The 72,089-nt window shown below is 43.6% G+C and overlaps 1 protein-coding gene across 2 annotated transcripts; it reads right to left on the bottom strand.

Annotated features, from left to right (window-relative positions):
* Nucleotides 1-47,379: 47,379 nt before the first annotated feature.
* LOC141110539 (uncharacterized) lies at nucleotides 47,380-69,968 on the bottom strand. Of its 2 annotated transcripts, XM_073601931.1 has the most exons (8): nucleotides 69,813-69,968; nucleotides 64,639-64,755; nucleotides 62,748-62,897; nucleotides 59,783-59,923; nucleotides 56,772-56,900; nucleotides 54,367-54,516; nucleotides 51,650-51,829; nucleotides 47,380-49,744 (listed from the first exon to the last, which is right to left on the bottom strand). In XM_073601931.1, exons 1-8 carry the CDS (start codon nucleotides 69,889-69,891, stop codon nucleotides 47,766-47,768), a joined length of 2,925 nt encoding a protein of 974 aa, XP_073458032.1. In that variant the 5' UTR covers nucleotides 69,892-69,968; the 3' UTR covers nucleotides 47,380-47,765. The 2 variants fall into 2 exon arrangements, with proteins under 2 accessions (XP_073458032.1, XP_073458030.1); XM_073601929.1 differs by having other exon boundaries at nucleotides 47,380-51,829.
* Between the last annotated feature and the right edge of the window lie 2,121 nt (nucleotides 69,969-72,089).

The raw sequence follows: 72,089 nt of genomic DNA, 5'->3' as shown, positions 1-72,089 counted from the left end.
GATATGATTTCAATGTACAAATACCGTACTGGTGACCCCACAATAGGGATAAAACTTTTCCGCGGAAGGGAATTTAATAAGACACGTGGCACGTGGTAAAATTAGAAGAAAAAAGGTTTAGCCTTAAACTGCGTATAGGGTTCTTTACTGTAATGCCCCATACAAACGATCGGATTTTCCAACAACAAATGTTGGATGTGAGCTTCTTGGCGGAAAGTGTGTATGCTCCATCAAACATTTGTTGTCGGACTTTAGGCCAACAAATGTTGGCTAGCAGATTCTCAAATTTTCCCACCAACAAATTTTTGTTGTCAGACTTTCCGATTGTGTGTACACAAGTCTGTCGCACAAACGTCCACGCATGCTCGAAATCAAGTACGAGCCAGAAGCACTCGGTCTTGTAAAACTAGCGTTCGTAATGGAGTTTTCAGGCACGTCTTGTACGCAGACATCTCAAGTCTCCCGCGACTTGCGGGAGTCTCAAGCATTTGACTGTGGGCTCCCGGACACCCGCGAGCGCCAGGCAATCTCCCGGCTGAGCCTGTCACTCAGGGGGCCGCTGTCAGCTGCTAGGAGCTTTGGAACAGCGAGGGAGAGAGAGAAGCGGCAGCAGGGGCTGTGCTGTGAACAGGAGGCGGGGCTGGATGAGGAAATGTCTAACAGCGGAGGACTGGAGGAGCAAGTGTATCGTGCAGCAGACAGAGCCCTCCCCCTCTCCAGCCCGCCACATTTGACTACACAGGTGCTGAATAGGGGCGCCGGTGTTCTGCCGAGAAAGTTCCCCCTGGCGAATAGGGACTCCCCTGTACTGAGCAGGCGCAGCGCTTGCGTGGTACGAGCCGCCGAAAATAGCCGAAGCTGAACAGCTGAGAGTCAGCTGTATGCGGCGCCTCTAACAGGGCCCCTCGCGGGCTCGCTTCGCTCAGCATAGTTTTATTCAAACTCTATGTCCACTTGGATGGTGGGGCTTGAACCTGGACTCGTGTAGAGCTGACGATCAGCTATTTAACTTCGGAGACTTTCGGCGGCTTCGTAGTCATTTGTACTGTGCCAGCGCAGCGCTTGCGCAGTACAGGGGGGTCCTTATCCCGCCAGGGGAGCTTTCTCGGCAAGACACCGGGAGGGAGATACATAGTACCTGAAGCCCGAGGACATAGCAGAAGAAGGTATGACCACAGCAAAATCCTTCAGCACTGAGCACACATTATTCTGCCTGAAAGGAAAGCGCTGCACAGTCACATGTAATGCTGGCTGGACAGTGTCTTCCAGAAATGTATGTCTTCAGGCAGTGCAATGCTACTGATCAGCCTGAATCTTTTTTTTTTCTTTATAGCTGCACACTCTGATAAGATCTCTGGAAGACCCTGCAGCCATTCTGTGTCCAGTGACAGGTCACACATGGTTGGTTTTTAACCATTTCAGCTCAGCTATTTAGCCAGAGCTCTGTGTGCGCTGCATAGATTGATGTTTTTGTGAAGGATTTACTGCTGATTCAGGCTAGAAGTTTTACAGACCCATTAACTGTTTACTGTCCTCCACTAATCCTCACCAGTTCACTTTTTGTAAGAATTGTTTTGTTTTGGAAATTAAATGTGCTGCTGCCTTGTCACTTGGTTGTACTTTTCAAAGGAGGATTACTGACTTGATCTTGCAGAACTGGCTTAAATAGAGTGGCACAGCCCTGTGATACTATTTACTTGTACATTGAGTTCAACCATAAACGCAGTCTCTAACCATCTCTTGTATCATATCTGTAGTCTCTGATCATCTCTTGTATCATATCTGCAGTCTCTGATCATCTCTTGTATCATGTCTGCAGTCTCTGACCATCTCTTGTATCATGTCTGTAGTCTCTGACCATCTTTTGTACCACATCTGCAGTCTCTGACCATCTCTTGTACCATGTCTGCAGTCTCTGACCATCTCTTGTACCATGTCTGCAGTCTCTGGCCATCTCTTGTATCATATCTGTAGTCTCTGACCATCTCTTGTATCATGTCTGCAGTCTCCGACCATCTTTTGTATCATGTCTGCAGTCTCTGATCATCTCTTGTACCATGTCTGCAGTCTCTGACCATCTCTTGTATCATATCTGTAGTCTCTGACCATCTCTTGTATCATGTCTGCCGTCTCTGACCATCTCTTGTACCATGTCTGCAGTCTCTGATCATCTCTTGTACCATGTCTGCAGTCTCTGACCATCTCTTGTATCATGTCTGCAGTCTCTGACCATCTCTTGTATCATGTCTGCGGTCTCTGACCATCTCCTGTTGTGTGTCTTACACATACATGTCTGCAGTCTCTGATCATCTCTTGTACCATGTCTGCAGTCTCAGACCATCACTTGTACCATGTCTGCAGTCTCTGACCATCTCTTGTATCATGTCTGCAGTCTCTGACCATCTCTTGTACCACGTCTGCAGTCTCTGACCATCTCTTGTATCATATCTGCAGTCTCTGATCATCTCTTGTACCATGTCTGCAGTCTCTGACCATCTCTTGTATCATGTCTGTAGTCTCCGACCATCTCTTGTACCATGTCTGCAGTCTCTGGCCATCTCTTGTATCATAGCTGTAGTCTCTGACCATCTCTTGTATCATGTCTGCAGTCTCCGACCATCTTTTGTATCATGTCTGCAGTCTCTGATCATCTCTTGTACCATGTCTGCATTCTCTGACTATCTCTTGTATCATATCTGTAGTCTCTGACCATCTCTTGTATCATGTCTGCCGTCTCTGACCATCTCTTGTACCATGTCTGCAGTCTCTGATCATCTCTTGTACCATGTCTGCAGTCTCTGACCATCTCTTGTATCATGTCTGCAGTCTCTGACCATCTCTTGTATCATGTCTGCAGTCTCTGACCATCTCTTGTACCATGTCTGCAGTCTCTGATCATCTCCTGTTGTGTGTCTTACACATACATGTCTGCAGTCTCTGATCATCTCTTGTACCATGTCTGCAGTCTCAGACCATCACTTGTACCATGTCTGCAGTCTCTGACCATCTCTTGTATCATGTCTGCAGTCTCTGACCATCTCTTGTACCACGTCTGCAGTCTCTGACCATCTCTTGTATCATATCTGCAGTCTCTGATCATCTCTTGTACCATGTCTGCAGTCTCTGATCATCTCTTGTACCATGTCTGCAGTCTCTGACCATCTCCTGTTGTGTGTCTTACACATACAGTGGGAACGGAAAGTATTCAGACCCTCTTCAATTTTTCACTCTTTGTTATATTGCAGCCATTTGCTAAAATCATTTAAGTTCATTTTTTCCTCATTAATGTACACACAGCACCCCATATTGACAGAAAAACATAGAATTGTTGACATTTTTGCAGATTTATTAAGAAAGAAAAACTGAAATATCCCATGGTCCTAAGTATTCAGACCCTTTGCTGTGACACTCATATATTTAACTCCGGTGCTGTCCATTTCTTCTGATCATCCTTGAGTCCAGCTGTGTTTGATTATACTGATTGGACTTGATTAGGAAAGCCACACACCTGTCTATATAAGACCTTACAGCTCACAGTGCATGTCAGAGTAAATGAGAATCATGAGGTCAAAGGAACTGCCTGAAGAGCTTAGAGACAGAATTGTGGCAAGGCACAGATCTGGCCAAGGTTACAAAAAATTTCTGCTGCACTTAAGGTTCCTAAGAGCACAGTGGCCTCCATAATCCTTAAATGGAAGACGTTTGGGACGACCAGAACCCTTCCTAGAGCTGGCCGTCCGGCCAAACTGAGCTATCAGGGGAGAAGAGCCTTGGTGGGAGAGGTAAAGAAGAACCCAAAGATCACTGTGGCTGAGCTCCAAAGATGCAGTCGGGAGATGAGAGAAAGTTGTAGAAAGTCAACCATCACTGCAGCCCTCCACCAGTTGGGGCTTTATGGCAGAGTGGCCCGATGGAAGCCTCTCCTCAGTGCAAGACACATGAAAGCCCACATGGAGTTTGCTAAAGAACACCTGAAGGACTCCAAGATGGTGAGAAATAAGATTCTCTGGTCTGATGAGACCAAGATAGAACTTTTGGCTTTAATACTAAGCGGTATGTGTGGAGAAAACCAGGCACTGCTCATCACCTGTCCAATACAGTCCCAACAGTGAAGCATGGTGGTGGCAGCATCATGCTGTGGGGGTGTTTTTCAGCTGCAGGGACAGGACGACTGGTTGCAATCGAGGGAAAGATGAATGCGGCCAAGTACAGGGATATCCTGGACGAAAACCTTCTCCAGAGTGCTCAGGACCTCAGACTGGGTCGAAGGTTTACCTTACAACAAGACAATGACCCTAAGCACACAGCTAAAATAACGAAGGAGTGGCTTCACAACAACTCCGTGACTGTTCTTGAATGGCCCAGCCAGAGCCCTGACTTAAACCCAATTGAGTATCTCTGGAGAGACCTAAAAATGGCTGTCCACCAACGTTTACCATCCAACCTGACAGAACTGGAGAGGATCTGCAAGAAGGAATGGCAGAGGATCCCCAAATCCAGGTGTGAAAAACTTTTCCTTGATAACTGCTTTGGATACCTTTTGTGAAGATATACTAACCCTTGTGCATTACAAATACCTTTATTTGAAGTTTGAATGCTCCACTGTTAAATTTAAAAAGCCTTACCACCAGCATACTTTGTGGCAGATTTACTCACTAACCAATGGTTAGCCGGAGTCAATTGGATTACATCTAGGCCCCAATAGATAGCCACAGCCCACTTATTCAAGACCATGGATGTTTGGTGGCATTGATTGCTGATTATTATTGCTTTCAGCACTGTTCTCCACTCGCCTAGTGCTTGAAATAAGACCCTTCAAGAGGAGTAAAGAGAAGGAACACCAGTCCACTCCATTTCAGGGTCATTTCCATGATTTTGCTGTTATTAAGCTGTTACATTTACCATTGTATAACCTGATCCTCGGAACTTATTTCTGCTCTAATAAAGACCAGCATACAGCTATTAGTGGCCAAGTTGTGTTAACTGCAGCAAAAAAAACTCAGGTTTGCAAAACTATGAAAATCTTAAAACAAAGGGGGGGAGATTTACTAATACTGGTGCACACAGAATCTGGTGCAGCTGTGCATGGTAACCTATCAGCTTCCAGGTTTTATTATCCAAACTTAATTGAACAAGTCGAAGTAAGAAGCAGATTAGCTACCATGCACAGCTGCTCCAGTTTTAGTAAATCTCCCCCAATGTGTTAAATAATGACAGCTCCACAGGTAAGTGCTCCAGTGGACAGCTGCTACTCTAATTATTGTAGGAAAGAATTAATAAACTATATGTGATGATAGAAATAGCGCAAATCCACACAATTCATTTAAAAACCCTTCAATCTCAAAATGTGAATACTTCAAACTTACTGTATATATGTATATATAATATCACATATGTACTAAACAAATTCTATATACAAAATCTATGTACTAGTGCATATCATAGCGTGAACTTATGTGCAATATTCTTCTCTTCACATTCTCAAATGTGCTGAATATAGTCCAGAAGAATCAAACTACAATGTTGAAAAATTAAAAAAAAATGATGAATAAGTGACAAAAGCAGTGAAATAAACCAATATAATAAACCGTCTTTGCTTTGTGAATGCTTCAAATATGTCACCACTGTGCGAATCCTTCACCGTTCTCCCTAAACTGGACTCACCAGATCGATAAAATGATAAAATCAGATATCAGCTAGAGGAACACACTCTCCTTGAAGACGTCACACGACGAAACGGATGTAGGGCGGTGCCAGGACGCTGAGGACATTGCGAATGCCAGTTCACACTCGGGGTCTATGACAGGTCCGGAGGTGAAGGTCTAAATACAGCTGAGTGTGTTACTCCCTAGTGCCCGGCAGGCACTCTTCAAATGTGAGTGGATTACAATTAGTTTTTAACTAGCCTGTGAGATGTTTTTACGCTATGGGAGCCTCATTCCTTCTTTTTTGTCTTTCCCATGATATGCTGTGATCTGTGAGAGGGAGAAAATCTGACCATATAACTGTGATTGATGATCGTGTGAGGAGAGTGTGTTCCTTCAGCTGATATATGATGTTATCATTTTTTCGATCTAGTGAGTCCAATTTAGGGAGAGCGGTGAAGGATTCACACAGTGGTGAAGTATTTGAAGCATTCACAAAGCAAAGACGTTTTATTTTATTGTTTTATTTCACAGTTTTTGTCACTTTTTCATCATTATTTTTACATTTTTCAAAATTGTGGTTTGACTCTTCTGGACTATTTTCAGCACATTTGAGAATATTGCACATAAGTTTACACTATGATATGCACTAGCACTTTATAGATTTTGTATGTAGAATTAGTTTAGTACATATGTGTTATTATATATAAAGTAAGTTTGAAGTATTCACATTTTGGAATTGAAGGTTTTTTTTACAATTATGCAGATTAGCGCTATTTCTATCATCACATATGAAAATCTTAAGACCAGCTGGCTAGACTAGAAGCATAAATTCTTTGGTATATAAATCAGCTGCCATATATATTTAACTGCTTCCGGTAATTTGGTGCAAGAGGTCTGGGACACGAGAGCCCGCCACCGGCGACCCACTCCCGCTATGATTGGACACAACGAGAGCCAATAAGCGTGTCCGTCAGCCGCGATGGCCGCCGGCCAACCACGATTGTCCACAGGAGAGGCAAAAGGGCGGTCTGCCTATGTAAACAAGTCACAGCACCCTCCCCCCCCCCCACAGCTAGAAAGCACTCCCTAGGAGCACACTTAACCCTTTGATCGCCCCTAATATTAATCCTGTCCCTGTAAATGTCATTAGTACAGTGACAGTCCATTTTTTTTAGCACTGATCACTGTATTGGTGTCACTGGTCCCCAAAAAGTGTCACTTAGTGTCAGATTTGTCCGCCTCAATGTCGCAGTCCCGCTAAAAATCCCTGATCATCGCCATTACTAGCAAAAACAATTTGAAAAAATAAAAAGTCCATAAATCTATCCCATAGTTTGTAGACATTATAACTTTTACGCAAACCAGTATACGCGTATTGGGATTTTTTTTTACCAAAAACATGTAGCAGAATACATAGTTAATTAAATTGATGAAGAAATTTGATTTTTTACATTTTTTTATTGGATATGTTTCATAGCAGAAACTAATAAATATTGTTTTTTTTTCAAATTTGTCTGTCTATTTTTGTTTATAGAGCAAAAAAATAAAAACCATAGAGGTGATCAAATACCACCAAAAGAAGCTCTATTTGTGGGAAAAAAAGGACATACTGTACATTTTGTTTGTGTACAGCGTCGCACGACCGCGCAATTGTCAGTTAAAGTAACGCAGTGCAGTATCCCAACAAATGACCTGGTCAGGAATGCGGTAAAACCTTCAGGGGCTGAAGTGGTTAAACTATGTAGTTAACTGGTTTCCTAGAGTTCAAATTGAATGGGTTTTGCGGAAAAAAACGAAAAAGGACACTATTACTATATTTGTAATAGAATGCTATTTTAATTGCCCCATAAATTTTATGAAATTATTGATGGATTTTTTATAATATTTATTTAGGAAAAATAATACTACTATTACTACTTCTACAAAAAAATAAAAATAGAAGGCAGAGCGATAAGGTATAATGGCTGTTTAAGGACAAACTCTTAGTATATTTAATCCAGCCAATGACAAACCTAATGTAAAAAAAATCATAATTACAAAAGTGTTAAAAAGTTTACAAAAGGGTGGGGGGTTATGTTCCCACTGTACATTACATAAAATCATGAAAGTAGTGGTCAAACAGATGGAAGAGCAGCCAATGCGGTCGCAGCTGCTTCTTTAAGGTTTGAAGATCTCTTCCTCGGAATAGTTTTTGTCGTGTCTATTTAGGCTATGGGGAGGCAATAATTGGAAGCAATGGCAAGGATAATACCTAATGCAAATAGAGCAATCCAAAGAGGAGGTTAAAGTGATACTAAAGTTTTCTTATTTGTTCCTTTAACCACCTCAATACTGGGCACTCTTACCCCCTTCCTGCCCAGGCTATTTTTCAGCTTTCATCGTTGTCACTCTTTGAATGACAATTGCGCGGTCGTGCTACACTGTAACCATGTGAAATTGTTATCATTTTCTTCACACAAATAGAGCTTTCTTTTGGTGGTATTTAATCACTGCCGGGATTTTTATTTTTCAAGAAAAGACCAAAAATTCTGATGAAAAAAACGTTTTCTTAGTTTCTGTGAGTAAATTTTGGAAATAAGTAATTTTTCTCCTTCGCTGATGTGCGCTGATGAGGCGGCACTAATGGGCAATAATAGGCTGCACTGGTGGGCACTGATGAGGTGGCACTTGTGGGCACAGATGAGGCGGCACTTACTGTATGGGCACTGATTAGGTGGCAATGATGAGGAGGCATTAATATGCCGCACTTATGGACACTGATGGGTGGCACAGATGAACACTGATAGGTGGCACTGATAGGTGGCACTCATGGCCACTGATAGGTGGCACTGGTGGGCATTGATGGGTGGCACTGATGGGCGACACTGATGGACAGTGATGGGCAGCACTGATAGGTGGCATTAATAGCCAGCACTGACTGGCATCACTAATGGGCACTGATTGGTGGCACTTGTGGGCACTGGTGGGCACTAATTGCTGGCACTGGTGGGTACTGGTTGGCATAGCTCCCAACTGTCCCTGATTTCGAGGGACTGTCCCTGATTTGGAGCAATGTCCCTCTGCCCCTCATTCCTCCTCATTTGTCCCTCATTTTGGTCTGATCTATATAGTTGTATATAAAATGCACTTTTTATCTATCAAAAAGTGTTTTCCAGTGCTAAACTTTTCATCTGATTTCTAAATTGCTGCATTTGTAAATTCCAAAAGCCAATATAAAGGAATAGTAGTGGTAAAAAAAGCACTTGTGGGATTAACCAATCTTGTTTTTTTTTTGTACAAGTCTCCTTTAAGGGGGCGTGGCAGGGGGTGTGTCCTATGCCTGCATACTTTTGCTGATAGGTGTCCCTCATTCCCATGTCAAAAAGTTGGGAGGTATGCTGGTGGGCACTGTTTGCTGGCACTTCTGGCGCTATATTATAATCAGGGCAGGATGCTGATCTGCTCTCCTCACCACACACTTTGTCAGTGTGAGGCGAGAAGCTCCAATTACTGGCATCTCCATGTTTACATGTGACCAGCTGTGTTTGGACACATGGTTAAAAAGCTGCGGCTCTTTACAGAGATCGGGGTTGCCCCGTATCCTAGCAACAAGGCACGCCCATGGGCACATGAGAGCGGCCGCTCTGGGACAACGTCATATGACATCGTCCCAGAACGAGAGCCGCACTTCCCCGCCATCATTTGGCGGTGGGCGGGCGGCAAGTGGTTATAAACAGCAAACAGGTTACACTTACCTCCCCGCAGTTGGTTTTGCATAAAGCAGCCCGGATCCTCCTCTTCTTGGGCCCCTCGCTGGCACTACTAGCTCCTCCCTCCTGTCGAGTGCCCCTCGCTTGCTCTGGGGGCACCTGAGCCGAGCCGCAGCTCTATGTGTCTATTCAGACACAGAGCTGTGGTTTGGCCCCTCCCCCTCTCGCTCATCATTGGCTAACTGACTTTGATTGATAGCAGCGGGACCCAATGGCACCGTTGCTGTGTCTCAGCCAATCAGGAAGAAGAGTCCGGACAGTGCAAAATTGCTAGATCAAGATGGGCTTGGAGGGGCCGAGGGGGGCTGCTACACTTCCCAATGCATAGAATGCATTAAGATAAAAAAATCTTCTGCCTTTACAACCACTTTAAGAACAGCCACCGATATTCATATATGATTGTCTCTAGGCATAAGCGTGTCGTTTCACAAGGTGAGTGCCATCCATGGTTTGGCCATCATCATGTGGCGGTATTAAACAGCCACTCCCAGAATACCCCCCAATAGAGGTAGTTTAGCATAACACGCAATTAGGGTTATAATATCATTCCATCAAAATAGTTCCTAAGAAGCCACCAAGAAAACCAAGCCTGATGATCCCTTTGCCTCCCATGGACCCTACTCACATTCACCATGCTAATAATAATAATTTTATATTTATGTATTTATTTGTTCATGGATCACCCCCGTAACATCTCTAAAATTCGCCCCTTTTTAACAAATGAAACCACCAAACTCCTCATTCACTCCCTTGTTATCTCTCGCCTTGACTATTACAACTCCCTTCTCATTGGCCTGCCTCTCCATAGGTTATCCCCTCTTCAATCCATCATGAATGCTACTGCCAGACTTATCCACCTTACCAACCACTCAGTGTCTGCCACCCCTCTCCTACAATCCCTACACTGGCTCCCAATCACCCAGAGAATTAAATTAAAAATACTAACCACAACATACAAAGCCATTCACAACTCTGCCCCGAGCTACATCACTAATCTTGTCTCCAAATATGACCCAAATCGACCTCTCCGCTCTTCTCAAGACCTCCTACTCTCAAGCTCTCTCGTCTCCTCCTCCCATGCTCGTCTCCAGAATTTCTCCAGAGCCTCTCCCATCCTCTGGAACTCGCTACCTCCACCTGTCCGGCTATCCCCTACTCTTGCTACATTGAGGCGATCCCTGAAAACTCATCTCTTCAGGGAAGCCTATAACGTCTCTAACTAATCTTTTACCACTTCCATCAGCTCATTCCCCACAGTTACATCCTTTTGTACCACCTGCCCCACCCTATTAGATTGTAAGCTCTTCTGAGCAGGGCCCTCTTAATCATCTCGGATTTTATTGTGTTATAACTGTATTGTCGCCCTTTTATATTGTAAAGTGCTGTGTAAACTGTTGCGCTATATAAATCCTGTATAATAATAATAATAATACATGAAAAATAGTTTAATTCCTGTTTAAATGTATTGGATTTGCAACCATTAAGAAAGACAGACAAGTATTTATATTTTGTAATGGAATGTTATTTTAATTGCCTTGTAAAGGATATTATTGAATTCTCTATGAATTTTTATAGTATTTAGGGCTGGTCCACACCTGAATCACACAGGAACTCGGTCTGCATTCCTGTGTGAGTCCGGTGCGATTTTCAGCCTATTCATTTGAATGCGTCATTTTTCAAAAATGCACAGCTCCAAATCACATGGTATTGCAGAATCATGCAATCCGGTGGAGGAAACACACTGCATTTGCAAACATGCGTTTGGGGTGTCTTTAGGAATACATTGATACATGCAGAAGATCACACACCCAATGCATTTTGTACGCGTTCTGGTGTTCTGGTGTGAATGAGCCCTTATACTGGTATAATAATCATATTGTTCCATGTTATATATTTATTCATGAACACTACATAAAATTGTTTTGTCCCTTATATAAGATTCAAACTTGAAGTTTAATTCCCAGAAAACATGACATCAGCTTCAACCTCCCATCAGCACAGATGGCACTACTAGACCACAGCAGAGACCCAGAAGAAACATTTTATTCAAGTTACCGTCCCAGTAAAAAGATCAGAACAAGGCTTGTGCAATGACTCCACTGCATTTTTCTAAATGGCCACTAGATGGCTTTGCGGCAAAATTTGGCAAGTGAATCCCCGCCTGACAGATGAGACCAGCTGTCCGCAGGTTGTAAAAGACACCAGATAAATTCTGCAACAAAAACTTTTTTTAATATTATCGAACTGAATAACATTTCGTTTGTTAAAGTACTTTGTATCATAACATTTTTAAAATAATTTTAAAAAGTTTTTTTATAACTCTTTGGTTACATCTCAGCGCTTCTGATCTTCTGTAGCCTCTTTGCAGCCACTCACCCTCTACATTCAATGCAGTGATGGCTGCAAGGCATTTTTTTAGGGCATGTCTCTGTAATCCTGTCCTAGGGTGATAACACTGCTCCTCCATAGATACAATACAGTGAGTGAGTGTTGTCATCCTACAGGAGGAAGTATGTTCTTGGCAGGATAAGCAGCTGATAATAATGAAAAATGCCTGAAAAAAGAAAGCTAATGCATCCACTATATATTACTGTAGCACCCTCTAGTGTGTGCTACTAGAAGTGTAGTGCAGGTAAAACGTCTGGTTCTGGGATAAACCTGAGTCATTGAATCTGGGTCAGGATTATTAGAGGCCGGGGCTTGATGACTCATCCTGGCAGCTCTCTGGTGCCTACGCTGTTTCTAGAATGTTGGAGAATGTTCTGAAGCTAGTGGGTGGAGGTAAGAAGGAGCTGTCTTGAATATTTATGGGTCCTCAGCTAATCCTCAGAAGTGGGCCTGGCAGGGGGACTGAGAAGCCCATAGATAGACAAGGGCCATGCCAGCAGGGAGTTCTGGTGGAAGATAAGCAGTGCTGAGGAAGGCTGTCGGTGGCCGTTGAGGGACTCCTGACTGGGGGGGAAGGTGGGAGTTTACCTCCAGCTGGAGCTCCGGAAAGCTGGCCGGGAAGGATCTCACCACAGGAGGCAGTTGGAGGGATTCAGGCTGGAGAGGCAGTGGAGAGAGCAAGGAGAGACAGTGAGTAGATTTGCACGGTGCATGGACAACTGCCAACTGTAGCAGTGCTCTTTTGAAGACCATGGTGTGTCAAGTCTTCATCCAACCTTGCCCTGGAAGGTCTCCATGTGTGTGTTAGTCAGGAGGTCTGGCAATAGAGAAGCAGCCAGGTGCGGCTTGAGGCAGCCAGGTGTGCTAGCATTTTTCTGCAAGCAGTGGAACCAGGATCAGCGGCCACAGGGAAGCAGAAGGAGATGTGATATGCTGTTTCACTCCATTTGTGCTACTTTTCAAGGGGCTGAGAGTTTCTGCCTGTAATGTGCTGTTGCTGAACTGACAAAAAGCCTGTTGGTTCCTTCAGGAGTTAACCAGCAGAAGCGGAACAAAGTTTGTGCAGTTGAACTGAAGAAGAGGAGTCTGTAGATAGGGAGGAAGTGTCCCGGAAGTTGAATTGTTGTCACACTGGGCATCCCATAATCCCCTACCTCATCTGTTGGAAGATGTGTCACTCTGTGATATGGATGGAGAGATCATAACTGAGAAGGAAGCACCTGGGTATTATTTGGGACATAGATGAGTTTGTTTCTTTGTCCTAAAGAATACCGATGTAACGTTAGTCATGGAACTAGGGTGTTCCTTGAGCCTAACAATAGATAGAGGTGCATGCTACCCTGGGCATGGTCTCTAAAATCAAGGCACAAGGATGGAATTTTGTGGTTTTGTCATTATTTCAGGTTTATATGTGTTGTTGGACTCGACATTTATATAGGAAGGTCTCGCATTTATCTATGGAAGTTGAGGGACGAATTGACGGTAAGGTCTCTTCGTACAAGTTAGAGGCTTTGTTTCTTTTTCAGAGTCCTGAAGTACTGCTGATATGTCAAAATTGCGATAGAAAAGGCCATATTGAGTAAGCCTGCCTAATCCTGACTCGTATATACAATGAAGGGTTATAGGAGGTTCGGAGTGGGATGCCTAATTTGATGGGTCACATATATACAGTATGTATATATTATGGCAATTATTGTGTGATAGTATAGTCTGACATATATGTATTAGGTTAGTAGTATCGGTGAGTAAAACCCTCCTCGAGGTTCTGTATCTAAAAGCTGGTTAATATGTGGCTCTGAGTGTGTGTTGGTGAATGATGAGTGAATGAACACCCCTTGCCTGTATTGCACCTCATTGTGAAGATACCGGAAAGGAGAAGACATGGAATGGTGCCATGGAAGCTGTCGCTGAAGAATGCGGTGGTGTGTAACTCAGGGGCAAAGCGGCACATGTTGGGAAGCACAAGAAAGTTATGAACTGTTCCATAGGAGCTGTTTCTGAAGAGGGTGATGTGTGCCCTTCAGGCACAAAGGGAAAGCAGGGAAAAAAAAACAGAATTGGTAGATATTTTGCTCATTTTTTTGCTCATTTTCAGTGGCTGTGTACTGACATGTTCTTCTGATGGGACTGACCTTAAATTAAACCTGTTGCTTTCCCATAGCCAAGTTTGCTTAAAGTCCAACTCTGGGCGGAAAAAAAAGGGGGGCTGTGCCGACAGTGCATTGGTCAACTGCTCGTTTTTTTTTTTTGATTGAGGAACAGTGATATACTGTACTTACCTAATCCTCACACAAGACCAGTCTCCGTGGCTCCTGCCACCCCGAGGTTTAACGTTCTTGTGCGGTGGACTGTTCTCAATGTCATCAGGCCCATAGACCTGCTCTGGACGTGAGGACATCAGGAACTGTGAACCATTGGATTGTAGGGGAGCACCGTTTGCCAGTGGAGCAGGGGATTATTGAGTTTACAGCTTTCTTCTCTCCCCTGGACAAAACAAGCAGTTGACCCGTGCAGTGCGGGCACAGGTCCACTGCATGGAATTTCTTTTTTTTTGCGCTAAGTTGATCTTCAAATGCCTACATGCCCAGCGTAAAAAAGAATACTCCACTCTGATGCCAATCCCCCCCACCGTACCAAAGGATGCCAGATGTGTATGTGATAGTACTGGATCGATAGAAGTGAAAGTTGTTTCCAATGGATTTACCATAAACCAATTTTGCCTTCAAAGAAGCAGATCTGTGATAGAAATATACTGTGGGTGGACCTTATTCTGGTCCTAGGCTGCTACCTCGCTGATAGCAATAAAGGGAGCACCTGGTACAGAAGTTTATCTCACTTGAAAGACTTTTTGAAAAAGCCTTAACAGAGGTCCCTAAGTACGTTTTGTCAACAGACATTGACTTTTCAAGCTCTGAAAAAGGGGGAGGCATTTTCCCAAAACATGTTGGATGTTTTTGATACGCTTAACAATTAAATGTTTAAAAATGTTCTTCAAGTGAGATAAACTCCCGTTCCAGAGGATAGCTACCAGTGCTAACTGTTTCAAAGCTTAGAAAACACCAAGCAAATCCTTCTTCCATACCTTCACTTACTCCTGTGACCTCAATGCAGTAAGTCAGGGGTCCATAGCACAGTGTGGTAGTGATGTCTTCTGGACTGCATTCTTCTCCATTTGCTGTGTTGCAGCTGTAGCATTCTATTGCATTGGGCTCCATATCCTTAATTATGGGATCTAGTAATAGAAGCCTAAATTGGGAAAGTTGGGACTGGTTAGACCTTCACTTCAGAATATTTTCCATGTTTTATTTACAATCTTATTGTCTATACCTCCATCTCCGGTGCAAGTGCTGCTGTAACATCACATGTATACATATGAGATTTTTGTTCTGGTTGTATAATTTCATCAATGGTGACCACTATATGGCACCATGGGGGTATATATTTGATGTACTCTTGATGTCTGTATTACGTGTGCACATACATATGTGCTTGTAAATACTTTATGAAATGATATTTATTGCAATGTCTTTTATATATGTGGTCTATCATATTGATATGATTGTGCATTCGATCACGAATAAATATGCAATTTTCTATTCAGTCGTTTCCACGGTGTCCATGACCTCATTTTAAAGTCCCAACTTTCCCAATTTAGCCTTGAATTTAGGGATGGAGGCACACCACATATGTGCCTCATCTAAAGTCCCAAATCCCCCCTCTTCTCCTAGTAATAGAAGCAATCAAAGTCAACAGTACAAAGGCCCTTTGAAAATATTCAGCTGAACTTAAAGTAAACCTAAACTTAAACTCTGGGGCACCGTAAAGCTGAAGTCTGGGGAATCTTCAAAACTACCATCTCAGTGGAGCTCCCCCCCACTCTAAAAATTAATGTAATTTTCATTTTTGTCTACGGCAGGGGTCTTCAAACTATGGTCCATGGGCCACATCCGGCCCGCTACAAGACTTTATACATTGGCTCAATCAAATCCTGGGGGGGGAACCTGGGGCAGAGCCACACTGTGTGTGACTATGGATGCACATAGCCTGGCTCGGGAGACTATTAACCACTCTCTGCTGTTTTACTATGCCAGCCACTTCCCACTCTTCAACCCACTTGGATAGTTTGATCAATCCAGGAGTCTAAATCATCCTCTCCTGAGGGTGTGGGAACTGTCCCTGAAGAACTTGCGATAACCGTAATCGGTTGGCATTGCTGACTTCTTAAGGAGCCCTTCGACTAGTTTCCTTAACTCAGTTATCAGAGAAGAGAAACTTTCAGAGGATGTGATTGGCATTGAGGTATCGGCCTCTGGATCTGGTTTGGTGTGTCCTGAGTCCTCTGGATTAGAATTTGATCCACCCTTATGAACTAACAAAGCATTGACATCCACAGTCAGTTGGAAGACGTCAGGAACTCCCTTCTTCCACTCTGTCAGGACATAGGTACAATTGGAGCTAGGATCTGTCTTCACATCCAAAATGTACATTCTTTGATCTTGATCAAAGGCATCTAGTGCTTGACGGGCCAGGTACTCAGTCCAGTCACTGCCAGGAACATCAATTACTACATGCAGCTCCACTTGGCTGTTTCCTTCTCCACACCACTGGATCATGGCAGCAGGGTCCATCTTGTTGTCTTTTGGGGGTGCTGTCTTGAGGAGTTAAATGCAGAGTAAGGTATCCTCGTACGGCCCACATGTGTATCGCTACCCCCGGAGGAGCCGCTTAAGTTTATTTGGTTCTGTGCTCTGTCTCTTAACCCCAAGAACAGTCTCAACCCCTCTGGCATACCTGGCAATAATGTTAATGTAAACACCACCAACGAAAGACACACATTATTGTAAAACACAGAGATAGTCTTTACTGTGAAATTTCTTTGAAATGGTAACAAACTATAGCAATATAGCTGAACAGTAGATAAATATACCTCAAATAGGTCAACGGTGTAATAATGACTGAAATCAGGAGCAATAGAACTCAATAGTACTGTATGGCTGCTTCCAGGGGACTCCTCAAGGCAAGTAACCCCAAAAGCAGAGGCAAAACATTTTAACAATTGGCAGGTCACAAAAATGGCAAGCACTGTAATGGATTGGCCACCACTCTATTTAGATTGGACTCTAGGAGTCCAGGCAGGAGGAGAGCAGAGGAATGACTCTCTCTTGTCAGACATCTCCCTTCTGTCCCCTGACACCACAGACCTATAAAACCATAAACACTGCACCTAGTTCCATGGCCAATAACGTAACTCCTAAGTCAGACTACCCGCTCATGCACTACATATACTGAGCCCCACTTATGTGTGTGTGTGTGTGTACCTGTATGGCACCTGTAGCTTCAGTCCCTTGGAAGAAGGTCTTGAATGTTCAGCTAGCCACTTTAGTTGGTCCACTTACAAATCCTGTTTGGTAGAATGAAAATGCAGCATGCTGGCAGCATCCCAGTAGCAAGGTGGACACTGTGACTGCTCAACAGAGTGCAAGTGTGATCAGGCTCCACAAGTGTAGGCAAAATTGGCAATGTTGTCTGCATGCATTGTCTTTAAAGTGGGAAAATGTAAATGCCCGCTCAACAATCTTGCGACAAAGGCCCAAGCAAAGTATCCTGGAATAGCAGGCTCTTTAGGTTGCCAGACTGGCTACCTTACAACCAGAACTCTTCTTACTGTCTGCACAGGTGCACCTGGAAAATGCACCTGGGATCCCCCTCTCAGGCAGGATGTTCCTAACCGGCCGTGGATCTTGGAAGGAACCGTACGCCATCTTGGGAGGCAGCACCTATCCCCTGGGTCCAGTCTTCTCATTGTCTCGTGGCATCTGTCTACCCCCCCAGGCAGACAAGATGGTGCCCTTCTCTCCCCCTCAAACATTCTGGAGTGTATAGTTCTGTCTCCATGAAACACTACAGGGCTGCATGTATAGGGAAATACATGTCCCAAGATGCTTTCTCCAGTCTTACTGGCTCTCCATTGGTTAGTCCCCTCCTCCAGGGAGGAAGCAGGGGAGGCAACAGAACGGGCAGCCGTGTCCCCGTGAGCGTCGCTTGGCACGCTGTGTAAAGAAGAGGACAGGTAGGGGGGAATTCCCCCACAGGCGCTGACAGGCTTCTCTATCTTCTGCTTGTCTGCGTGTGTTCGCCTAACCGGTCGGAGATCCAGGGCCGCGGGCTGATCGAGCGGGTACCCGCTACACATAGTAAAAGTAAATTTTATTGCTTTTAATTCCTCAGTAAACAAAGTTCAACTGAATTGTGTGTGTGTTTCTACTTGTCTTGGTCACTATCAAAATGTCTGAACCCAGGGTGACAGAGGTGTCGGAGGCAACTAGTGGGGTACAGGTTCATTGAGCAGCCCTCACGGGGGTAGCGCTACACTTATACTGTATACTAGCAATGAAAATGTTCCAGGATAAGGAAAAAGATATCTGGATGGCCTCCCTAAGGTGTAGATAGCAGAGTTATTTGGAATTTGGGTACAACCAAATATGGTGCCCCAAAGTTTAGGTCTGTCCTGAGCCAATTCAAAAGTTGCTAGGCCAGGGATATCGAGCCATTGGTCGCAGATTTTTTTAAACTAAGAATATACGTATACTTACAGAAGCTGCTCATGTAACTATATTTTCTTCTTCATTAGCAAATATTCTGTTTAATGGTATTTTAATGAAAAAAGAGGTCACACTTGGATGACTCCATCTCTGATTTCTTATTCCTCGGTGCTTCTACACACTAATATGCAGATTCAAATAGTCTTAACTATACTAAAAAGGTCACATTATAGACACGCAAAGCTTGCTGATTCTGGAAAGGCTGGAAGAGACAAAGTATGGAGCACTAATCTGCATGTTTAGCTCAAATCCTCTTGTTTCACATATGCTCCCAGAACATCCCCCCCCCCCCCAGAAAACCACATATGCTCCCAGCCAGGGGCGTTGCTAGGGGGTGGCTTTTGGGGCTATAGCCCCGAATATGGGGCCCATAGCCCCGAGTCTCTTGCTGCACGGTCCCTGCCTAACAAGCAGGTTGCGGTTGCTGCAGCGGGCGGGCTGGCTGCATGAAAGAGGCAGAGGAGAGGAGAGAAGCGAGCGGGCGGACAAGCAGAGATGACATGTCTCTCCGCCGGCCCCACATCAGCGCTCTTCACAGCCAGGCCTCTTCAATTTGGGAGTGAGGTGCAGCGAACAGCAGAGATGACATCATCTCTCACTGCCCGTCACACATCAGCGCTCTTCCACCCTCACAGCATGGTGGAGTGGAGGTCACATGCTTCCTGTCATCATGGAGCTCCACTGTGCAGCCAGACCCCTTTGCTTCAATGTCGGAGATGCGGCGGGGAGCAGCGAAATGACATCATCTCTCAGTGCCTGCCCCGCATCACCGCTCTCCTGCTGTCACTAAATGGACCAGTGCTGTCAGCCTGCCACCAATGCAGCGTCAATGCACATTTGGTGGCACTGGCTGGCATGGCAAGTGACAATCCACATCAGTTGGCAAGTGACAACCCACATCTGGAGGCTGGTGACGTGGCAAGTGGCAATCTGCAAATGGTGGCAGGTGACGTGGCAAGTGACAATCTGCAAATGGTGGCAAGAGATGTGGTAAGTGACAATCTGCAAATGGTGGTAGGAGACGTGGCAAGTGACAATCTGCAAATGGTGGCAGGAGACGTGGCAATCTGAAAATGGTGGCAGGTGACGTGGCAAGTGACAATCCACATCTGCTGCCAGGTGAAAGTGGCAAGTGACAATCCACATCTGGTGGCAGGCGACATAGCAAGTGACAAACCACATCTAGTGGCAGGTGACGGTGGCAAGTAACACGCTGCATCTGGTGACAGGCGACAGTGGCAAGTGACACGCTGCATCTGGTGGCAGAAGATGTGGCAAGTGACACGCCCAAGGCTCCCACTGATTCTGTGGTATGGTGAGTTGAACCATTTCATTATATATTAGAATGTAACAATAGAAATAATGCACTTCAATCACCCTGACACCATATCAACCATGGTGCCATGATGATTGAAGCGCCAACACCAGCCATCGCCCGTGAAAAATTGCTTACCACCGGTCCCCCCCCCCCGCAGGCGTGCAAAAAGTTTGGTGACCGCTGCTATGGGCTCTAACCCCAGATCTTTTGCGGACCTACCAACGCCTCTGCTCCCAGCATATTTCCCCTCCTCAAGAAAATTCCCCCTTCCTAGCACAAATCCTCTACCCCTCAAATGTCCCTACCAAGCACACAGATCCACCCCCCCCACTCCAAATCCCCCCTTTCAACACAAATCCCTCCTCCCCAATCCCCCATCTTGGCAAAAATCCCCCCTCCAATTCCCCCCGAATCGTCTCTAACCAAACTTCTACTAACACGAGATAAACACGAGATTAGCAGAAGGAGCCCAAAGGGTGCCGTAGTGGGGCTTGAACTTCCTTTTTATAGTCCCGTCGTACGTGCTGTATGTCACCTTGTTCAAAACCAGCGAACTTTTGCAGTGATCGTGTGTGTCCAAGTCCATCCGTTTTTAAGTCCGGCGCACCTAGATGACAAAGTCCGGCGTAAAGTCTGCCGAGCAAAGTCTGCCGTAAAGTCCGCTCGTGTGTACGCGGCATAAGACCTCACAATGTTATCAAGAGAGGCTTATTTCGATTCCTCATCTTAGCAAGCCTTGCCTTCATTCCTAATGTAGCGCACCCCCTAAAGAGCCGCAAGTAGAATGGGATTCTCCAACCTGCCCAGCCAGGAACACCGAATTTCCACAGGTAGTCAGAGAACAGTCTGTGACTTTGTTTTGTTTGTTTTATTGAGGGATATGAACTTGGATAGGGATTGAAAATTATGGGTTTCCCACTTGACAATCTTCAGGGACAACTTCTCCTATATACAGCTCCTCTTCTTCCTTCAGCACTCGTTTACTTGCAGAAACCCAGCTGTGTCACCTTGTTGCAATTTGGTAGAAAAGGCCCATTAGAGGCAGGGACTCGCTGCCGCCACGCCCATGCTCTATCCACAGCCACCACCACCTATTCATGCATCCGGCCCCTTTCAGGACGCTGATCGCATAAATTACAGCGGCAGGGGTGTTTTTTTGAAGCACCCAATTAGAGCCAGAGGCTCTAATAGGCTTCAAAATAGGGTGGGCTCATGGTGCAGAGCATTGCGCTACAAGCCCACCCAGGTGTTACAACAGCAAATTAATATTTACTATTGAAACATTGATTTTCACTCCGGCCAATCAGAAGCAGGTCTGAGACCCATTTTCCGATTGTCTGAAAAGAGACAGCAGAGGAGGAGGGAGGAAACGGAAGCTGGCACGATGCCCGTGGAGAGCAGGGGAAGGGGAAGCCGCTGGTGAAGCCCGGGAGAAGCGCTGCGCACCTTAGATGGGGTAAATGCACCAGGTAGGGTGCCACTGTTTGCTGCCCCCCCCCCCGCAAAAAAATTACCACCGGCCGCCACTGTTTTGTGATAAAAGTGGCTTCCCACCATGGTTTAAACCAGACTCCCATAGGCACATTACTGCTGGGATCTATACTATATATCTTTCCTATAGCAAAATTAGAGCTTGATCTGAAACGGGTTCTGGCCTTTCTCAGTCCAGCTAATCTCAAACCCAATTCTGTGGCTTACCAATAATAAGGTAGCTTAAACCTAACCCCTGTCGGAATCTCACTAACATTCTATTTATCCTTCCTGAGAGTGATGTACTTATGCTGCACTATAGCACTTATGATTGAATGCTATTTATTAATATTTGGACACAGACATGAAAGATGCATTTTATACCAGTGTTTAGGGTCAAAGGGTCAGTTTACTGTCCTTCAGACTTCAGGGGGACCGAACTGTGACCATTGGGAGTAGAAAAGGTCCTGACGTCAGTGGGGAAAAATAATGCCCCATCGTTGGTTTTAATGGGAGTATTTGTGCCCCATCATTGGTGTCAGTGGGGGGAATTGTGCCCCATCATTGGTGTTATTGGTGGGAATTGTCCCCTCCTAGCACAAACCCTCCAAATCCCCCATCCTAGCACAAATCCTCTTGTCCCATCTCCCCTTTTAACACAAATACCACCAAAATCACCATTCCTAGCACACCTCCCTAAATTTCCCTTCCTAGAACAATTTTTACTTCCTGCCACACCCCCAAATTCCCCCTCCAAACACAAATCCCCTCCCCCCAATCTCTTTGTGGTGCCCCCGAATCTCAAATGATACCAAAGGGAGGCCCCTCCTGCCCACCCCTTGTTTATAGCACCTTCCTACACATAATTCTTCATGAAATATGGTAATCATCTATTTTTACTCTATAAGGCCAAATGTGTGTGGGCAACTGACCATCAACCTACTCATATGGCCAATAGTATGTAGATACTGTATTGCTCCAAATGATCGAGTTCTGGTGTTTCCAGTGAAGGGTACTGTTAATACTACAGCAAACAAAAATATTTTTGACAATTCTGTGCTTTCAACCTTGTGGTATCAGTTTGTTGAAGGTCCTTTTCTGTTCCAGCATGACTGTGCCCCTGTGTACAAAGCCAACTCCATGAAGACATGGTTTAATGAGTTTGGTATGAAGGAATTTAAGGCCCCTGATCTCAACCCTACTGAACATCTTTAGGATAAATTTGAACACAGAGTGCAGGTCAGGTCTTCTTATCCAACATTAGTAACTGACCTCACAAGTACTCTCTTGGCTGATTGGGAACAACTTCCCCCAGACAAACTCCAAAATCTTGTGGAACATCTTCCCTGAAGAGTGTAGGCTGTTCTATCCACAAAGTGGGGGCCAACCTCATTAGCAATGGCCATCGTTTGGGGGATATCCATAGATCTCATGTGATGGTCTAGTGTTCACAAACGTTTTAACCATATAATATACGTTAATAGATTATGTTGAGCAGCACCCAGGCAAACTTGCACCTACACTGATGTCACTGTGTGCTTTGGAAGTGTATGTACATTCCTCATGTCCTCATTGGTTTGATTTATTACATTTATCTTGGCATAAGTCAGTTTGAGAATTATTTACCCTTATAAACAGTGATCTGCCAGGTTTTACCATCAGTACAGAAAACTTTAAGGCTGCAGGAAGCTTGGCAATGCATCTGAAAACACTTTGTTGGCTGCAAGACCGTTAGATAGTCACCTCATCCTGGATTATAGAATTTTCTCAAATATTGCTCCAAGCTCTTGGTTTGTGCACGTGTTATTCAGCTCAGCTTCTGCAGAATATATCTATTCTTTTCAGGCTTGTCACCAGACTTCTTAAAGCCCTCCACTGCACTGTATTTTGCTCATAGTCTTTCCAAGAACCAAAAACACTAAGATGCATATCGCTTTATATTAAAGGGGTGGTTTTACAATTTACAAAAATCTCTGTGGTTATTTCAGGCCCATGTTAGAATTAATGTCCAGAAATAAAAGCAATTATGGGCAATTTTATGTGTAAAAATAAATTACCTCCATTGATGCCAGTTCCATATTTGGCTGCTGCTCCGTTTGGTAAAACTGTTGCTTTTATTCAGCCCCCACAGCACTGTAACGCCAAACATCCAGCCATGAGACTTATAATTCCAGCTGTAGTACACTGATCAATCATAGCAGATTGCTCATTGTACATTTTCTCTATTCAGAAACCAGAGGTACTGGTCAGAGAGAGAACAGAATGAGTGGGCACTCAAAGCAATCAATTTAGCTAAGTCATAGACATGCACACAGGGTGTGCCTGGTGTACCCGGGCACACCCCAATCACCCCCTATGATGCAGATTCCCCCTGCTGCCTGGGGCCCCCTTCCACAGGGCTGCGGCTTCCCTCCTCTCCCGGCGGCTGCTGCTGCAGACACACACAGTTGATGTTTTAGGATGAGTGGGAGAAGGGGTAATGTCATTTACCGGCCCCTTACCTTTCCGAATGAACACAGTGAGTGATTGGTACTGTGTGTTTGAGCTTTGGGGTGCACTAATGCAATTGGCTGCTCTCACTAATGAGCTTAGTATTTATCTACCTTCACCGATTTGCAAGGGACAGTGTGACCTGCTTCCCCCATGCTGGTCGACCCCCAGCTTGCCAGAATCCTTGTTTGTAGGGGTGACCATCAAGAGACAGACTGTATCCAAGAGGACATTATTTCAAACACAGAGTGGTGAGCAGCACTGGCCCACCTTTTGTTGTGTTGAACTTTGCCTGCACCTCTCTAGGACACTATTACTTCTGGTGGAACATTCCTTAAAAGGGATCTCCTCGTCCCTTCCTTGATAATTGCTTTGGATTCCTTTTGTGAAGATATACAAACCCTTGTGCATTACAAATACCTTTACTTGAAGGTTGAATGCTCCACTGTTATATTTTGTGGCAGATTTACTCACTAACCAATGATTAGCTGGAGTCAATTGGATTACATCTAGGCCCCAATAGATAGCCACATCCCACTTATTCAAGGCCATGGATGTTTGGTTGCATTGATTACTGATTATTATTGCTTTCAGCACAGTTCTCCACTCGACTAGTGCTTTGAAGCAAGACCCTTCAAGGAGGGATACAAACAGAATGAACACCAGACCCCTCTATTTCAGGGTCATTTCCATGATTTTGCTGTTACTAAACTGTTTACTGCATTTACCATTGTATAACCTGATCCTCAGAACTTATTTCTGCTTTAATAAAGGCCAACATACAGCTATTGGTGTCAAAGTTGTGTTATCTGCAGCACAACAAAACTCAGGTTACTGGCTTACAAGACAATGAAAATCTTAAGACCAGCTGGCTAGACTACAAGCATACATTCTTTGGCATGTAAATCAGCTGCCATATACAGTGCCTTGAAAAAGTATTCATACCCCTTGAAATTTTCCACATTTTGTCATGTTACAACAAAAAACATATATTTATTTTTTGGGGATTTTATGTGATAAACCAAACAGAGGACAAAGAGGCACATATTTGTGAAGTGGGAAGAAAATGATAAATGGTTTTCAATTTTTTTTGGTAATAAATCGATGAAAAGTGTGGCGTGCATTTGTATTCAGCCCCCTTTACTCTGATATCCCTAACTAAAATCTAGTGGAACCAACTGCCTTCAGAAGTCACCTAATTAGTAAATATAGTCCACCTGTGTTTAATTTAATTTCAGTATAAATACAGCTGTTCTGTGAAACCCTCAGAGGTTTGTTAAAAAACCTTAGTGAACAAACAGCATCATGAAGGCCAAGGAACACACCAGACAGGTCAGGGATAAAGTTGTGGAGAAGTTTAAAGCAGGGTTAGGTTATAAAAAAATATCCCACGCTTTGAACATCCCACGGAGCACTGTTCAATCCATCATCCGAAAATGGAAAGAGTATGTTACAAATGCAAACCTACCAAGACATGGCCGCCCACCTAAACTGACCGGTGAGAGCATTCATCAGAGAAGCAGCCAAGAGGCCCATGGTAACTCTGGAGGAGCTACAGAGATCCACAGCTCAGGTGGGAGAATCTGTCCACAGGACAACTATTAGTCGTGTTCTCCACAAATCTGGCCTTTATGGAAGAGTGGCAAGAAGAAAAACATTGTTGAAAGAAAGCCATAAGAAGTCCCATTTGTAGTTTGCAAGAAGTAATGTGGTTGACACAGCAAACATGTGGAAGAAGGTGCTCTGGTCAGATGAGACCAAAAATAAACTGTTTGGCCTAAAAGCAAAATGCTATGTGTGGTGGAAACCTAACACTGCACATCACCCTGAACACACCATCCCCACTGTGAAACATGGTGTAGGCAGCATCATGTTGTGGGGATGCTTTTCTTCAGCAGGGACAGGGAAGCTGGTCAGAGTTGATGGGAAGATGGATGGAGCCAAATACAGGGCAATCTTAGAAGAAAAACTGTTAGAGTCTGCAAAAAACTTGAGACTGGGATGGAGGTTCACCTTCCAGCAGGACAACGACCCTAAACATACAGCCAGAGCTACAATGGAATGGTTTAGATCAAAGCATATTCATGTGTTAGAATGGCCCAGTCAAAGTCCAGACCTAAATCCAATTGAGAATCTGTGGCAAGACTTGAAAATTGCTGTTCACAGACGCTCTCCATCCAATCTGACAGAGCTTGAGCTATTTTGCAAAGAAGAATGGGCAAAAATGTCACTCTCTAGATGGGCAAAGCTGGTAGAGACATCCCCAAAAAGACTCGCAGCTCTAATTTCAACAAAAGGGGGTTCTACAAAGTATAGACTCGGGGGGGAGCTATACAAATGCACGCCACACATTTCACATATTTATTTGTAAAATATGTTGAAAACCATTTATCATTTTTCCTTCCACTTCACAATTATGTGCCACTTTGTGTTGGTCTATCACATAAAATCCCAATAAAATACGTTTACATTTTTGGTTGTAACATGACAAAATGTGGAAAATTTCAAGGGATGTAAATACTTTTTCAAGGCACTGCATATTTAAACTATGTAGTTAACTGTATATTTTAAACTAGAAGTATAGCCTCATGTAGTAAATTTTAGCAAAGTACCATCATCTAAATTGATATATTGGCATTAATGTACCCTGTATGTCATTTTTTATATGTAATAAATAATTTTTATATTACTTACATCATTAGTCATTAGTACCGAGATAGTCCATCACAGTTCTTGAGGTTGGGAATTGATATATGGTCAGCTTCAGCAACTGCCCTACTCTCCCATCCTCATCCCCCTTTCTCTATATGTAGTTAACTGGTTTTCTAGAGTTCAAATTTAATGGGTTTGCGATCATTAAAAACAACAAAGGACACAAGTATAAATATGTGTAGTACAATGTTATTTTAATTGCCCCATGGATTTGATTGAATCATTTATGCATTTTTTTTATAATATTTATTCAGGCAATATAATACTACTACAACTACTACTACTACTAATAATAATTGTATATTTATGTATTAATTTGTTCATGTATACTACATAAAAAAATAGTTTTGTCGCTGTTCAAATTTATTGGATTTGCAACCATTAAGAAAGGCAGAGGACACAAGTATTTATATTTGTAATGGAATGTTATTTTAATTGCCTTGTAAAGGTTATTATTAAATTCTCTATGAATAAATTGATAGTATTTAGTGGCCGGTCACACTTGAATGACACCGGGACACAGTCTGTGTTCCTGTGTGAGTCCGGTAGCGATTTTCAGCCTATTATTTGTGGATCACACAAAAAGTAGTGCATGCACCACTTTTTAAAAATGCACCGCACCAAATCACATGGTACCGCAGAACCGTGCAATCCGGTACAGGAAACACACTGCATTTACAAACTGTGTTTGGGGCATTGTTAGGAGTATATTGACACACCCAGAAGATCACACATCCGATGCGTTTTGAACACGGTGCATTCACGCTTTCCCAAACCATTTTCAGGTGTGAATGAGCCCTTATACTGGTATAATAATAATATTATTCAATTTCATATTTATTTATTCATGAATACTACATAAAATAGTTTTGTCCCTGATATAAAATTCAAAGCTGAAGTTTAATTCCCAGAAAACATGACATCAGCTTCAACCTCCCATCAGTACAGATGGCACTACTAGACCACAGCAGAGACCCAGAAGAAACATTTTATTCAAGTGACCGTCCCAGTACATTTAAGATCAGAACAAGGCTTGTGCAATGACTGCATTTTTCTAAATGGCCACTAGATGGCTTTGCGGCAAAATTTGGCAAGTGAATTCCCGTTTGACAGAAGAGGGAAGTCCAGCTGTCTGCAGGTTGTAAATAGCACCAGATACATTCTGCAACATTGAAAATCTGATCTTTGAAAAAAAATATTTTTTTTCAATTATCTAACTGAATAACATTAATTTGTTAAAGTACTTTGTATCATATATTTTTTTAAATAATTGTTATATTTTTTTTTATAATCCTTTGTTACATCTCAGTGTTTCTGATCCTCTGCAGCCTCTTTGCAGCCACGTACCATCTACACGCACTGCAGTGATGGCTGCAAGGCATTTTATTTAGAGCATGTTTCTGTAATCCTGTCCTAGGGTGATAAAGCTGCTCCTCCATAGATACAATACAGCGCGTGAGTGTTGTCATCCTACAGGAGGAAGTATGTTCTTGGCAGGATAACCAGCTGATAATAATGAAAACATGCCCGAAGAAAGAAAGATAATGCATCCACTATATCAGGGGTAGGCAACCTGGGGCCCTCCAGCTGTTGTGGAACTACATTTCCCATGAGGCATTGCAAGGCTGGCAGTTACAATTACTCCCAGGGGTATGCTGGGACTTGTAGTTCTGCAACAGCTGGAGGGCCCCAGGTTGCCTACCCCTGCTCTATATATGTCTGTAGCACCCTCTAGTGTGTGCTACTAGAAGTGTAGTGCAGGTAAAACATAGTCTGGCTCTGGGATAAACCTGAATCATTGAATCTGGGTCAAGGTTATTAGAGGCCGGGGCTGGATGACTCATCCTGGCAGCTCTCTGGTGCCTCCCCCTGTTTCTAGAATGTTGGAGAATGTTCTGGAGCTAGTGGGCAGAGGTGAGGAGGAGCTTTCTTGAATATTTATGGGCCCTCAGCCAATCCCCAGGAGTGGGCCTGGCATGAGGACTGAGAAGCCCATAGATAGGCAAGGGCCATGCCAGTAGGGAGTTCAGGTGGAAGATAGAGAAGCAGTGCTGAAGGAGGCTGTCGGTGGCCCTTGAGGGACCCCTTACTGGGGGGGGGGTCCTCGGGGTGGAGCTCGGAAAGCTGGCCTGGAAGGATCCCACCATAGAAGGCAGTTGGAGGGATTCAGGCTGGAGAAGCAGTGGAGAGAGCAAGGAGAGACAGTGAGTAGATTAGCACGGTGCAGGGACAGACAAGGGAAGAGACTGCCAGCTGTAGCAGTGCTCTTTTGAAGACCATGGTGTGCCAAGTCTTCATCTAACCTTGCTCTGGGGAATTTCCATTTTCAATTTGTATCAGTCAGGAGGACTGGGAAGAGAGAAGCAGCCAGGTGGGGCTTGGGGCACCCAGATGGGGAAGCAGTGGAACCTGGATCAGTGGCCACAGGGAAGCCGAAGGACATGTGATATGCTGTTTAACTACATTTGTTGCTTCTTTTCAAGCAGCTGAGGGTTTCTGCCTGTAATGGGCTCATGCAGAACTGACAAAAAGCCTGTTGGTTCCTTCAGGAGTAAACCAGCAGAAGCTGTGCAAAGAGGAACTAAATTTGTGCAGGTGGAAGGAAGAAGAGGAGTCTGTAAATAGGGAGGAATTGTCCCTGAAGTTGAATTGTTGTCACACTGGACATCCCATAATCCCTTACCCCATCCAACTTATCATCCCCTAATAAAACTACAAAAACAAGCCAAATACTAATTTCTGTAAATGGATGAAAGAAGGAAATACTGTGTTGTGCGGTGGTGGAGAACCCTGACTTAAGCAACTCCTATGAGGGTAGTGCTATATTACATGCATTGTTCTTGAGTTTAGATACTCTTAAACTGTGTGGATCCTTTGCTTTGACCTCAAGCAATCCTTTGCTGAAAAATGCCAATGGCAAGTTATTGACACTGATCTGCAGATCACGAGTGCAGCAGATTTATTTTGAATATCTATAAGGTTTTAAAAGAAGAATAGTGGCTTGATGGGTAGAAAGTCTATCTAGCATTACTGGGGTCCATGGTTCAAATTCCAGTGAGGACACTACCTGCATAGAGTTTGATTGTGCTTGTATTGATTTCCCCCATAATATAAAGTCATACTTATATGAACATTTGGCCCCAGCATGTAAGGTGTGGGCAGGGCTGGCCTAAGTCATTGTGCTGCCTGGGTCCAAGAGCAAAATGCTGCCCCCCCCAAAAAAAAAAAAAAAAACACAGCCACCAAACGGTCCCCCCATCCATTATTTTCTATCATGATAATTAAAACTAAAATGTAATTTATCAGGAAGTCAGATTTACATGCAACAGCACATTGTCTATAGACACAATTATATGACATACCATTATGTTCAATTCCAAACCACAAACCCCATATCAGAATCCCCTCATCAGAGACCATTCCAACACAGACCCGCCCCCCCCCTCCATCACAGACTCCCCCCCATCAGACTCCTCTCCCATTACAGATATCCCCCCCATAAGACTCCTCTCCCATCACAGATCCCCCCCAATCAGACTCCTCTCCCATTACAGATACCCCCGCCATCAGACAACTCTCCCATCACAGATACCCCCGTCATCAGACTCCTCTCCCATCACAGATACCCCCCCTCCCATCAGACTCCTCTCCCATCAGAGATGCCCCTACTCCCATCAGACAACTCTCCCATTACAGATACCCCCGCCATCAGACAACTCTCCCATCACAGATACCCCCCCATCAGACTCCTCTCCCATCACAGATACCCCCCCTCCCATCAGACTCCTCTCCCATCACAGATGCCCCCCCCTCCCATCAGACAACTCTCCCATCACAGATACCCCCGCCATCAGACAACTCTCCCATCACAGATACCCCCCCCATCAGACTCCTCTCCCATCACAGATACCCCCCCTCCCATCAGACTCCTCTCCCATCACAGATGCCCCCCCTCCCATCAGACAACTCTCCCATCACAGATACCCCCGCCATCAGACAACTCTCCCATCATAGATACCCCCCCCCATCAGACTCCTCTCCCATCACAGATACCCCCCCCTCCCATCAGACAACTCTCCCATCACAGATACCCCCGCCATCAGACAACTCTCCCATCACAGATACCTCCGCCATCAGACAACTCTCCCATCACAGATACCCCCCCCATCAGACTCCTCTCCCATCACAAATACCCCCCCCTCCCATCAGACTCCTCTACCGTCACAGATACCCCCCATCAGACAAAAATCTGGACTGTTGGCAAGTATGCATTTACAAACTGCATTTGGAGCATTGTTAGGAATATATTGACACACGCAGAAGATCGCACACACAATGCGTTTTGAACGCAGTGCATTGAAGGTTTCCCAAACCATGTTCTGTTGTGAATGAGCCCTTATACTGGCATAATAATAATATTATGACATTGTATATTTATTTATTTATTCATGAACACTACTTAAAATAGTTTTGTCCCTTATATAAGATTCAAACTTTAAGTTTAATTCCCAGAAAACATGACATCAGCTTCAACCTCCCATCAGTACAGATGGCACTACTAGACCATAGCAGAGACCCAGAAGAAACATTTTATTCAAGTTACCGTCCCAGTACATTTAAAGCGGAGTCCCACCCAAAAGTGGAACTTCCACTGATTTTTCTCCCCACCCCCCAACCCCCCCCCCAGTGCCACATTTGGCACCTTTCGGTGGGGAGCCAATACCTGTCTTTGACTTCTGGGATTCCGTGCCACGCCGCATTACGTCAGCAGCTCGGCTCCCTCCTCCTCTCCCCTCCTTCCAACGTCAAACGTCACTTCCGCCCAAAGGTGGAATTTTTTTTTTTTCTTTTTGACCCCCCAGATCTCACATTTAAGAGGTCCTGTCATGCTTTTTTTTCTATTACAAGGGATGTTAACATTCCTTGTAATAGGAATAAAAGTGACACATTTTTTTTTTAAGGACAGTGTAAAAATAACAAATAAAAAGTAAAATAAATAAGAAAAAAAAATAAAGCGCCCCGTCTCGCGGAGCCCGCGCGCAGAAGCAAACGCATTCATAAGTCACGCCCAGATATGAAAGCGGTGTTCAAACCACACATGTGAGGTAGCGCCGCAATCGTTAGAGTGAGAGCAATAATTCTAGCCATAGACCTCCTCTGTAACTCAAAACTGGTAACCTGTAGAAATTTTTAAACGTTGCCCATGGAAATTTTTAAGTGCCAAAGTTTGCCGCCATTCCATAAGCCGGCGCAATTTTGAAGCGTGACATGGGTATCAGTTTTTTCAGGGTAACATTATCGTTCACAATATAGAAAAAAACTGGGCTAACTTTACTGTTGTCTTATTTTTTAATTCCCAAAAGTGTATTTTTTCCAAACAAATTGCTCTTGTAAGACCGCTGCGCAAATATGGTGTGACATAAAGTATTGCAATGTCCGCCATTTTATTCTCTAAGGTGTCTGAAAAAAATACATATAAGGTTTGAGGGTTCTAAGTAATTTTCTAGCAAAACAAAATGATTTTAACCTGTAAACAACAAGTCTCAAAAAGAGGCTCAGGGCTGAAGTGGTTAAGATCAAAACAAGGCTAGTGCAATGACTGCATTTTTCTAAATGGTCACTAGATGGCTAGACGGCAAAATTTGGCAAATGAATCCCCGTTTGACAGAAGAGGGAAGTCCAGCTGTCTGCAGGTTGTAAATGGCACCAGATACATTCTGCAACATTGAAAATCTGATCTTTGAGAAAAACTATTTTTAGTATTATCTAACTGAATAATATTTTGTTTGATAAAAGTACTTTGTATCATAACATTTTTAAAATAATTTTTATATTTTGTTACATCTCAGTGCTTTTGATCGTCTGCAGCCTCTTTGCGGCCACTTACCGTCTACATGCACTGCAGTGATGGCATTACATATATTGTTCTTGGATTTAGATACACGTCATCTATGTATTGCAGATACCTGCTGCATCAGGATCCTCTGCTCTGACATCAAACAATCCTTTGCCGAAAAATACCAATGGCAAGTTATTGGCACTGATCTGCAGAGCACAGGCACCCCAAGCATTTTAGATCACGAGTGCAGCAGCATTATTTTCAATATCTATAACGTTTTTAAAAGAAGAATATCAGTTTAGTGAGTAGCAAGCCTACCTAGCATTACTAGTGTCCATTAGTCAAATCCCCATCTGCCTGAATGGAGTTTGATTGTGCTTGTATTGATTTCCCCCATAATATAAAGTCATACTTATATGAAAATTTGGCCCTTTGCATGTGAGGTGTAGGGGATTGCAAGCTCCTTGAGGTTAGGGACTGATGTGAAGTTGCAATAAGTAAATTGTTGTTTCTTAGATTGTATATATAGTTTTGCGCAGAGCAGCCCTGATCCTCCACTTCCCGGGTCCCCCATCGGCGCTCTGGGCTCCTCCCTCCTGTTGAGTGACCCCAAAGCAAGCAATTTGCCGGCTCTCTTGTCCATAACTCCCAACTGTCCCTGATTTGGAACAAAGTCCCTTTGTCCCTCTTTCCTCCTCATTTGTCCCTCATTTTGGTCTGATCTATATACAGTATCTCACAAAAGTGAGTACATCCTTCACATTTTTGTAAATGTTTTATTCTATCTTTTCATGTGACAACACTAAAGAAATGAAACTTTGCTACAATGTAGAGTAGTGAGTGTACAGCTTGTATAACAATGTAAATTTGCTGTCACCTCAAAATAACTCAACACACAGAACTGTTGAGTTATTTTGAGGTGGGAGCAGGTATGTTAGTTCAGCATGGAACCTCATGGCAAAGAACTGTCTGAGGATCTGAAAAAAAGAATTGTTGCTCTACATAAAGATGGCCTAGGCTATAAGAAGATTGCCAAGATCCTGAAATTGAGCTGCAGCACAGTGGCCAAGACTATACAGCAGTTTAACAGGACAGGTTCCACTCAGAACAGACCTCTCCATGGTCGACCAAAGAAGTTGAGTGCACGTGCTCAGCATCATATCCAGAGGTTGTCTTTGGGAAATAGACGTATGAGTGCTGCCAGCATTGCTGTAGAGGTTGAAGGGGTGGGGGGTCAGCCTGTCAGTGCTCAGACCATACACCGCACACTCAGGGCCGGTCCCAGGCGGGTGCACGGGGTGCAGTGCACCCAGGCGCCACAGAGGTGGGGGCGCTGAAGCGCCAGAGTGCTCCCGTCCCTCCTCCTCCTCCCCTCCATGTCCAGAAGTAGCTCTGTCCGCAGCAGCTCACCGCCGCCGCTGTGCTTTACATTGCTAGAGCCTGTCCCCCCTCCCTCCTCCTCCTGTCAGAGGAGGGCAGCCGCCGGAGATCGGAGCGGCTGGTCTCTGTGTTGAGAGAGACCAGCCGCGCAGTGACTTCGCTGGGGGGAGGGGGGGCGGCCCGTGCCTGCAGCCTGACACAGGTTCTCTCTCTCCTCCGCTGTCTCTCACTCCCGCCTAAGCTGCTGCCTGCAGCCTGTCTCGATCTGCTCTTCACCCGGGCAGCGCGGCTACACACTGTCCTCTCTAGCTGCTGCCCGGGTGTTAATGTGTCTATCTGTACTGATAGAGGGAGGTTTGTCCCTGGGGCGGTCTGTACTAATGGGGGGGTTGTCCTGGGGGGGGTCTGTACTAATGGGGGGGTTGTTCTGGGGGGGCGGTCTGTACTAATGGGGGGGTTGTCCTGGGGGGGGTCTGTACTAATGGGGGGTTGTCCTGGGAGCGGTCTGTACTAATGGGGGGTTGTCCTGGGGGGGGGCTGTACTAATGGGGGGGTTGTCCTTGGGGGTCTGTACTAATGGGGGGGTTGTCCTGGGGGGTCTGTACTAATGGGGGGGTTGTCCTGGGGGTCTGTACTAATGGGGGGGGTTGTCCTGGGGGTCTGTACTAATGGGGGGGTTGTCCTGGGGGTCTGTACTAATGGGGGGGTTGTCCTGGGGGGTCTGTACTAATGGAGGGGGAGTTGTCTTGGGGGGGTCTGTACTAATGGAGGGGGGATTTGTCCTGGGGGGTCTGTACTAATGGAGGGGGGATTTGTCCTGGGGGGTCTGTACTAATGGAGGGGGGGTTTGTCCTGGGGGGTCTGTACTAATGGAGGGGGGTTGTTCTGGGGGGGTCTGTACTAATGGAGAGGGGGTGTTTGTCCGGGGGGTCTGTACTAATGGAGGGGGGGTCCTGGGGGGGGTCTGTACTAATGGAGGGGGGTTTGTCCTGGTGGGGGGTCTGTACTAATGAAGGGGGGATTTGTCCTGTGGGGGTCTGTACTAGTGGAGGGGGGGTTCTCCTGGGGGGTCTGTAGTAATGGAGGGGGTTTGTCCTGGGGGGTCTGTACTAATGGAGGGGGGGTTTGTCCTGGGGGGGTCTGTACTAATGGAGGGGGGGTTTGTCCTGGGGGGTCTGTACTAATGAAGGGGGGATTTGTCCTGTGGGGGTCTGTACTAGTGGAGGGGGGTTCTCCTAGGGGGTCTGTACTAATGGAGGGGGTTTGTCCTGGGGGTCTGTACTAATAGAGGGGGGTTGTCCTGGGGGGGTCTGTACTAATGAAGGGGGGCTTTGTCCTTGGGGGGATCTGTACTAATGGAGGGGGGGCTGTCCTGGTGGGGGTCTACTAATGGAGGGGGGGTGGTTTGTCCTGGGGGGGGGTCTATACTGATGAAGGGGGGTCTGTACTGAGAGAGGAGTTTATACTTAGTGGGGGTCTATACTTAGTGGAGGGAGGTCTGTACTGAGGGGCGACTAAAGTTGGTGGAAGGAGGGTGACACCATGTTATACCGCACCTGGTGACACCAACCCTAGTGACGTCACTGCAGCTGCAGGCTCTTCTTTCGCCCCTTCCCCTCCCTCTCCTCCGCACGTGCACTGCTATACTAGTGAGCGGCGCTGGCCAGCACAGCCTCCCACTATGTTTCTTCCCCCGCCTTCATATCAGCCAGGGAAAAATAGAATAGAAAAAGGAGAAGAGGATTGTGGGACATGTAGTCCCGAGGACTGGCAGCCCCACTGTAACACGGAAACTGCAGTCCACACAGCAGGCTCAGCTGAATGGGAGAGAGAGAGATACAGGAGCCTGGGAAAGCTTTCAGGGAAGTGCACCCAGGACTCCAGAGGGAGAGGGCAGTGCTCAGGGAACACCATCAGAGAGGAAACCCCGCTGCCCTGCGCCACCAGAGGGAAAGCCACACAGCCTGGTGCCATCCCTGGTGGAGAAAGGAATGGAGAATACAGATCTGGGTGCTACCCAGCGGAGTCACCACGGGCAATTCAGAGTGAGCTTACTCCTGATCAGAGGAACCATCGCTGGGTCAGGTGAGAGGGCCAATCGGCCATTATCTACTAATGTCCATAGGAACTGCAGTCTCTGACCATCTCCTGTATTATATCTGCAGTCTCTGACCTTCTCTTGTATCATGTCTGCAGTCTCTGACCATCTCCTGTATCATGTCTGCAGTCTCTGATCATCTCCTGTACTATGTCTGCAGTCTCTGATCATCTCCTGTACTATGTCTGCAGTCTCTGATCATCTCCTGTACTATGTCTGCAGTCTCTGACCATCTCTTGTACCATGTCTGCAGTCTCTGACCTTCTCTTGTATCATATCTGCAGTCTCTGATCATCTCTTGTACCATGTCTGCAGTCTCTGACCACCTCCTGTACTATGTCTGCAGTCTCTTACTGTCTCTTGTATCATGTCTACAGTCTCTGACCATGTCCTCTACTATGTCTGCAGTCTCTGATCATCTCCTGTACCATGTCTGCAGTCTCTGATCATCTCCTGTACTATGTCTACAGTCTCTGATCATCTCCTGTACCATGTCTACAGTCTCTGATCATCTCCTGTATTATGTCTACAGTCTCTGATCATCTCCTGTACCATGTCTGCAGTCTCTGATCATCTCCTGTACCATGTCTGCAGTCTCTGATCATCTCCTGTACTATGTCTGCAGTCTCTGATCATCTCCTGTACCATGTCTACAGTCTCTGATCATTTCCTGTACCATGTCTGCAGTCTCTGATCATCTCCTGTACCATGTCTGCAGTCTCTGATCATCTCCTGTACCATGTCTGTAGTCTCTGATCATCTCCTGTACCATGTCTGCAGTCTCTGATCATCTCCTGTACTATGTCTACAGTCTCTGATCATCTCCTGTACCATGTCTACAGTCTCTGATCATCTCCTGTATTATGTCTACAGTCTCTGATCATCTCCTGTACCATGTCTGCAGTCTCTGATCATCTCCTGTACCAATATCTGCAGTCTCTGATCATCTCCTGTACTATGTCTGCAGTCTCTGATCATCTCCTGTACCATGTCTGCAGTCTCTGATCATCTCCTGTACCATGTCTGCAGTCTCTGATCATCTCCTGTACCATGTCTGCAGTCTCTGATCATCTCTTGTATCATGTCTGCAGTCTCTGACCAACTCCTGTACCATGTCTGCAGTCTCTGACCATCTCCTGTACTATGTCTGCAGTCTCTGACTGTCTCTTGTATCATGTCTGCAGTCTCTGATCATCTCCTGTACTATGTCTACAGTCTCTGATCATCTCCTGTACTATGTCTACAGTCTCTGATCATCTCCTGTACCATGTCTGCAGTCTCTGATCATCTCCTGTACCATGTCTGCAGCCTCTGATCATCTCCTGTATCATGTCTGCAGTCTCTGACCAACTCCTGTACCATGTCTGCAGTCTCTGACCATCTCCTGTACCATGTGTGCAGTCTCTGACTGTCTCTTGTATCATGTCTGCAGTCTCTGATCATCTCCTGTACTATGTCTGCAGTCTCTGACCATCTCTTGTATCATGTCTGCAATCTCTGACCAGCTTCTGTACCATGTCTGCAGTCTCTGATCATCTCCTGTACTATGTCTGCAGTCTCTGATCACCTCCTGTACCATGTCTGCAGTCTCTGATCATCTCCTGTACCATGTCTGCAGTCTCTGATCATCTCCTGTACCATGTCTGCAGTCTCTGATCATCTCCTGTACCATGTCTGCAGTCTCTGGCCAACTCCTGTACCATGTCTGCAGTCTCTGACCATCTCCTGTACTATGTCTGCAGTCTCTGACTGTCTCTTGTATCATGTCTGCAGTCTCTGATCATCTCCTGTACTATGTCTACAGTCTCTGATCATCTCCTGTACCATGTCTGCAGTCTCTGATCATCTCCTGTACCATGTCTGCAGTCTCTGATCATCTCCTGTACCATGTCTGCAGTCTCTGATCATCTCTTGTATCATGTCTGCAGTCTCTGACCAACTCCTGTACCATGTCTGCAGTCTCTGACCATCTCCTGTACCATGTCTGCAGTCTCTGACTGTCTCTTGTATCATGTCTACAGTCTCTGACTGTCTCTTGTATCATGTCTGCAGTCTCTGATCATCTCCTGTACTATGTCTGCAGTCTCTGACCATCTCTTGTATCATGTCTGCAATCTCTGACCAGCTTCTGTACCATGTCTGCAGTGTCTGATTGTCTCTTGTATCATGTCTGCAGTCTCTGACCATCTATTCTATCTTGTCTGTAGTCTCCGACCATCTCCTGTATTATGTTTGCAGTTTCTGACCATCTCTTGTATCATGTCTGCAGTCTCTGATCATCTCCTGTACTATGTCTGCAGTCTCTGACCATCTCCTGTACTATGTCTGCAGTCTCTGACCATCTCCTGTACCATGTCTGCAGTCTCTGACCATCTCCTGTACCATGTCTACAGTCTCTGACTGTCTCTTGTATCATATCTGCAGTCTCTGACCATCTCCTGTACCATGTCTACAGTCTCTGACTGTCTCTTGTATCATGTCTGCAGTCTCTGATCATCTCCTGTACTATATCTGCAGTCTCTGACCATCTCTTGTATCATGTCTGCAATCTCTGACCAGCTTCTGTACCATGTCTGCAGTGTCTGATTGTCTCTTGTATCATGTCTGCAGTCTCTGACCATCTATTCTATCTTGTCTGTAGTCTCCGACCATCTCCTGTATTATGTTTGCAGTTTCTGACCATCTCTTGTATCATGTCTGCAGTCTCTGATCATCTCCTGTACTATGTCTGCAGTCTCTGACCATCTCCTGTACTATGTCTGCAGTCTCTGATCATCTCCTGTACCATGTCTGCAGTCTCTGACTGTCTCTTGTATCATGTCTACAGTCTCTGATCATCTCCTGTACTATGTCTGCAGTCTCTGACCATCTCCTGTACTATGTCTGCAGTCTCTGATCATCTCCTGTACTATGTCTGCAGTCTGTGATCATCTCCTGTACCATGTCTGCAGTCTCTGATCGTCTCCTGCACTATGTCTGCAGTCTCTGATCATCTCCTGTACCATGTCTGCAGTCTCTGATCGTCTCCTGTACTATGTCTACAGTCTCTGATCATCTCCTGTACCATGTCTGCAGTCTCTGACCAACTCCTGTACCATGTCTACAGTCTCTGTCCAGCTCTTGTATCATGTCTGCAGTCTCTGACCGTATCCTGTATTATGTCTGGGGACTCTTTCTAACAGAAGCCCTCTCTGTGTGGATCAGAGAGACTCCCCTCCAGGTCTCATTAGTGTTCTCTCTTCCTGTATTTTCTTTATTGTTAAGAGATCATGGGAGGATTTCAGGGTAACAAAGACTTCTTAGGGGAGCAGCTCTGTGTTTGAGTCGTTGCCATAGAATCATTTGTAAAGGGGTGGAGTTGGTAAGATGACCACACCCACATGGGGCGCCAGAAATATTTCTGCACCCAGGCGCCGGTGACCCTAGGATCGGCCCTGCGCACACTGCATCAAGAAAGCCCGCAAACAGTTTGCTGAAGACAAGCAGACTAAGGACATGGAATACTGGAAACATGTCCTGTGGTCTGATGAGACCAAGATAAACTTATTTGGTTCAGATGGTATCAAACGTGTGTGGCGGCAACCAGGTGAGGAGTACAAAGACAAGTGTGTCTTGCCTACAGCCAAGCATGGTGGTGGGAGTGTCATGGTCTGGGGCTGCATGAGTGCTGCTGGCACTGGGGAGCTACAGTTTATTGAGGAAACCATGAATGCCAACATGCACTGTGACATACTGAAGCAGAGAATGATCCCCTTCCTTCGGAGACTGGGCCTCAGGGCAGTATTCCAACATGATAACGACTCCAAACACACCTCCAAAACGACCACTGCCTTGCTAAAGAAGCTGAGGGTAAAGGTGATAGACTGGTCAAGCATGTCTCCAGACCTAAGCCCTATTGAGCATCTGTGGGGCATCCTCAACTGGAAGGTGGAGGAGCACAAGGTTTCTAACATCCACCAGCTCCGTGATGTCGTCATGGAGGTGTGGAAGAGGATTCCAGTGGCAACCTGTGAAGCTCTGGTGAACTCCATGCCCAAGAGGGTTAGGGCAGTGCTGGAAAATAATGGTGGCCACACAAAATAATGACACTTTGGGTCCAATTTGGACATTTTTACTTGCCTTTTCATTGGTGTCAACCAAAGTGCCACATCCAGCCTGCGGGCTGCAATTTGGAGACCACCGATCTACACCAACATGTAGTTGGCTATCCACGAGTGGGTCAAGGTGTGTAGATCAGTGGTTGCCAGTCTTAGTCCTCAGGTACCCCCAACAGACCATATTTTGTGAATTTCCCTTAAAATAGCCTTCGTAAACATCAAGCCAGTGGCATTGAATTAAAGCACCGGCGAAAGGTGAAGGAAGTCCTAAAAACACAATCTGTTGAGGATACTTAAGGGCTGAGGTATCTCTGGTGTAAATGATACTTACATTGTCTAACAGTTGATTTATTAAAGAAACAAAATACCATAGTTGTGTCACAATAGATGTCTTTGATGGAAGATAATTATTTCAAATGAGCAGCCATCTTTATAAATAGGGGAGATGTGCCCCTGTTGTAGAGGATGGTAGGAATCATAATAGTATAGAATATACTATTAATATAATAGAAAATAATTAGAAATAATTAGAAATAATAGAGTAATAGTATTTATTATAGAGTAACTGAAGTTTTCATCGATAATGTAAAGTGCTACGTAAACTGTTGGCGCTATATAAATCCTGTATAATATAATGATAAAATAATATAATGTAGAATGTCGACATGTTTCAAAGGGTCGCACCTGCTTCCTCAGTGCCTGTTGGCACTGACCAGATGTCCTACCTTCATAAATAATTAACTTTTATAGGCACTTTTGGCATGAAACTATAGTTTCGATTTGGCTATTCTTCCATTTCATGTCTGTGGTGTTATGTAGATCAGTGTTTCTCAACTGGGGTGCCATCTGGACTTGTCAGGCATGCCACTATGCGTCCCATATTTTTGCATAATGCCATGCATTTCTATGGTGCTGGTAGGTATTCAGGGCCTCCCCAGCATTCAGAAGGGGACAGAAGTCTGCCTCCACCTACACCTGCTCTGCCCCCCACTCACTGGCATGCCACCGCAGCTACACTATGATGAAGGTTGTGAGGTAGGACCCTGATGTAAAGGTGGGGGTTGAGGATGCTGATGTGAAAGTGGGAGGGTAGGTTGATGACTCTGATATGAAATTGAGGGGTGGAGATTTAAATGTGAAATGGGGTGGGGGGAAGCAGAGGACTCTGATGTGGAAGAGGGGGGAACTGAAGATGGAAGATTAAAATGGAAGGTGGGGGGCTGAAGTCTCTAATGTGATATGCACATTCTGATGTGAAAGGGAGGGCTTTTGATGTGACAGGGAAGCATATTTTAGACTGAGGCGCCTTGAGATTTTGTTTAGTTTAAGTGGGTGGCATGGCCCAGTGGGTGGTATTCCTACCCAGGAATAATAAGTCATGCAAGCAGCATCTAAAATCATCAGGTTCATCTTCCCATCTCCATAGGAGAAAACATGAACACTTATTTAGGCTGAACTTTTATAATGATGGATGGGTCAGCTAGCTAAGGTACCAGTAGAACCCTCTCATCCCAAAAGTTTCCTGTTTTTCTTGTATTGCCTAATTTATTTTGTACATCTGTGCTGTGTCTGCAGTAGTTGGAATGAATAATTGACTTACACAATAGTGCATTAAAGCTGGGGCTGAGCTATTATGTAATGAACTGCCTTATTCCAGTTAAATTGCCATGTGATTTATTGGAATTCTGTTTTCTTAACCAGGTATTTAATGTTCCGTGCAATAGCATTTGGTGTTCTCTTTTTGGTTTATTTTGTAATACTGGATGAGACTGAAAGAAAGAGTATATCATTGGGGAAAGAGGAGAGTGGGATTCCAAATCCAGATGGGTATGCATATTGGAAAGTTAATGGACATTAACTCTATAATGTGGGAGTTACACATACTGCATATGTGTACAGTCGATATCACTGTTTCGTGACCACACTTTCGCCAATAGCTCCTGGTCACTGTTGACGATCTGGAATTGGTAGGTGGGCACTCGATCACGTGATCACTGTGAAAGCCAATCACAGTGATCACATAATTGGGAAACCCATGTGCCACCTCTAGTGTTACAATCTCTTAAAGGGCTGGCTTCTGCCAGCTCAAAGGGGTTGGATAAGCAAAAAAAAAAATTAAAGCCCAACTGCAGCTTAACCTTTTTAAACAGGTATAGGAAGATTTATTTATTTTCCTTTTGGAAAAAGTTTTAAACTAAACTATATGGTTTCTCCCAACCTCTGAATCAAAGGATATTGCTACCGGGGATTAGCAAAATACACAGTGGAGGGTACCATCATCCTATAGTGATATAATAGAGAAGGAAGGGAGATTGAACAGGGGCTACTCCAAAATTGCCCTTAATCACCAGGAGAAGTTAGGACTATCACGGTACCCAAATATACAGTAGGACATTTGATAAAAATAGAATTTATTATACAAAATACAAAAATACCAGTTACAACAAAAACAGCAAGGTGATTGTTGCAGAAATACCATAGAAAAATAACATTAAAATTGACAATTGAAACCCCCACAGATATGTAGAGGCACAGTGATGTGGGTATAGACGTTGACCTCAACAGTTTCGCGGCCAATGCCGCTTCCTCAGGAGGCATCAAACTATAACATCTAACAAACATATAATTACAAAATTACAGTAACACGGAAATCTAAAATAAAACTATATTCCTATATTTATATTGGAGTATTAACAAGATGCAGCAAAACTCACCAATAAAGGCCCATTCGGGCAACAGACGGCATAAATTGAGACACCCAAGGCGGGTGATCCCCCTGGGGGTGGACACGGGGGGCTATTGTGACGAACTAAAAATAGACAAAAGTTAAATTAATTTCATTGATACTACGTGGGTTTCCACACTGAGTTAGTGCACTGGAGAGAAAACAAAGTGTGAATGAAGGAGGTGAGAAAGGAGGAGGAGGGAGGGATGAATAGAAGGAAAGAGGAGGGGAAAGGGGGAGGGGAGGGGGAGGAAGGAAGAAGAGAGGAGAGAGGGGGAAAAAAAGGGGAGGGGGAGTGAGAGGAAAGGAGAAGACGGGTAAGGACCAAGTGAAAAAAGTAGGGGGAAACAATGGGGGAGAGGAGGGGGGCAGAGAAAAGGGGGGGAAGAGGGAGAGGAAAGGGAAGGGAGAAGGGAAAAGGGGGGGGGAAATGGGGGAGCAAATGGGAAAGGAGGGGAAGAGAAGGGAGGGGGAAAGGAGGGGGAAAAAAGGGGGATAGGGAGGGGAAAGTGGGAGAAGAAAAGAAAAAAAGGGAAAGAGGGACAGAGGGGAGAAAAGAGAGAAAGGGAGGAAAATAAAAAAAGAAGAAGGGAGAGAAAGGGGAGGAAAAGGAGGGATGATGTGGGGGGAAAAAGGGATAAACCTACACCCTTGGGAAACACCAGACACATAGTGCGTGAACAAGAGTAATGAAAAAAACTCACCCAATATTAGGATGGAGTGTGTAAGGCACCCGGTATTGGGCCGAAGTTGCTCAGGAACTGGAGGAATTGGTAAAAGGGATCTAAGCAAGAATTTGAAATACTTTTGAATTAATCCAAACAGCAAGGTAGCTGAGAGGCTTCCCAATAACCAGCCAGGGGTGTTGGGTCAAATAGCACACACCCATGGATAGGGAGCAGTGATAGTGGACCAAACACCACATGGCCGGAGAGGGAGATAGGACATAAACCAGGTCCTCAGGTAGTGAGGAGAGCTTACCTTTCTGAGACTGTAAATTTGAAAATCCCGGGTGTCAGCCGTTGCAATGAAGGTGGTCGTACGATCACCTTAAAAACCCTCAACCCAGATGTACGTGCAGGCGCCGCAATGACGTCATCGGGTCTGTCTCTCCCAACTGCGCAAGTGCAAGTGCTGAAATGTGCATGCGCAGAGCCCTCAAGTAGTCGACGCTGATCAGCATCACCCGAGGGAAGCAAGGGGAGGAAACCCAACTGGAGGGAGGGTCCGCCCCTTGCTGGAGAGGCGCATGTCCGCCACCGGGGGAGAATAAACTCCTCAAGCCGCTGAGAGTATTGGAGGGTGATACTGTTAAGATAAACAACAATAAGGCTGTAAAAGACAAAGTTATCAGGCGGCTAGTGTACCAAACAGGGAGAGAACGGTAAAATTACCTAACCCCTGGAGTGGGACACAACCGCATGATTGCTGAACAAACAATTATACAAGAATGCAAGACCATCAGGGAATTACGACAGAGATTGGGAGACCACCTTTATGCATCAACCAATGGCAAGCTCACCATGGTGGGCCATCACATAGAAATTCATCACAGGTTCAATTCCGAGTGTGCAAGAGTCTTTGTCCTGGAAGTTATTCCAGAAGATCCTAGAGGAGGTGATTGGGATCGCAAAATCCTAAGACGTGAGTTTATCTGGATTGAACGACTCAACGCTCTCACACCCCCCGGCCTCAACGAGGCGCATTCATATAAATACTTTCTATAAACAATCTTTTCAATGTCATTCCCATACACATTCCTTCTCTATTCTGGCTGTTATTTCCTCTCCGAAGGGGCTTTTTGAATGTCTTGTTTTGGTCCCTGTACATATATGCCCCCTCTTCAGCAATCCACCATCTTTCTGGCCCAGCTTCCCTGGCACGTCCCTCTGTGGTGTACTAGAGTGGTTTAATCCTATACTAATGTATATTTAACTTTATGTCTATGTCCTTGTCTTCCAGATTTAACCCGAATGCTGTTAGACTTACTTTGGAGAGATCCTGTGCTTTGTAAGAACAGTTTTTTGCATTCTTGTATAATTGTTTGTTCAGCAATCATGCGGTTGTGTTCCACTCCAGGGGTTAGGTAATTTTACCGTCCTCTCCCTGTTTGGTACACTAGCCGCCTGATAACTTTGTCTTTTACAGCCTTATTGTTGTTTATCTTAACAGTATCACCCTCTAATACTCTCAGCGGCTTGAGGAGCATGCTCCTCTCCAGCAAGGGGTGGACCCTCCCTCCAGTTGGGTTTTCTCCCCTCTCTTCCCTCGGGTGACGCTGATCAGCGTCGACTACTTGAGGGCTCTGCACACGCGCATTGCGGAACTCGCACGTGCGCAGTTGGGAGAGACGGACCCAGTGATGTCGGCGCCTGATGTCATTGCGGCGCCTGCACGTAAAATCTGGGTTGGGGGCTTTTAAGGACCGCACGGCCGCCTTCATTGCGACGGCTGACACCCGGGATTTTCAAATTTACAGTCTCAGGAAGGTAAGCTCTCCTCACTACCTGCGGACCTGGTTTATGTCCTATCTCCCTCTCCGGCCATGTGGTGTTTGGTCCACTATCACTGCTCCCTATCCATGGGTGTGTGCTATTTGACCCGACACCCCTGGCTGGTTATTGGGAAGCCTCTCAGCTACCTTGCTGTTTGGATTAATTCAAAAGTATTTAAAATTCTTGCTTAGATCCCTTTTACCAATTCCTCCAGTTCCTGAGCAACTTCGGCCCAATGCCGGGTGCCTTACACACTCCATCCTAATATTGAGTGGGTTTTTTTCATTACTCTTGTTCACGCACTATGTGTCTGGTGTTTCCCAAGGGTGTAGGTTTATCACTTTTTCCCCCACACCATCCCTCCTTTTCCTCCCTTTCTCTCCCTTTTTTTTTCCTCCCTTTCTCTCTTTTCTCCCCTCTGTCCCTCTTTCCCTTTTTTTCTTTCCTTCTCCCACTTTCCCCTCCCTATCCCCCTTTTTTCCCCCTCCTTTCCCCCTATCTTCCCTTCCCTTCCTTTCCCGTCCCCCCTCCTTTTCCCTTCTCCCTTTCCTTTCCTCCCCTTCCCCCCCACTTTTCTCTGCCCTCTTCCTCTCCCCCATTGTCTCCCCCTACTTTTTTTCACTTGGTCCTTACCCGTCTTCTCCTTTCCTCTCACTCCCCCTCCCCTTTTTTCCCCCTCACTCCCCTCCTTTTCCTTCCTCCCCCTTCCCTCCCCCTTCCCCCCCCTTTTCTTTTCTTCATCCCTCCCTCCTCCTCCTTTCTTACCTCCTTCATTCACACTTCTTTGTTTTATCTCCAGTGCACTAGCTCAATGTGGAAACCCACATAGTATCAATGAAATCTATTTAACTTTTGTCTATTTTTAGTCCGTCCCAATAGCCCCCCGTGTCCGCCCCCAGGGGGATCACCCGCCTTGGGTGTCTCAATTTATGCCGTCTGTTGCCCGTAGGGGCCTTTATTGGTGAGTTTTGCTGCATCTTGTTAATACTCCAATATGCATATGCCTTAGGCAATATAGTTTTATTTTAGATTTCCATGTTACTGTAATTTTGTAATTATATATTTTTTAGATGTTAAGGTTTGACGCCTCCTGAGGAAGCGGCATTGGCCGCGAAACTGAGGTCAACGTCTATACCCACATCACTGTGCCTCTACATATCCATGGGGGTTTCAATTGTCAATTTTAATGTTATTTTTCTATGTATTTCTGCAACAATCACCTTGCTGTTTTTGTTGTAATTGGTATTTGTGTGTTTTGTATAATAAATTCTATTTTTATCAAATGTTCTACTGTATATTTGGGTAACGTGATAGTCCTAACTTCTCCTGGTGATTGAGAGCAATTTTGGAGTAGCCCCTGTTCAATCTCCCTTCCTTCTCTATTCTCCCAACCTCTGTTAATGTCAATTTTGCAGGATATCTTGGTCTGCATATACATGTGGAGAAAAATCTAAATAAAGGGTTGTGAAAAAAGGAATTCATATAGTGAGTACTATTATTACAGCTATTACCCACTTAACAGTTTCCAGAATACAATATTTTTTATAAACAATGGCCCTTTAAATAGCAGCTAAAATTTTAAAAGAGAAGCTTCCATCCTCACATTATTTTCAGGGCATCCCTAAAAGTGGGATGTTCTTTAAATCAAGCAGTGACCACAACTTTACAGTCACATTTTGGCATGCCCTCTTCCAACCACAGGCCTCCCTATCCTCCATCAAATGTGATCAGCGTCCACACTGGCCAGTGGCCAGTGTGAAAAAATGGAGGGATGGAAGGAAGCAGACCAGAGCTCAAACAATAAAAGCTAGGGTTGATATTTCCATAAAGAAGCACCCTTAGATTTTTGAGAATGCGTGTCCTCTGAGGGGAACCCAAAGGTAAGTACTATGGATTTTGAACCATGTTATAAGGTAAGGTAAACCCATCAGTTTAATTTAATTTAAAGCCTAACTCTAGGTTGGGCACTCCTCAGACATCTGACCCTTGCCACTTGCAGAGCTTTTCTCCCCGCCTCACCACATCTTTAAGCCAACTGTCTTCTATCTGGTCACATGATATTTTGTGCCCTCCATTGGTGGATGATCCCAAATGCTGCAGAGAAAGTTGATCAGGTTAAAGTGGTCTGCAGCATTCTTCTTTGAGCCCAGGCCAAATTGAAGATACACCACCAAGTGGTGTGTCCTTGATGCTCTGGGTTAATAGGAAATGGATTGAATGACACTGTGGGTCTTACAATCCAGAAGAGAACCAGCAGGACTGGACAGAACAGGTTCATTTTTATATTCATTTGAAGCTAAATTTGGTCTTCAAACTTTATGATTGAGTTAATTGATTACAACTGAGCTTTGCAAATAAGTTACACACATTCTAAGTGGTATACATACATATTTTATTTCAAAAGCCAACTGCAATTATTTATACTGTATATATCCTTATATGTTTTCGGAAAGCGTAAAAAAATAACTTCTGTATACAGGGTCTACAAGACATAAACTTTACATTTCAAGATGTATAATATACCAAACCTTAGTAGAAAAGCGTAGGGGAATTTAATTTTTTTTTACATATACTACAGTGTTCTCATATTTATTACAGGGTGGCATCTGAATTGTGAAGACTATGTTGGGCATGTTTCAGATAGCATTCATTGATAGTTAACACAAACAGACATGGCTTCCAACATACATACAAATTACATTACAAAGACATAATAACTTAACAAACTACTCCTAAATTGATCTTTAGTGTCCATCACTTCAGTTCAGTTACATACAGCAATGTAATTGTGAGGACAATGGTCAAGACTCCGGCTTTGCTTCTCAAAGAGGGGGCACCATTGTTAGCTGTATCAGTATCTTTCCCAGAAAGAGATGTGTTTAGGTTCGAGGTGCCATTATTCCCAACATTACCATAATGGCTGTTGTTGCCAAAACCTGACCCTGGAGGCGCCATGTTGTGATTAAACCCATCGGTATTGGTATAATTTAGATTGGTATCCATGCCAAAAATTTCTTTTCTGAATTCAGAGGGTAACTTATAAAGATCAAAGTCAGGTAAACTAAATAACAGAGCAGTCAGATTGTGCTGGTTGCCTTTATTTAACTCATTCAATTTTTGGGAGAGGACAGCTACGCTAACATTAGTCATATTGGACAGAACATTAAGAAAATAGCTGTTGTTGGCTAAATTTGAGATATTCCAGTTTGAAGGATGCATGTGGTTGTTATACCCAGTGGTATTATGAAATGTATGGCTCACATTGTTATTGTAGCCGAAAATTGCTGTTTTCAGTGCAGGGGGCAATCGGTTAGGATCAAAGCCAGGGAAACTAGATAATACAGCAGCCAAATTGCCAGGTTTATTCAGATCTACTCCTTTCAATCTTTGAGAGAGTACTGTTGGGCTTAAACCAGTGGCATTGGACAATATATTAATTATATTGTTGTAGTTGTCGGTAGCGGACCCATTTAGTCCTGGTAGCAGATGATAAGAGATGTTGCTTCCTAAATTGCCATAATGACCTGGTATTGCTGGTGGTGGCATATTAGGGTAACTGTTCCAGTATGAACTACTTGAATCGTTTTGATTACCATTTGACTCTCCGTGACTGATTCCCCCCGGCGGCATGAAGATATTTCCATTACTAGTTCCCTCTGCGCCATACATGCTGTAATTACTGTCATAACTATTTCCAGGAAAATATCCCTCAGGTGGCCCATTCATTACTGGTGGTAACATATTAGGGTCATAGTTCCAGTATGAACTACTATTTTCATCTATGGAATTATGGAAATAGCCACCTCCTGTGGTAATGTTAGGATTACTGCCATTGAGAGTGCTGTTAATGTAATGACCTCCAGGGGGCATTATATGTGGGTTATGATGACTACTTGAATTACCCCCGTAATTGCCAAGGTAACTACTATTGCTATGAACATTACCTGTAGACGTTGGATCTGAGCCATTGTGGGTCGATGAATTACTACGAGTAGTGCCATTACCAAGGTAAAGCCCATTTTCTGAGTTTGGTTTTGGGTTAGAATTATTGAAATAGGCACCTCCACTGGTACTGTTAGGATTACTGGAACCAACATAACTATGCCCACTATTATTGAAAGTGCTGTTGTAACCATAGGATCCATTATAGCCTCCAGGGGACAGCATATGTGGGTTATGAACACTGGAATTGCTCCAGTTACTGCCATTGCTGTAGCTATGAACATTATCTGTAGACACTGGTTTTGAGCCACTGCTGGTTCCAACAGAGGAGCCATTATGATTTGCACCAAGAGTGCTGTGGTTGCTACTGGAAGACCCATTATAGCTTCCTCCTGTAGAAGTCATATTTAGGTTACTACTGCTAGAATTGGTCCCATTACTGGATCCATTATTATGTACTGCAGATGGCTTTGAATTTGAAATGAGTCCATTGTTGTGGGTCGAAGAGTTACTAAGATTGGTGTCATTACCATGGTAAAGTCCATTTTCTGTAGAATTATGGTTGCCGACCGGAGGCTTCTGCTCTGAGTTATTAGCAATGCTGGAATTGCCAGACCCGCTTCCATTCCCATAGCCATACCCATTATCTTTTGGCATAGAATGGGAGCCGTTGGTATTTCCATGCCATCCTGGTGGGGAGGACCCTACCAAGACATTGCTTGAATTGCCTCTGTTTTCTCCAGCATGGTATCCCGTTGAGGAGGTAGAATTTCCATGACCATTCACATTACCTGGTAAAGCAGAACTCATGTTATGAACATTAGTGGAATATCCTGAGCTTTGGAATAAGTCATGAGAATTTTGTTGTATCTGTGATGTTACAGGGGACTTTTGAACATTATTAATATTACCAACATAAGCACTGCTAGTGGTCATGGTATAGTTGCCAGACCCAGTGCTTGAAACTGATGAAGCAAAATTTGAGTTAGAAGCATTGTTACCCACTCCTGAATGGCTACTGACCCCTTGGCCATGAGAAACAACGTTATTTGTTGGCACAGCAGAACCAGACCCATTATGACTCTGACTCTGGGTTCTATTAACACCCGGACAAATTCCCCCTGTAAAACTAGAACAATTATATTGACTTGGTGTAGTTTTGTTAGGGATGTTTCCATGTGCCCCGCTGGCTCCATTTTCACCAGATGAGAAGTTGGGTATGTGTTGAATGCTACTAACGTTACTGTTAGTAATATTGCTTGACAACAAAGTTGAATTGCCACCTGGTTTTTGCCCTTGTGGTATTGTACTGTGATTGCTGTTGACTCCTGCAGAGTAGTTGCCAGCACTGTGAATTGTGTAATTATCACTGCTAGAATTATTTCTAAATGTCTCACTACCTGAATAAAGATTACTGTCATAAAATGAAGTTTGGTCCTGTTGAGAAAAATAATCATAGTCTTGCCCTGGGATAATTTGTGTGGTTGAATTTGAATTGGATGAGGCAGAAAAGTTACTGTTCAGCCCATAAGAAGATTCTGATGCATAATCACTGTCCCAAGAGCCCTCAAGACTTGTTGGCTCTTGGGAGGTTGTATTGTTATCATCTTCTACCGAGAAAATTTCAATATTATAGAATGTTTCAGTTTTAATAGCATCGATGGAAACATTCCCGTCTGTAGTTTCCTGATCAGCTGAATCTAGATCATTGTAATCAACTGAATTTTCATTCTGTTGACCTAAGGTATTGGAGCTTGGAGTTTTTGCAGTGGATAGATTCTGGTTGCTTAAAGAGCCTGAAGGTGCGCTGTTCAGGCCATCAGAAAGAGGCGAACTGGCATTAGTCTCACTTCCGTAGCTATTAATGTCCAAAGAACCAAGAAGTTTGGTTGGCCCTTGGGAGGTTGTAGTGAGATTGCTATCATCGTCTGATGAGATATTATCAATAACAGAGAATATATCTATTTCACTAACAGCTACAATAACATTTCCATCTGTAGTTTCTGAATATAGATCACTGTCATCAGTTACATTTTGGTCTGTAGGTGCGCTGTTCAGGCCATCAGAAAGAGGCGAACTGGCATTAGTCTCACTTCCGTAGCTATTATTGTGCAAAGAACCAAGAAGTTTGGTTGGCCCTTGGGAGGTTGTAGTGAGATTGCTATCATCGTCTGATGAGATATTATCAATAACAGAGAATATATCTATTTCGCTAACAGCTACAATAACATTTCCATCTGTAGTTTCTGAATATAGATCACTGTCATCAGTTACATTTTGGTCCTCCTGATCTATGTTATCATAAAGAGTGCCTGGAATTTTTTCAGTGGATGGATTTGCATTGCTTACAGAACCAGGATTGGAGCCATTAAGAGCGTCATAGAGTGAAAAAGTAGGATTAGCACCACTACCCTTGATATCATTGTTCCAAGAGTCACCTTTGATATTTGGTTTACCACCAGGAGTCTTGGCAGAAACAGGGGGGACATCAAGCACAGAAAAAGTGTTAAGCCCCTCATCCTCCATATTATTGTTATTGTTTTCATCATTATTTTTTGGGGATACAAAGGGGGCACCAGAACTATAGTTGTTAAAAGTATGTCCTGTTTTGATGGGGTTGTAAAAGTATTGAGGCTTTTTGACACCACTGTCTTGTCCACTATAGGTAGCTTGAATTTTACGGTCATTTTGGATACCTGTTTCAGGAAAGTAACCGCTGCCTTGGAGAGTGTCCTTTGTGAAGTTATTGTTGCAATGACTTCCATTGCAGCATCGGATTCTTGAACCTCTCAGGTTTGCTAACAATGGCAGGACTAAGCTGTCACACATGTTGGGGGTAGCACAGCCTTTAAGCATAGCGAGTGTTGGCTTACCACCTGGGAAACAAAAACAGTAAGTTGGAAGAGTTTAAAGGAACATAGAACCTGTGCATTTTTTTTAATCAACTTCATTTTAATATATATATATATATATATATATATATATATATATATATATATATATATATATTAGTCAAAACCAGGGGCCTGCAAACTTTCTAAGCAAAGGGCCAATTTACGGTCCTTCAAGCTTTGAGGAGGGGGGGCAAACTATGGCTAGTGGGTATGGAAAATGCCCCAGCATCAGTGCCCCATCATTGCTTTTAATGGGAGAAATGGTGCCCCATTAATGTTTCAGTAGACGGAATGGTGCACCTTCATTCATGTCAGTTGGAGGAATAGGGCCCCAAGGGCCAGATAAGGGCAAGCAAAGGGCCACATCCGGCCCCCAGGCAACAGTTTGGAGACCACTGGTTAAAACCAAGTCAAAAGCTTGGCCATCTTCAACTGAAGAAAATGTGTTGCTAATATCACTTAGTATGCAATACATATTTAAAGTATATGTATAGCCAAATCTTTTTTTTTAGTTTTGGACAGAGAAGGAAATGGTTAAAACCCCTGTCATTTATTTTTTAGTTGTCTGTGTCCCATTGGGAAGATTTCACTTCACTTCCCGTCCTAGAGAAGCAAAAGGAAATGAGAGGAAATCTCTGCAATGTGAGGGAAATTCCCCTCCTAGACAGCTGTCACCAGAATGGGTGTCCAAATATAAAGATTTTTCTCCCTCACTGTACTGGTGGCAACTGTAAAATTTGCCCATCGCATTCTCAGAAGGGTTGAGCCGAACTGCCCTGGGTTCAGTGATCTTCAAGGAATTTTGGATGCCAACCTCAAACCCCTATTGAAATTAATGGGAGCCAAATCTGTCAAATTAAAAATGCCCAATTTCTGGACTAATAAGCAAAGGGTTACCAAAGAAAATAGCATGGCAGGAATGGTATGTCACTCAGTGTAAATCCATCATTCAGTAAGATGCCTGAACCTTTTCCTTCTTGCGGCAGATCCCAACGATAGCCTCTCTGAGCTATATAAGGGAAGGGACGAGAATGCGTAGTGACCTAATTGACTAATAACCATATTTGGGCAGTGATGTCACTCTTATTCCCACCCCTTTGCTTACCTGACCGAGGAATCCCATGGACCCGCACCCGCTTGTTACTTAGGAACCACTGACAGCAGGAAGCTATCATATACAGAAGCAGTATTTCTACTGCTTCTATATGCCATGCTCTGCTCATGCCAAAAAGGGGGTAGAATAGGCAAAGGTTTAGGCATTCATTGGAACACCCAAACAGGCAAAGTTCGGTTCGTACCTAGGTTTGGACTGAAACGCCAACTTATCCCTAATTCTCAGTGACAATAGTCACAGGAAAAATAGGGTAAAAGCAATAAACCCTTCCCTACTCTACCCAAAACTGAAAAAAATTGGCTATACTGTACACTTTAAAGCCGATTTCCAGTTATTTTTTTTTTACCAGCATGGGAAAGTTGTAAAACCTCTGTTTAGTCTTTCCAATGCTGTCGATGATGCCATTGAAAAGTTTTCCCCTAGATGTGCAAAGCTGGTAGAGACATCCCCAAAAAGACTTGCAGCTGTAATTGCAGTGAAAGGTGGTCCTACAAAATATTGACTCTGGGGGGCTGAATACAAATGCACGCCACAATTTTCACATATTTATTTGTAAAAAATTTTTAAAACCATTTATCATTTTCCTTACACTTCACAATTATGTGCCACTTTGTGTTGGTCTATCACATAAAATCCCAATAAAATACATTTACGTTTTTGGTTGTAACATGACAAAATGTGGAAAATTTCAAGGGGTATGAATTCTTTTTCAAGGCACTGTATGTTAAAGTGGAGTTCCACCCAAAAGTGGAACTTCTGCTAATTTGTTTCCTCCCCCCCTCCCATGCCACAATTGGCACCTTTCGGGGTGGAGGGGGGGACAGGATACCTGTCTTTGACAGGTATCCTGTTCCCACTTTCGGGAGCCTTAGCCCCGGATATTGATGTCACCGCTTGGCTCCCTCCTCTTCCCCCTGTCGCCGGGCCAGTAGGAGAGAGGAGCAGAGCCTTGCGCATGCACAGTATTGTTCCTGGCGTGAAGCCATAAGGCTACACTTCTGGGTTTCCTTTACCCGCAATGGAAACATCAGCTGCGGTGCCGACATCTCTGGACTCCAGGACATGTAAGTCCTATTATTAAAAATCAGCAGCTGCAGTATGTGTAGTTGCTGCCTTTTAATTTTTGCAGCGGTGGGCGGACCTCCGCTTTAATGTGATTAAAACTGCATGATGTTAGGTATAAAAGACATAATATCAATGCATTAAACAAGAAACATCGGTAGTGGGTTAGATATAAGCTTTGTAAATCTACCCCTTTCTGTTTCTGTTTGAGGCTTGTAAATTGCAAATGTTCGATAAAAATATTTTAAAAGAAAAAAAAAAATCAGTTGTTGATAGAACTCCCATCAGCACAGCTAATTAATGGCACAAATTTCAAATTTTTTACTAGCTACTCCATCCATACCTTGCATGTTGATTCCTGCAAGTTCATAACAAGATGTTAGGGATCCGTAGCACTGCGTAGTGCTGTTAAGCGGTGAACAGCTTTCATCTTCAATCGTGTTGCAACTTATGCATTCCAAACCATTGGGTGTTTGGTCCGGCTGTTTAAACCCTGGAAAAAATATAAAAACAAATAGCAAACATGAATTTTTGGAAAATTATCATTGTATTCCATCTCATTTCTGTCTTTCTTATTGCTTTAAAAGTTCAAAGACTTCAAATGTGAGCTAAACTATTATAATTCTGTATTTTTTTTTTTAACCATTTAGAGATGAGGTTTGGATTTGCCGTGTCTTGGTTTGCAGTTCATCTACAGGGTTTCGAAATATGTCACTCCTTTTTCTCTGATTTTGGTTCGGAAAACCTTTGAACCCATAATGCTTGTCATGGCCAGCAGGTTTGAAATGGCTAGTAATGGGGGCTTTTGGATATGCCAGCCCCCTCCAGTTAAAAGAGGAGGAGAGGGGTCAGTGGAGATATTGGGTTAGTGTTTTAGAAGATGTTGTAGGGAGAGCATATGGAAAGACTACAAACTGCATAGAAGGGTTTAGATGAGTTTAGGTCCAAACTAGATCAACCCAATTAGCATGAACCCATGAGAAGCTCTCAGCCGATCACATCCCTGCTAACCCAATGGGCTGCTAGAGGGAGATTCCCACCCCACAACTGCACCCAACAAACAACAAAGTGGTGGGGATGCTCATGACATCACTGACCTAATACGGCTACATGGCTACTCCTGGGGCAAGAAGCTGTGGGAGGGAGATTCCCCGCCCCACAGCTGCACCTAACAAAGTGGCAAAGATGTTTGTGACATTATTGACCTAATATGGCCCCTAGCCATATTAGGTCAATGTAATTGACCATATTAGGTCACTGATGTCACAAGCATCACCACCCCTTTGTATATGCCCAGTTTGAATCCAACTCCAAAGTCTCTCAAGATAACAATCTGTGCTGTAACTTCATCCCTGCCCTGGTGAGGTGAGAAATAGCTAATGTCACAGATCACATGACCAGCAGATCAGGGTCTCTGCTAAAACTAAACTATCATTTCGGCATCTGGCAATACCAAAATGAACCAGCTGCTTGGACTTGGAGACACCATATTTTTTACAGCTGAAACATAACACAAAGATAATGTTTTTAAACATTTTAATTGCCGTACCAAGCAGAAGGCACAATAGAGAATATGCTATTAGAGTATCCTTTATCAATTTAGCAACATTCACTTTGTGAAATAGTCAAGAAGAGTGCCAAACATTCGTTCTAAGAATCCTTATCATTTGTTGTTGATAAAAATAAGACAACTGGGAAATAAAAGGTAGCTAACACAGTCCGGGAGGTCAACAATCCCCTTTCATCAAGGTGTAGATGAAAAAAATTACAAAACTTTCTATAGGACCATATCCAAAAACTCCTGAGAAGTGTTTGAAGTTAGAAGTGGAGCAGTAGACGTTTGTTGGAGGTGCTTGTGCGGGACTAGTAGGTCCTGCACCTCCAACTGACGTACGACCCTCTCTCAACTTAGAATACTTCCTAGGAAATTTTGAACAGAGTATTTTAGGAAGCTTGCTGTGACCCCAAAGAAAAACCCATGGAGCACTACTCAAAACACCAGCATAGACTAATCCAGTGACTTCACCGCTGGCAGGAGCCAGCACCCAGTAGGAGCTTGTCTAAGCTCACAATAAAATGTCCAGTGTCAAAGATAGAGCGCAGCACACTGAAGGCAGCCCAGTCCTGAAGTAAAGGAATGGCTTCAGCTTGTCTCCATCGAGGCCACACCTCTCTTATGCATTTCACCCTCCCACAGACTTAATCGTAGAGGTGGGAGTGGCATTGTGCTTTCAGGTTTTTTGCATCATGAGCTTCCTTAAACGAAATCAAATAAAAAACAGCTTAACTATAAAACCTGAAAGCACAATGTCACTCCCACCTTTACAATTAAACCCGTGGGAGGGTGAAATGTGTTAGAGGGGAATGGCCTGGGAGGAAACAGGCTTAAGCCATTCTTTTATTTCAGGACTGGGCTGCCTTCAGTGTGCGGCGTTCTGCCTTTTAAACCCCAATGAAGGAGGATTGTTAACCTTGGAACATGTTGGATACCTTTTATCCCCCTGTGTTCCATTTTTACCACCAATAGAATATGGATTCTCAACACCATTTTTTGGCACTCCTCTTGTCACTTTTACTTAGATTTCTCAGTTATGGAGGCCATTACTCCTTGGAGAGCATATGCATTGTGGTAGAGCTGTCAAGATTAAGTCATTAAACCCAACCAACCCTTTATTGGGCACCTTTCACTTTTACTTGGATAACATTCACATCATTTTCTAAGAATGATGTGTTGGTGTCTCATATTACCTATTTCGCTGTTACAGAAATTCTCATTGCAGCACTTCACAAACACGGAGGACTGCCGACTGGTGTACATCAAGCTCCCAGAACAATTCATCTCTCCACATCCTTTCAAGTTGGTGTTTGTAACGTCACCTTGTGAGGGAAAAAAAAAAGTATTTGCATTATAATTTTTAAAGTTGAGCAAACCCTAATAAGGCCCTTGGTACTCCAACCACTACTCCAAGCAAAACTTTATTCGGACAGAGAGGGAAAGGTTAGGACCTTGGTCAGGTTTCTATTGCTGTTTCTGTGGCCATTGCGTACAGGAATTGAGGCCCTCTCTCCAAAGAGGGCAGAGATAGTAGTAATCTTTTATTTTTTTTAAAAAAGAAGAGTGGTACAACATGTGAAGCGATGTCAGGCTTCCATCCCCATCTTCTCATTTTCTTCGTGGTTACCAAGACAGGAAGTAAGGAGAACACTTCTCAACAGATTGAACTAAAAACCCAGAATTGAAGCACCACACCATAATAATAATAAGTTAAGATGCAACTCTACTTCAAAGACAATTTTCCAGGCTATACTCCCTGTTCATAAGGGCTTGAAGGAAATTAAACAATGTACTCATGACTCAAAGATCAATATATAATTGGTGTTATGACAGCGGATTGTTTTTCACAGCATCCATCAGCAGCTGGTTTAAGCAGGCTGCTTAAACCAAATGTTTATAGATTCTGCAAAAACCCATCCACTGCATGGGCAGTGCATTGGCTGCATGGGCAATGCTTCTTTTGCCAGACCATTATTAAAACACAAAACTTCTCATAAGATTATTTGTGCATTTATATTATTTTATGCCAGTTATTTCCCTGTAAAAGCTCCCCCTTGTGTAGACATCCAAAAGCTCCTACTTCTGCTGGGTGCCGCCATCTTGGATGCGATGTCAGCAGCCTCAGCAGACTTAGAGCTCTGACACTTCATAGTACCCCATTTTGCTTCCCCCTTGGCAGTTACATGAAAATTTATAGAAATAAGAGGGGCAGAGGAGCTGGGCCAGTACAAAGAGTAATAAGACACTCCCAGAAGAGGAGAGGGCTATCACACAGGAAGTGGGGTTGTGCTAGGAAATTGACTCTCCGAAGTTGTCAGGTTTCCTAGTAAGTTCAAAGGTACAGTGCAAGAGAATAAAATTTAATTTATGAAACACAAAACACTACAAAGCATTTAACCACTTGCTTACTGGGCACTTAAACCCCCATTCCTGCCCAGGCCAATTTTCAGCATTCAGCGCGGTCACTCTTTTAATGACAACTTCGCGGTCATGCAACACTGGTGGGCACTGAGAGGTGGCACTGATGGGTGGCACTGATAGGAAATGATAGGTGTCACTGATGGGCGGCACTGAAGGACACTGATGGGTGGTACTGAAAGGCACTGATAGGTGGCACTAATAGGCGGCACTGATAGGTTCTACTGATAGGTGGCACTGATGGGCACTGGTAGGTGACACTGATAGGCAGCACTGATAAGTGGCACTGATGATGAGGCACTGATGGGCACTGGTTGGCAGCATTGATGGGCACTAATAGGTGGCACTGGTGGGCACTAATAGGTGGCACTAGTGGGCACTGGTAGGCAGCACTTTTATGCACCTGTAGGTGGCACTGGTGGGCACTGGCAGGTGGCACTGGAGGACACTGCATAGCAGCAGTGCCTCTCCCTGTTCGGGACCGATGTCCCTCTGTCAGAAGCCGGTTATTGGCTTTTTTTTCCCTTCACGCTGTTAGCGTGAGGGAAAAAAAAGTTGATTACCGATCTTCTGTTTACATCACATGATCAGCTGTCATTGGCTGACAGCTGATCACGTGGTAAGGGGCCGGGATCTGTGATCAGCAGGGGGTGCGCAGGCAGCTCATGCACGGGAGGACGTCTATTGACGCACTCCCGGCAATTAAGGCCCGTGCTGTAGCCGTTATTCAGCTATAGCATGGGCGGGAGGTGGTTTAAATACTCAATTTTTCTGTGATTTTATCTGCTTTTTTAAGTTTTCATTTTAGACTTAGATATTGTAGGGAATGGTTCAGACCACTGGCAATTTTTTTCGTTGCTTTCTGTATCCTATCGGGGAGCTTTTCCTTCGCTTCCTGTCCTAGAGACACAAGAGGAGATCCCGCCAAAGTGAGGGGATATCCCATCTTAGACATTTGTCACCAGAACAGGTTTCCCCATTGTGAGATTTGCCTTTTTCTCTTTTTCCAGTACTAGCTCTAAAACTGTGGCTCTCCCATCACTTTCTTTACCACAGTCAATGGACACCAGGACCAACAGTGAGGTTAAACCTTTCTATGCAAAAAATGTTTTGAAAGTTTTGGCTTTACATACACTTTAAGATCTTGAAACATGCATTCAACCATAGCACACAGATTATTGATCAGGCCCTGAATTAACGAAGAGAGAAAAAGGAGTCTAGCACAGCAGCTAGGCTTGCCATTTCCCAATAATTGTATGATGCTTACCAGTGGCGGAACTACCAGGGTCGCAAAGATCGCACTTGCAACCAAGCCCTGGCATTCTGCCATCATGGGGGGGGGGGCCCAAAACGACAAGAATGGGACCCGCTGCAGAACTGCTGTGACCCCAAAGACATGTGACTTGCTTGTGATTTCCTTGTGACTTCCTTGTCGCTTGCTTGTGACTTTTGTGATTTAACATTGCTGTCTATGGCATTAAAATCGCACCAAAGTCACTGAAACGTAGTGCAGGAACCTTTTTTCTTGTTGCTGCGACTTGAGTTGCGTTGAGACCCATTGAAGTGAATGGGTTTTGACTTGTCATGTGACTTTATGTGTTGTAAGTCGCATAAGACGCAGCAGTGTGAACAGGGGCTTATGAAGGGCCCAGCAATGGGCATAAAGTGCCCTGGGATCAGTGGGAAGGGCCCCAGGACTCATGGAAAGAGCCCTGGGAGTCAGGGGGCCCTTCATGGCTTTATGCACCAGGGTTCTGAAGGTTCTAGTTAAGCCTTTGATGCTTACCGAGATTTCCAAGCACAAAAATATCCAGACACTTGTCCTGTTGTCCACGGCATTTCAAGTTACTTATAGTGTCACTGTTGCAGTCTTTTCCAGATGATATACATGAGTAGCAGTTCAAGTCATTTTCTTTGGCCTCAGGCACTGGAGGAAAAAAATAATATTGAATAAATGCATAAATAGCCAAAACATTTGATAAGGGGGACTCTACACATATTTAAAATCAAAATCTTTTTTTGTGCTTGCATCTTGGGATATCTTACCCAGAATGCAATGCTGTGATGAATCGGATAGGTTTGCCTGGTAATCACAACCACATAAAGAAAAGGAAAACTTCCTATTGTGTCTACAGTACAAGACATAAGCGGAAATACTGTATCTCAAATGGGACACAGATGGCAATAAAAAGCCAGACAGGGGCTTTATCCACAAAGTAAAATAAAATAAAAAATTGACTTTAGATGCACTTTGGCCCTTTCCTATCTGTTATCTGTTTATTGTCTTTGCCCAGCACTATGTCCCCTGCTGGAGACACATTAATAAAAGTTCTCCCCTTTGAGAGCCAACCACTGACATTTTTCATGGTTGCTGTCTCTTAATCCTGGCTGTCACTGATGCCTGGCAACCAATCAGAGTTTTTCCTAAACGTGTGATCACTACTTCGGCTATGTCCTATGTAATTGTTAGATACCTCTGGCTTATTAAGTGTAGATTAAAGTTTATGTCAAGTTTTGGTTAAAATGGGGAATGATCTGTCGGGGCTCCATTAGAGTGATTTATTCTTTCTTCCTTCCTGTTGACAACTATTTCACAAGACATTAAGTGAGCGAAATTCTGAAACGGCAATGAATACAGCAAAAAAAAACTGACAGGGGTAATACTCTCCCTCTACTCTACTAAACAAAAACATTTGTATTTCTGTCTGTGTCTCTGTTGAAGAGTTTCTCTTATTTCCTGTCCTATAAAACATTGTCACCAAAACAGGAAGTGACAATGGATCTCTCTTATCGATCTCCAATTAGCAATTAAAAACCTGTCAGGGATTCTAACCCATCCCTAACCTATCCAAAACCAAAAACCACACACTTTAAGAGGAAAAAAGGAGAAACGAGGAACTGGAATCAAACTATCAGTAGATCAATTAGATTATCGTGGGGTGACTGCTAAGACTGGTAAGACTGCTCTCAACTAAAATGGAGCTCCTTTTACAAGAATACCTAGAGTTTAGAGTTCAAGATCCATGTGTACAAAAGTCTAATGAGGGAACTAGTCAATGGTCTTGAATTCATAGACTTTTTGTTTGACATTCCCATTAGACTTTGTAAATGAGGATATATTTTAATTAGGTCAATGCTGTAATAAAGCCTTTCTCAGTCAAGGTTCCTCCAAAGGTTGTTTTAACACCAAGCAACTTCTGCCACTTAGATGAGCAACCACTGACATCAATAATTACAAGTAGAAACTAGGCACTGGATTCAATTTACGGTGGAGCAATCAGATTATGGTATGGCGCAGTGACATTACTAAGGCTGCTCTCAACGATAATGGAGCTCCTTTTAAAAGGATACCCAGAGTTGAAGATCCATGTTTACAAATTCTAATAAGGGAGCCAGTCAATCGTCTTGGACTCATAGACGTTTTCTTTGACTTTGTACATAAGGATAGACTTTAATTAGGTCAACGCTGTAGTGCAGCCTTTCCCAACCAGGGTTCCGTAGAACTCTTGGGTTCCTCCAGAGGTTGCTAGGTGTGCCTTAAACACTAAGCTACGTCTGCCACTTAGACAAGCAACCACTGACATCAGTGATTACAAATAGAAACAAGGCACTGGATTCAGCTTATCAGTGGATTGATCAGAATATGTTAGGGCCCAGTGGCACTGGTAAGGCTTCTGTCAATGAAAATGGAGCCCTTTTTACAAGGAGACCCAGAGCTTAAGAGCCACCTCTACAAAGTCTAATGAGAGAGCCAGCCAAAGGCCTTGGACTCATGAGGGATTTTTATTAAAACTGGAGCACTCAGAATCTGGTGCACTGTGCATGGTAGCCAATCAGCTTCTAATGTCAGCTTGCTCAATTTATCTTTGACAATAAAACCTGGAAGCTGATTGGTTTCTATCAGAGCTGCACCAGATATTGCATGCGCCAATTTTAGTAAATCTCCCCCATAGACTTTTTGTTTGGCTCTCTCACTAGGCTTTGTACATGAGAATAGACTTTAATTAGATCAATGCTGTAATGCAGCCTTTCTCAATCAAGTTTCCGTGGAATCCTTAAATTCCTCCAGAGGTTGTTAGGGGTTCCTTGAGCAATGAAGAACTTCTGCTTCTTAGATAAGTAACCACTGACACCAATTATTTTAACTACCTGTAGGGGGGTAATTCTTCCCAATGACCACAAGAGTAATGCCCCGTACACATGAGCGAAAATTCTGCCAGCAAAAGTCCAATGAGAGCTTTTGGTCCGAAAATGCGACCGTGTGTATGTTCCATCGGGCTTTTGCTGGCGGAATTCCAGCCAGCAAAAGATTGAGAGCATGTTCTCAATTTTTTGGTCTCAAAAAAGTTCCGATCGTCTGTACCAATTTTGACGCGCAAAATTCCACAGTAATGTACCATGAGCTGTAGATAAAGATTTATAAACAGCGGTTCCCTGAACCTGGAAAGTTTTTTCAAGGGTTCCTCCATGTTCAAAAAGTTGAGAAAGGATGCTATAGTGTAACCAAGAAGAGATCATGAATGAAATGAAGAAGACATACTTTATCCATGTCCATTTGTCAGACAAAGCCCTGTGTGAAGGTCAAAGGGGCCCTTTATCACCTTAATTCGAAAGAGATCTTTGATAGTCAGATTACAACCACCACGACATAGCTTTGTACAAACTTTCCGGCCCACAGTTTTGCGCATAATTGTTGTACCATGGTCAATTTGGCCATATGAATGAGACTCAACTGAACAACATGCTATTACCTTGGATGGTTTCTTTGTTACAAAGATCCGTGTCACATGTATTCTCTTCAAGGGTCAGTTTGACTATTGCACTAGGTGATAGCGATATGTTTCTGTGGGGTGTCTTGGAACTGACACAGCCCTTAAGGACTGAATTTTCTTTAAAAGGAACTTCAAGGGAAATAAAAATAAGAATTACACAATTACACACAACACACAATTACACACAACATCTTAAACACAATCAAAGAGTAGGTCTACTTTTGTTGAGAAAGAAAATCCCCCCCCCCCCCCCCCCTTAGGTGATCAATGTACGTTGCTAACAAACTTTGTTGCAGATTCCTACCTGTTCCTGCCCTGAAGAAAAAAGCTGTTTATTGTTCTGTAGAATTAATCCGAATGGGAGTGACTTTTTTTTCATTATTAATTAGCTGATGCACATGCAGTGTTCTGATGAGAAAAGTTCCAGTGACTGCATCCCTTTAGAAGTTAACCCTTTGGGAGTATCTTGACAAAAATGACATTTTTGTGGCAGGGGATGCCTAAAATCTGACCTGTATCTTAGTGCAGACTTCTGGGAAAATGAGTGAGCCAATCACACAAGCAGGAAATGACATTTCTGGGGGGTGTTCTGTATACCATCTGTGCACAGAATGCCTCCAGGTTGCCATATTGCATTATATTTGCAGAAAATTACAGAGCTGCAGATTGCAAAGGAAAGGGCATTTTTAATAACTTTCAATTAAAATATGACCTGTAAAGCAATTGTATATGCTGTACTTTTTTTTTTTACTATGTTTTTTTCCCAACGAAAATGGAGTTACACTTTAATGATTGGTAGACTACAATATATTATTTTTTGGGTTTTTTGTGTTTAAAGGGGTTGTAAACACAGCAGAACTTCAGTTATTTTTTCATCTTCCCATCTATTAAATCTTCTGTCCTTGTTGTTTTAACTTTGGATGGCAAATTATTTTTTTTTTCCAGCAAATATCTTATACAGCCCACTTTCTGTTTCTTGTCTGGTAATGACATCGTGCACAACTCTCTCTCTCACGCTTGTGAGAGTTTGCCAGGAAGGGAGGGGGATGAGTCATAAGAGGGCCAATGAGAGCTGCAGAGCTGGAGGTGTGCCTCTGTGTGTCTGTGTAAATCCAGGAAGTGAACAGGCAGCAGCTTCAGCTGCCCACGGTTAAAATGGCTGCAGCCAGACTGAGTGGAGGGAGATTCCTGCAGTATATTTGGCAAGTACAGAATCACAGTATATATAAAATAATATGCAAAGTGGTTGGAGGGAAGCTTCAGAATGACAAAGATGTTTTGATTACAAATTATGTGAGAAGACTGCAGTTCCTCTTTAATATAAATTTAATGAAGCGACTGGCCTCAGATGATACAAAGAAATGAAACAAATCCTACATAAGCTGTATCTGTTTATCCACAGTCTTCTCTACATCCATTCAAAGTGCAGAATTTATACAGCTTTTCTGAGATTTCAGAAAACAGGGGGCGGGAGCTGGAATGACACACTGCAGAGCTCAAGAAGGAGAGCTTTGAGAGCTGATTGGAGGGAAGATACACATCCCCCTATCACACAGGAACAAAGCTGAGGCTGTCAATCACAGGCTGTGTGATGGAGCTCCCTCCCGCAGCCTTTTTTCTCTTGGTGTCATGAAAACAGAAGTTAGAAGTGATTCATGCAGATAGCAGAGGAATGAGGCAGCAGACAAAAATGACACTTAGCGCTCTGGATTGAGACAAGTACACACTATAGAGGGATATGCTTTGTTCATGTTTCATGTCCAAGGTTTACAGCCACTTTAATCCCGATGTAGCTTCTTGGTTTTATTTTTACCTGTCTAGATTATACTTGAGGTTTTTAAATCTATTATAAATAACACTGGAGACTCACAAGACTTCACCACCATAAGGGAGCTTCCACATGTGTCATTGCTCCCGGGACATGTGACTTCTTTTAATTTGCATTCCTTTAGAGTTCCCAAGCAGGAGTGGCACTTCAGGGCCTTGGCTAAATAAGAGAGAGAAAAAAGGACAGGATGTTTTATTGGTCTAAGAAAAGAAATCTGTAAAATAAAAATATGTATTAAATACTGGCTATAGGTGTACAATTATACCATGGGGCCATGGAGATCTAATTATTACCCTCCAACTGTCCTTCAACATATGGAGGGGAAACTGACATTTATAATACTTTCCCCAGTTCTTTACTCCAGTTGTGTCATTGGAATAAAATGTCATTGCAAAGATGGTTCAAGTTGAATTCTCTGGGAAACAACTGATTTTGGACATTTGCTACATAATAATAATAAGTGACCTCTAATGATGGGTGCCCTATGTGGGGATGGTGACGGTTTAGGTAAAACCCAGACTCTTCTGTAAGCACCGAAATTCCAATGCTGAGACTGCCAGTTCCGACTCTCATACAGTGAATGACAATGGCTCTTCTCCATCTTCCTCTCCCCTCATCCCTTCACTTAGACCTCATGTGCACTGCTGCTGGTAAACGGAGGTTCAGAGGCAGTTGGATGCTTTTTTCAGCTGCCCCTGATCCAATGTTATCTTATGTGTACATGTACACAGGTTCGTTTAATGTAGTTTTTAGGCAGTTGCATTTAGAGGCTTTTCTTTGAAGGCAAAAAGATGGGTTCAGATATCGACGTTTCTGACGTTTCAGACGCCCAACGCAGCTAAACGCGGTACCAGCATTTAGCCGCGTTTTCGTTTAGAAACGTTTTTAAAGGTGCCCAATTTTTTTTACATTACAAAACTTAAAGATGATAGCAAATGATGAAAAACCACTAAAAAAAATATTTTAAAAACTTGTAATTGCTTGAAATGCTTTATAGACCATTTATATACCCCTAATGAGCCCATGAACCAATCCAATACACCACTACCATTGCTGTTAGCCAAAGTAGAATTGGAATTTGACCTATATGTTGTTAGATTTCAACCAGATTACCCCACCATTGAGCTTCACCCCCGACTTGATCAAACATAATTGCATTAAATTTAATATCTGGCTTTTTTAATTGCATTTTTCCCTCATGTTAAATTCTAGGTAGCTTCGATAATGATTAGGGTTAGGGTTTTCCCCTTTAAGAACAAGTTACAAGAACAAGAACAAGTTTAGGGTTATGGTAAGGGCTATGGTTTTCTGTTAGGGTTAGGGTTAAGTTTACGGTTAGGATTTAGGGTTTCCCATTAGGGTTAGGGGGTTATGGTTAGGGATAGGGTTTTCCCCTTGAAGAACAAGTTTAGGGTTAGGGTTTCCGGTTAGGGTTAGGGTTAAGTTTCCGGTTAGGAGTTAGGGTTAGGGTTTCCCATTAGGGTTAGGGGGTTATGGTTAGGGTTTTCCCCTTCAAGAACAAGTTACAAGAACAAGTTTAGGGTTATGGTAAGGGCTATGGTTTCCTGTTAGGGTTAAGTTTCTGGTTAGGGTTTCCCACTAGGGTTAGGGGGTTATGGTTAGGGATAGGGTTTTCCCCTTGAAGAACAAGTTTAGGGTTAGGGTTTCCTGTTAGGGTTAGGGTTAAGTTTCCGGTTAGGGTTAGGGTTTCCCATTAGGGTTAGGGGGTTATGGTTTTCCCCTTGAAGAACAAGTTTAGGGTTAGGGTTTAGGGTTTCCGGTTAGGGTTAGGATTAGGGTTTCCCATTAGGATTAGGCGGTTATGGTTAGGGTTTTCCCCTTGAAGAACAAGTTTAGGGTTAGGGTTTCCGGTTAGGGTTAGGGTTAAGTTTCCGGTTAGGAGTTAGGGTTAGGGTTTCCCATTAGGGTTAGGGGGTTATGCTTAGGGTTAGGGTTTTCCCCTTGAAGAACAAGTTTAGGGTTAAGGTTAGGGTTTCCGGTTAGGGTTAGGATTAGGGTTTCCCATTAGAGTTAGGATTAGGGTTTTCCAATAGGATTAGGCGGTTATGGTTAGGGTTTTCCCTTTATAGAACAAGTTAGGGTTAGGGTTTCCGGTTAGGGTTAGGGATTCCTATGACGGTTAGGGGGTTATGGTTAGGGTTAGGGTTCTCCCCTTGAAGAACAAGTTTAGGGTTAGGGTTTCCGGTTAGGGTTAGGATTAGGGTTTCTGGTCCTCACACGCGATTTCCAACGTCTTTCCAGCCTCATCAACAGCAACGTCAGGAGCATTTCCTCATATATGCTCATTATGGTATCCATAGTAAAAGCACCGAAATTGAGGTAGATACAAGTACACTGCTGCTCTCTCAGCTGCTGCTACTCACTCTGGTCTCACAGAATGGCTGAAATAGTTAAAAAATACTGTTTGGCCTTTGGGAGGGTTCTATGATGTTATCTTAAATAAACGCTCCTAGACGCAAACGCGGCAAAACGCTGCAAAAAGTGGCATGCAAATGCGGCTAAACGGGTGCTTTTAAATGACGATTCCAAGCTGTCATGACACATGACAAAATGTGGAACATTTCAAGGGGTATGAATAATTTTTCACGGCACTGTATGTGCAATTTTAGTGATTGGGTTTAGCTCCACCTTCAATTTGCTTTCGATTGGCATAGCCCAATAAATCAAAGAGCTCATTTAAACACTTTGAAATGGGTAAGATATTTTTCTTGCAGGTATAATATCAGGAGAGTCATGTTTTGTTGCTATAAAACAGCCCCAGCCCTGATAGTACTAATAATAACAATAATTATAGTCTGAGATAACGATCACTTTCTCCCGCGCCATCCTTCATCCAGGATTGTGACCGATCCTTCCTATTTTACTGCACACCCGCCCTGTCTTCACCACCTGCACCCATATGTTAGTCACCTGTCCCCTTCCTGTATTTATGTGCATGCATTTATATATACATATAAAATATTCATTCCAGGCTTTTCCCATCCTGCCCATCAAATGCTAGTTATTATTTACAATTTAAATAATGAGTAGTCCACCTACTCGCCCATTGTATTCCTGATACTCCCAGCTCAATTTTCCAGGGCTGAGGTTATGCAGTTTACATAATCATAAAACATAAAGCTGAACTCCAGCTTTTAATACACTTTACATAGCTGAAGTTGTGAATTTATGGTATTTATTTGATTTGCAATAAGCTCTTTATTTGGGACTTTCCTGGACTGCAACACACTGGTTTATTTATGTTTTTATCAAGTTTATACACATATGAATTGATGGCATTTATTTGATTTGATTTAGTTATCACTTTTGATTGGGACTTTCGTGGATTATATCACACTTGTTAAATTATGATTTATAGTATTTTTGTATGAGCACGGCTTGTCTTCTTATATAACTTTTGACAATTATTTCGCTTTTTAAGCTTGAAGGCACGCAGGTTGTGATATTTAATCTTATGCAGGGGTTTATTATTACTTATAGCTTCTAACTTCAGCTTGTTCAATTAAGCTTTGATAATAAAACCTGGAAGCTGGTTGGTTTCTACGCACAGCTGCACCAGATTTTGCACTCTCCAGTTTTAGTAAATCCCCCCCAAAAAGTTTTCAAAAACATCCTTCCTTATATTTTCATTTTTTATCTTAGTCCGCCCTTTGAGGTCTCTACCAAGATCATATCCAGCATGAAAGTCAAATGCCCTTCATTTCCTCACCCAGAGAAAGAAAAGGAAGTGAGATGATGTCTCTCCAAAGTAAAAGGAAAATTCCTCACTGAAATAGGTATCCTCTTTTGGTGGCTTTCCTCTTACCTTCTGTTTCTGTGACCAATGTCAAATTTTGGATCACTTTCTCAGGAACAATGGTCAACAGGACAAATAGGGAGGGTGGATTTCCCCAGTAGAGACATAACAATAACAACCCAATGTTTTAACACCTACCCACATCTAGAGCTTTTTTTTTTTAAGCAGACCCTCCATTGTCAATGGCAAATGGGAGGTCTAATTTTTGCCAGCCCTCTGCACCCCCACCACCACCAATAAAAAATAGCTTAAAAAATTAAAAAAAGCTATTTGTTTTCAAACTGTATACCCTCCCAAAAAAAACAAAAAAAACAAATACTTACCTTACAGCTGACCTCTAATGCTTCTGGGAGCATCGCCATGCCTCCATGAGCTAAAAATCCCACAGAATGCACTCGTCCAATGGACTAAAGAGCATTCTCATGGGATTTGATATGATGCTAGAAACACTGCAGTAAAGGACCTAGACCCATTGAAGTGAAAATGCTAGACCCGTTATGGAACATAAGGCATTAGACCCATTGCATTAACATGCTAGAGCCATTGCAGTAAAAGCACTAGACCCATTACAGTAAAGACACTAGACCCATTGCTGTGAAAAGTCTAGACACATTATGGGAAAGGCACTACACCCATTGCAATAACACGCTAGACCCATTGCAGTGAACACACTAGACCCATTAAAGAAAAAGTGTTAGACCCATTGCATTAACAGGCTAGACCCATTGTAGTAGAGGTGGTAGACCCATTGCAGTGAACATGCTAGACCCACTACAGAAAAGGCCCTAGACCCATTACAGTAAAGACACTAGACCCATTGCTGTGAAAAGTCTAGACACATTATGGGAAAGGCACTACACCCATTGCAATAACACGCTAGACCCATTGCAGTGAACACACTAGACCCATTAAAGAAAAAGTGTTAGACCCATTGCATTAACAGGCTAGACCCATTGTAGTAGAGGTGGTAGACCCATTGCAGTGAACATGCTAGACCCACTACAGAAAAGGCCCTAGACCCATTGCAGTGAATACACTAGACCCATTACAGAAAAGACACTAGACCCATTGCAGTGAATATGCTAGACCCATTACAGAAAAAGTGCTAGACCCATTGCATTAACATGCTAGATCCATTGCAGTAAAGGTGCTAAACCCATGGCACTGAATACACTAGACCGATTACAAAAAAGGCATTAGACCCATTGCAGTGAACATGTTAGGCCCATTACAGAAAAGTGCTTGACCTATTGCATTAGCATGCTAGACCCATTACAGAAAAGGTGATAGACCCATTGCAGTAAACACAATCTATATTTTGTTCTGATTTTAGCATGCTAGGAAATCTGCAATACATGTTAATAATTCTGCAGTACAGCAGAGAATCATTGGTTCTTACCTGGGACAATGAAAACCAGAAGACAGAGCAATAAGAGGCCCCTCACCGCTACGTATGTAGCCATCTTCTGCATGCCCATGATAGCAAGAACCAGGGCACAAAATGATGCTTAAATATATATGGCATCAGTTTTCATCATATATGAGAAACGCCTATGAGTTCCTCCCCTTCATCTCTTAGGATGAGTAACACACAAAAACCAGCACAAGGAGTAATTAATATTTTGGGAGACAGAGAATGATTATGTACATGGAAACTACCACAAACAATCCCAGGGCAATGAACATGTGTGAGTTGTATCTGTACCTTTACAGAACAATGCTGAGGTCAATGAAAAGAAGAATAGTGCTTCAAAATAGGAAGTGAATAAAATCAATAAATTCAATGGTTTTGGGTTATGCCCATACTAGGGATGGATGTAGAAGAACTTGCTGTCTCAGCCCCGTTTGCTACTGTTGTTACCCTAGAAAGGGGCCAGCTGAAGGAAACCATTGCAGAGATAGGCATAGAGTGTATAGAGTGTTGCTGTAAAATTAATTAAAAAAAAGGTGTCCACTACCCCCACCTATAACTGGTGGGGGTAGTAGTGTATTAATATTACTTTTATATTGGTCAGGCAACGCACTGACACCTTTGCAGCCATTGTGCGATTTTCTGGGTGTTCAGTGTGTCCCTGTACCTTTAAGAAGGGATGGGCTCCCTTCAGTCCACCTGCCCTCCACCTATCCATCAGAATGCATGTGCTTCCATTGTGGAGTCACTCATAAGCTAGTTATAGGATCACAGATACAAGGGTGCCGTGGCGAGGCTCTGTGGCTTACGCATGCATTTGCAAATGTGTGCAAACTAAACCCCTGTTTTAACGTATACTGTTAGATAGGTTGATTCGGTTGTCAGCGGGCTGGCCGGTGAGTAAGCTTGGATCTTTCCTTGGATTTATCTTTGACCTTGTTTATATCATAGAGTGTTGCTGGCAGTGTTCAGTTTGGCATGACACAATGCCATGGTTGGAGAACTTGGATGTGCATGCTGAGATATTTGACTCAGTGGTTAGAAGGTACTTGGCATACAGTATGTTCAAAACACCTACCCTCTAGCCCTCTTTTAAACCTTTACAACACTTGCAAAATGAGAGTCCCATTTTTTACTCTATAGAGTAGAGCAGTCTTTCTCAACCTTTTTAACACTGAGGAACCCTTGAAATAATTTTCAGGTCTCAGGGAACCCCTGGTAAAAAATGATTATATGTACAACTCATGATAAATTAGTGTGATGGTCAGTGGGAAGAATTTTCCTTACACTTGTGGTCAGTGGGAAGGATTACCCTCTTACAGATAATTAAAAATATCAATGGTGTCAGTGGGAACTAATCTGAGAGGCAAAAACTGATAATTAATCAAGAATAAACAAGGTCAAGGATAAATCCAAGGAAAAAAAACAAGCTTAACTTACCGACTAGCCCACAGAAAACCAAGTAAACCTGTCTAACAGTATGCGTTAAAAGCAGGGGTTTAGTCTACACACATTTGCACATGCATGTGTAAGCCACAAAGCCTCATCAAGGCACCCTGGTATCTGTGGCCCACAATACCTGTTATTAGCCTTCCAATGCTTCTTACTGTGATAGCCAGCTATAGATGGGGGCAAGTGGCATCCCCTTCTTTTTTTATCACTAATTAATCAAGAACCCTGGTTGAGAAACCCTGGAGTAGAGCCACGAATTTTAGCCTGCTTCCTAAGATAAAACCAATAATATATAAATGGCCTTCACTCACAACAAATACACACTACAGGGGACAGAGATAGTGGCCTTATGTTCTGGTAAAACAAACAAAAGTTACAGCATATTACTAAATAGCAACTGTGAGTCCCAACAATAATAAAAGTGAATAATCAAAAAAAATGTGTAATGTGTTAAAACCAATCACAACCTCTGAAGACATCAGCATTTGACGAAATGCGTAGGGGTGTGAACTGAGAATGTTGATGTCATCATGTACGGAGGTCTTTGCCGATCTATGCTGGATCCTCTGAGAATGAGTGGTCAGGGTACGCATGTTCATATAAACCAACTGGCTCAGCTCCTCTCCAGCTCCCAGAGTGTCAACCAGCCCCACTTCAGGATGTCATCAGGATGCATATACATAAAAACAAATATGCCAGCAATAGTGTAAAATCATTTTAAAAAAACTTTTACAATGTTAAAAAGACTCACTCGATCAATGTCTATAGTGCTATATAATGTCTCGGCCAGCATCGAACATCAATCGGCAAAGT

The sequence above is a fragment of the Aquarana catesbeiana genome, linkage group LG10 (genome assembly GCF_042186555.1).
Source record: "Aquarana catesbeiana isolate 2022-GZ linkage group LG10, ASM4218655v1, whole genome shotgun sequence".
Lineage (NCBI taxonomy): Eukaryota > Metazoa > Chordata > Amphibia > Anura > Ranidae > Aquarana > Aquarana catesbeiana.
Note: the sequence above shows the minus strand (reverse complement) of the source record. Positions and strands in the feature narration are given on the sequence as shown.

Coding starts and splice junctions, on each gene's coding strand:
- LOC141110539 (XM_073601929.1), bottom strand. CDS start 69,891: ATGGGCATGCAGAAGATGGCTACATACGTAGCGGTGAGGGGCCTCTTA. Junction 59,924..62,747: donor TAACAAAGAAACCATCCAAG/GTAATAGCATGT, acceptor TTTTTCCTCCAG/TGCCTGAGGCCAAAGAAAAT. Junction 54,517..56,771: donor TTTCTGTAACAGCGAAATAG/GTAATATGAGAC, acceptor TATTTTTTCCAG/GGTTTAAACAGCCGGACCAA.